The sequence below is a fragment of the Triticum aestivum genome, chromosome 3A (assembly GCF_018294505.1).
Source record: "Triticum aestivum cultivar Chinese Spring chromosome 3A, IWGSC CS RefSeq v2.1, whole genome shotgun sequence".
Classification (NCBI taxonomy): Eukaryota; Viridiplantae; Streptophyta; class Magnoliopsida; order Poales; family Poaceae; genus Triticum; species Triticum aestivum.
Window position 1 is genome coordinate 675,925,179 of NC_057800.1, and position 72,089 is coordinate 675,997,267.

Genomic DNA, 72,089 nt, shown 5'->3' on the forward strand with positions numbered 1-72,089 from the left:
GAGCAATTAGATTTCTTAAATTTTTAAGTTATCTCCCTTGAACGACCGCACTTTGTATGGAAAACCTGTGCGCGGAGGAACCAACTCGTAGCTAGTTGCGCCCTTACTTTGTTTCGAGTCCGCTCAACAACTTAAGTGAGCTGCGACTAGCTGCGACAAGGTTTCTTGTCGGTAGCGGCACCGCCAGCAGGCTGCTGATGTCCCGCACTCAGCGCTCGCGGCTAAGGTGCCTGCACCGGCAAGTTCCGTAAAAGCGTAGGGAAAAAACATACAAAGGGAGGAATCAAGTAAAGGGAATAACATTGCAATCATTACCTAGAATAGAGTTATATTACAAGATAGCTTGTCGCAGCTCTAATAGATTGTTCTCATAACACGACCAACAGCGACAAGAAAAGAAGACACAGGCGGCCTAGTCTACGCGGTCGCCCTCAACCCTCTTGATCCCGCTCACCTTGTCCACAATGGGTGCGACAAGTGTCTTGAGCGCCTCCAGGTCAGCATCTGGCGGCAGGGTCTTGAGGACATTGGTGAGGTTGAGGCCCGGGTTGCGGAAGGCCACCTTCATCAACACTTTTTGAAGAGCTCCCGCGCAGATCTTGCGCGACTCGTCGGCCAACTGCTTTGGGATCTTCTCCCGGAGCCGCTGGAGGGCCGTCACCACGCCTTTGAAGAACAAAGTGAGCTTGGCGCTGGGTTGGAGGTTATCGTCAGAGGCATACCCGAGGTCCTCCACCCCCAGCTGCGCCAGCTCCTTGTCAATGTCTGCGGTAGCACTCACAAGACCCTCCATCCAGTGCTCCACTTGCTCCAGCGTCTTGGTCGAAGTGGCCAGCTTCAACTCAAGATTTGCGTTGGAGTCCTTGGCGGCGCTGAGTTCATTCCCCTTCTCGGCGAGACGAGCCTGCAGCTCTGAGTTGCTCTGAGCGTCCTTCTCCCGCTCAAGCTTGAGCGCGGCAAGCTCTTCACCGCTCGCCTTGAGATCGGCCTCCAGCTGCGCCACCTTCGTCTCCAGCTCCCCTTGGCGGCCTCGGCGGCTGCGGCAGCGTCCTCCGCTTGCTTGAGTGCTCCCCCAAATGTTCGCTCACGCGCGGCAAGCTCCTCCTTGTGGTTGTCGAGGTTGACCTTCCGCTGCGCCAGCTCGCCCTCCTGCGCAAACAGCTTTTCAGCGGCAAGCCGCTGTTGCTCTTCGACTTCAGCCTTCTCGAGGAAGAAGGCCTTCTGCGCTTCGGCAAGCTGCTCCCGCTCCTCTGCCAAGGACCGGAGAGCTTCCTGGTGGAGACCCCGGAGCTCCTCTGCGCGCTTCTTGATGTCCGCTCCCGCCTTCGCGACAAGCGCCTCGCGGGACTCCAGCTTGGCTTGCCGCGCGCGGTAGAGCAACAACAGCTTCCGCAGCAGCCGCTCCTCCTCAGACTCGCCGCTACTGCTGCTTGGCGCGTCAACCAGCGTCAGCCCAGCGGAGGCGAGCACCTCTCCGTCGAAGCTCTCTCCTTCGACCGGCGCCCTCGAGCTTGACGCCCAGGGGAGGTTGATGAAGATGCCATCACCGGCCTTCAAGTAGATGCCTGGCTGGGGCTCTTCGGAGCCTGGCGCTGCGGCAGCGGCGGACGGGTCGGTGGTCGGCGTAGCGCCTGACGCTCCTACGGCCTCAGGGCCGTCAATGCGATCGCCAGACCCCTCGCCAGCTGCTGCGGCGGCAGCCTTGGCGGCCTCGTCGCCGGCTGGATCATTAGCGCCTGATGGCCGGAGAAGTGAGAAAAATCAAGCAAATATCCAAAAAGAAGAAGAACCCAAGGGAAGTTTTGAAGCGAGAGGAGTACCTGTACCGGGTTCTTCAGTCGTAGTCTCCGCTGTCGGAGGGCCGCTGGCGCTGTCCCTTGCCGGAGAACTCCCCCTTGCCGGAGACTTCTCCCTTGCCGGAGAATTCTCCCTTGCCGGAGAACTCTCCCTTGCCGGAGGACTCTCCCTTGGCCTTTCGGGGGCAGTCTCCGGACGCTCCTGGTGAAGCTGCTCTGCTCCTACACAAACCAACAGTCAGATATCAGCAAATACAGAGTATCCATGCGCGCCTCACAGCGGAAAGCAAACCATATACTTACGCTGGGGGCTGCTCTGGAGAAAAGTTGTCGGGTCCGGCAAGGTTGTCTCGGGCGCGCCCCCTGCTGTCGCGGTGGGTTCATCCTCGATGATGATCACCGGGACCTTGGCCCTCTTCGCTGCTCTCTGGGCTAGAGTCCTGAAAAGGAACAAGTTTAGAGTAAAGCAAATGAGACACAAGACAAAATAGCAAGAATTGAAGAACTACAAGTGCAACAAGAGAATCTTACTCTTCTTCTTCTTCCTCGTCGGAGCTGAACGCGGAGAAGTCAAAGTCTGGCCCACGAGGAGGCGGAGGAGTAGTTTCCCTTGGCTGCTTGGTGGGAACAGTGGCGGTGGCCTGAGACGACCCTGCTCTAGTTGCCGCAGCAGCATGAGGTGCTCCCGCAGCAACAGTGCTTGCCGCGGTGGAGCGCGTCACGCGGCGCGGCGATTGTTCGCTCGCCTGCCGCCCCGCTACGTCCCCGGCCTTGCGGAGACGCCTTCTTGGTGGCGATGGAGGCTCTGCTTGCGGCGAGCTGCCTGAAGATGAGGAGGAAGAGGAGTTGATCTCCAACGAGCCGCTCGTATCCTTGGCGGGCTCGCTCGACTCGGCATTATGCCCGTCAAGCTTCTTCTTGCCGGCGAGCTCCTCTCGCTCGGTACGGCTTGCCGCCTCTGCTGCACCTGCCTCCTCCATGGTGAATCCAAATTCGCCCGCGACTGCGGCTGCCGCCGCCTCCTCCAGCCTAGTGGCGATGCGTGTCATCTCCTCATCAGTGGTGTCGCGGGTGAGGCCGTCCTTCTCGTCGGAGCAGATCGGCACTTCCACCAAGTCGTCAAAGAACTGCTGCACAACGTCGTCTGCAGGCTCTTGCCAAGTTGGGACGATTCCATGCAAATCGCACAGCAGCATCATTGCACGGATGCGGTCGAGCGCAGAGTTGTTGCACAGCGGAACAACACCCCCCGGCAACCTGAACACCTCGGGATGTTGGGGGTCGTACTTGAACAGCTCCTGAAGCATCGCATTGAGCTCCAAGACAGTGAAGTTGAAGTTGAGGCCCGGACGTAGCCTCATGATGTCCGCCGCATTCTTGAACTCCCAGGTGGGCCTCCCCCGTTCCTGCAGGGGGGCAATGCGGCGGCGAAGGAAATCTGCGCCAACAGCGCCTACAGTGAGCCCGGCAAGCCTGAGGCGTAGGATCCGGGTGACGGCAATCCTAAGCCTATCATCTTCCGGGGCCACGTCACTCCAATCACTGCCGCGTGCTACTGGGACTTGGCGCCGGGCGGTAAATGGCTGCGGGTTCTCCTCGACAATCCAGCACCAGTCTGCTCTCCACTCCTCCCACTTGCCGCGGAACTCTCCCTCCAGATATGTGTCCTTCTTGCCGGCCCTCAAGATCCAGGCGATTCCGCTGGATAAAGGCTCTCCTCTCTCTACTCGGGGTATAAAGAAGTGGCGGAAAAGGGCTACATTGGGATGGACTCCGACAAAGTTTTCGCAGAGGTGTGCGAAAACTGCCATGGTCAGAACGGCATTGGGGGTGAAGTCAAGGAGGTGGAACCCGTAGGTGTTCATGATATTGCAGAAGAATTCAGAGAAAGGCGGGCAGAGCCCGCAGTAGAAGAACAAGGCGAAGAAAGGATATCCATTTGGAGCCATTTTCCAAGCGGCAGCTGGAAGTACCTTCGTGCGCGGATGCGCTCGCGTCTCCGTCGCCCAGAAGAGGTAGAAATCCTCCCTCAGCTCCTTCGCGCCGAGCTTGGGGGGGAAGATTGCCCGCTCCTTTCGCAGCACCACAAGCCGCTGCGCCTCGGTCGACTTCACAACCTTCCCCTTGTCGGCTCTCGGGGCCATGGCGGAAGTGGTGGAGGAGGTCGACGGCGTTGGTGGTGCTGGTGGCGATGGGGGGCGGGGCGCTGCTCTCTTTCGGCTTTGGGAAGACGGGGGAGCGGCGGAGGCTTTCGAGATTGGAGTAGCAACCGGCGAATGGGCAAACTGCCCCTGTTTCCTCTGCTTATAAAGAGGGAAGGGGCGGACGTTCCGCATTTCCGAATAAAGAAACCACCCATGATCTATCCCACGACGCCGCATTCAACGCGTGCCGTTCGGGGAGGGCGCGGTGGATACAGAGAAAGATACGGTGTAACCTAGGTCGACGTGCCCGTGCCCTGTTTTGGGCCTGGCCCAACAGCGCTTGGCACCGTGTATGGCCCAGGCCCGGGGGCTCCTGTCGGTGTACTAGAGTAGGGGTACCCTAGTATCCCGAACTTGTGCATGGGCAGTCGCAGCATCCCGCGGCAAGGCTTGCCGGGTGACCGCCAAGGTCCTCCGTGGTTCCTTTGGAGCCATTCAAGGACAAAGTATCCAAGCCAAGGAAACAAGACCCCGGCAAGAGGAGCTTGCCGGGAAGGCCAACCAAGGCATCTCAAGGAACTTGCCGCGACGCGCCACGCGCCCCGGCAAGGCCCGGTGAGCGACAAGCTCCCGGACGCGACAAGACAACGACCGCGGCAAGGCGCTTGCCGCGGCAAGCCACCACTCTGTGTCCGCGCTCCAGCACATCCACTAACGTGTCGCCCTGGGACCCTTCCAGGCGTACGTGGCGGGAGGCTGTGCAGCCAGCGGTACGCGGTGGCAAGCGGCGCTGACAAGATTGCCATCGTGGCAAGCGGTGGCGTCCCTGGCAGTCTCTTTTACACTGTTTAGGCGACGCAGACGGGCATTTAATGCCCTTGTCTCCTGCCGTCAGGGTTAGGTACGATACACTGTAGAAGGTAGCTGTACCAACCGCAGCACCTTTCCATTTTTACCCTTCTCTACGTTGCCACCTGTCGGTGACCCCTTGAGCATATAAAAGGAGGCCCATGCGCAACGTAGAGGGGGGTTCGGAAGAAGAAAAAATCTCGCACTCGGTCTCGTTAGCTGCTGGAGTGTACTGTAGTATTCCGCGCTACCGAGCAAGAACTCAATACAAACCACAAAGCAGGAGTAGGGTTTTACGCATCCGTGCGGCCCGAACCTGGGTAAAACCGCTCGTGTGCTTCGCCTCGATCCGCTCTTCGTGCGACCCTCCGCCCCCGCTGAACCGAAAGGGACTCGGTCCGCCGGTCCCATAGGTGCCCGTGGATCAGATCCCCGGCACCTAGCAACCCTGTTGCTCGGTAGTTAATGGACACTAATATCATTCTTAGCGTGTTGGTTATCGAAACACTATTCTAGGATTGATCATTCTACCTTGTCCTTATTTCCGGTGCACTCTTCGATCAATGAGTTAGGATTATTCAATCCCTTGCTTATTTGTCCATATCGTCTTGCTCTGAAAAGCAAGATTGTTCTCGAGCTTAGTAACATATCGGTGGTTCGTGATTTTCCAAATATCTTCTCGGAAGCATTACCAGGTTGTCCCCTGACTGTTATGTTGAGTTCGTGATCAAGTTGGTTTTCCAATAAATCACTCCTTCTCCAAGAATCTGTGTTGGATATCCCTGAGCTAGTTGGTTGAGCTAGACAACAACTTGGAGAGTTGGAAGATAAAAGTTTGTCTGACTTAGTCCATGTTAAGGGATATCTTTTTGTGTGTGTGCGTTGAAGAAAGATAATATCTCCATAGATTGGTCCTCGTGATCAGTTGTTGGATCTATTGCCTTGTCAAAACTTTGACTTGAGTATGGGCTATCGTCAAATCAAGCCAGAACCAATGATGTTCATAATGTTGTCTTACTCGTGGTTGATCCCTTGAGCATACACCATTACATCTTTTGGTCTGACCAATGATATCGCCATGTTCAGATAATGGTGGAAGTCCAGTGATATGGAAATTCTGATGAGTCGCTATTGAGCCCATCAGCAGCATTTTGTCTCCTCCATGATTTGTGTTGAACATCCATCTAGTGTTGGAAACTTGTGTAAGCATTTTCTTCATGCCCCGTTCATGAAGTATATGTTTGGATGAAAGAAGTGACCTCCTTTGATTCACGTGCATTTGATGTAAGCTGCCGCCGTGAATCCGAGAAAGTTTGTTTTGCTTCCTCTGGAACCATCCCAAGTCAGTCATGCATGTGCGAAGTATTCTATGGTCTGATAGACTGATCATCTTCGTTCCATATGTATCCCCTAGCACACCAAGCCACTGATTGATTGGTTCAAGGAAAGGAATTTCCTTCTTAAGAGCATGCCTTATGCAAGGACCTCAATATCCTCGATTATGTTCCCCACCTGAACTCGGTAGTGTTTTATTATAAGACTGCCACGTGGTCACGCTTGTCTAGGAAAGTGTGTTCACAGGTGTGTAGAAAAACCTGCTCATGTTTTGGAGCTTGCTATCGTAGTTCATCTCCCGAGAGTCTCGCAGCGTTATCTCGTCGACTTGTGTTGAAACTCTTCTTTTCAGACATGTGAGTCTGGAGTATCATGTTTCTAACCAGATCTGAATCTCAGGCAGATATGATGGTTGGAACATTCCCGACATTGCATTTTGTTCCCAGCTTGCACTGCCTTCTGTCAATCTCCCATGGACTGCCCTTCTCAGCAATTGTTGTTCAGGATCATCTTCAGAAGTGGTCCTACCATGGGTCCCATCCATTCCAGATGATAAGCAAAAATAATCCATTGTGTTGTCTTCAACAAGGTAGTCCACATCGTCCATTCTAGTCCGAGTATGTCATTCTCTCGAACTCCTTCAAAAGATCGATTGTGATTGCCTTAGACTGGTATAAAGAGTTTCAATGATCTTTGTATCAACAGTAATTCTTTTTTCCACTTAAGGGAATAGCTCTACGAGTCACCTTCCCTAAGATGCCCCATTATAGAATCATGGCAATTCAAATCCTCGCTACGTTGACAACCGTTCACCACCCTCTTAGGTGTGGAATTATTGTCTACCAATTTGAACCCTTGTCATCCGCTTCTTTCCATCACCCCTAATGTGTGTTTTGTCTCTCAGCTCAAGAGATGTTTCTACATCTCATTCCGAGTTGATCCTGAATTGTTCGATCCTCGAGAAGATCGATTCTTCTAGAGTTTTCCTTTTTTTCTCTCTCGTTGCCGTGTTGGTTGAAGTTTCCGAAGCAAGACGTCGGGACAAAGATGGTGACAAATCAACGTTCTTACGAAGTGCAACCTGGATCGTGAAGATTGTGTTAGCTTTGTGTCCCCTCTGTCTTCTTACCTCACGTCTTGAATCTCGGGACGAGATTCTTGTTTAGTAGGGGTGAGTTGTCATAGCCCTAGAATTTGCTTGCCATTAGTTGACTTAAAGCATCCATGCATCATGTTAATTTTTCAATTAAAGTTGAAATGGGGATGAAAAACCCTAGCACCAAAATTAAATCAAATAGGTTCAACTTAAAAACATTTTCAAGAACCCAGAATGCTCTTTAGAAAAGTTCATCATTTTTGAATTGGTCTAGAACCTGTGACAAAAATGGTGCACACCTTTCTAGGTCATTTTTTGGATTTTTGAATTAAATCATAAGTACTTGCATTTGGACATTTAAATCCTATAAATAATTTTAAATGTCCAAATAATCTTGAAAGTATTTTAAGGTTGTTGGAAATAATCCAAACATATGCCACAATCATTTTCAAGACTTTTCAACATGAATTAGTATTTCTACTAATTCAAAACAGAATAAAAGTAATAGAAAAACTGAAACAGAAATGGGAAAGAGAGAGAGAGGAAATACCTGGCGCCTACCTTCAGCCTAGAGGCCCAACACTGTGCAGCCCAGCAGCAGCCCAGCCCACCATAGCCGCCACCGTCTTCAACCTCCTGCCAGTAGGCAGGAGGGCGTGTGCCCAACGCGCGCGCGCACGCGCCGGCCACCTCCTCCCTGCCTGGCTGCTCCCTCGCCGCCCTGGACGCCTCCTGCATCGCCACACAACGCCTCTGGTCTTCTCTCACCCTCCCCGTGCTCCTCCTCCCCTCAGTCTCTCTCCCTTTCGCATGGTCCGAGCACCACCGTCGCCGCCGACAAGCACCACCGCGGCCACCGCCTCCCTCTCGCTTCTCTGACCGGCCCAGATGCTCCGCCTCGACCCCCCTCTTTCTTCCACCACAAGCCACGCCACCGCGGGAGCCCCACATCGCTGATATGAGTCATCTTCCCCGATCACGGCCGTCGGACTCCATCGACGGATTCGTCGCCTTCCGGTCGTCCCCGAGCCAGCTGAGCCTGTCGTCAGCCTCACCGTGAGCTCCGGTCCTTTCCCCCTTAACCACGTCGTCGTTTTTGTCCCGTAGCAACTGCCCCGCGAGTAACCGGAGCTACCGTCCGCCATGGACGTTGAGCCATGCGCTCCCGAGCTTCGCTTTCTCGCCCTAGTGGCACAGACGTGCTCCTGGTGACCCCACGACGCCGTCTATGCCCTTGGTTGAGCTCCCCGTGCTCCGCCACGCCACGCCCGTGCAAACCCGTAGTTGTGCCGTCGCAAAAGCTCGTCGCCGGCGAGATTCCGGCCACCCAGTGACCCCCTGTATGGCCCATTGGATGCGCCCGAGCAAGGGCTTCTCCCCGATGCTTTCTGCACGACAAACTGTGGCCCCTAGCGCTTTCTCGATGCACGTCCGCTGCGGCAAATGGTCGCCGGTGGCTGAACGCTGGCGGGCCGACGTGGCAACGTCGTTAACTGCTAATGACGGGGCTAACTAACCCCCTCTCTCACTGACTACTAGGCCCCACGCCCTTAACTAACACCAGTTTAATTTCTATTTAGTTTTATTTAATCACAGTGGCCCCACGCGTCGGCGTTGACCTCGCTTATGTGGTCATTGACTGGCCCCACCTGTCTGTGACCTAGGCAGCACTTGGTCACTGACCAGTGGACTCGACTGGTTAGGTTTGACCCAGACCAGCCCCTGTTGACCTGCTGACGTCATCATGACCTGATGCTGACGCTGTAATACATTTTCTGGATTTATTAATAATCAGGAAATTCTAGAAAATGTTCAAAACTTCTAAAAATCATAGAAAATAATCTATAACTCAGATTGAAAAGATTTATATATGAAAAATGATCCAAAAAATCCAAAGAATCTGAATCTGGCATTTTCATGCATGTTGGAACAACTTAAAGTTGTTGTTTAGGACAATCCAATTAAATGGCATTTAAGAAATCACATATGGAGTTTGAATTTGAACTTAGGGTTCAAACCAACTCCATTTAAATCGTTGCTAGCTGCATTAGCTCAAATCACAGCATATTGCCATGTCACATTCATGCATCGTATTGTTGCATTGCATTGATTGTGTTTCTTCTCTGTTGCCGGTAATTGTCCCCTCTCAATAGACGTTGCTTTGATGATGTGATCGATGACACCGATGGAGAACCATGCTATCTTCAGAAGTTTCAGGCAAGCAAAAACCCCTTGTTCATTTCGATACAATCCCACTCTCTCGCTCCTGCTCTCTTTTACTGCATTAGGACAACAACGATTCATCTGTTACTTGCTGCGGTAGTTGAACCCCTTATCCTCTGCATGACCTGTCATTGCCACAGTAAATAGATGAAACCCACTAGCATGAGTAGGAGTTGTTTGAGCCCTGATGTGCCTACTCATTCATGCTTGTTTGTCATGCCTGCTATTGCTTAGAGTTGTGTTAGGTCTGATTCATCAGGGATGAATTGGAAAGTTGTGAACATGTCCTACTGTGGGTGAGCTAAGTGTGTGATCACGATTTGGTAAAGGTAGCGGTGAGAGGCCATGTAGGAGTACATGGTGGGTTGTCTCATTGAAACCGTCCTCAGGAACTGAGTTCTGTGTTTGTGATCCATGAACAGCTACTACCACTCATTGGGATCCTTAATTGACCCTCTCGACTTATTAACTGCCCTAGTCCTCTATCTAGGAGTTGCAACTAGTTTCTGGTGTTTATAGGTTATGTGTTGGCGGTCGTGCGTAGCGCTGACCCTAGGGGTGGGCTATGATGCGGTAGATACACCGTGGCACGGTGTACCGGGCGCCTGTTTGGTGTCTCGGGAACCCTGCACACATCGTTTGGGGCTGTGAGCAAAACTCCGGCCAGATCTCCTCGCGGATGGAACCCGAATAGGCGATAAACCTGGACTAGAGACTTGTGTGGTTAGTCAGGTCGTGGCCGACACCCTCGCCAGGCTTTCGCTTGAAGGTTGTAGAGATACATGACGTGTATATGGTGATAAGTGGTGGGAGCGTGTGTGAAGAAGTACACCCCTGCAGGGTTATCATTATCTATTCGAATAGCCGGATTCCTCGGATATGGAAACTTGGACCCCTTGCATAGTTCATAGACAAGTGAAAGTGGATACTCTAAAATGCACAAGATAAGCGTGAGTGCTATGGATGGCATTCTCGTAGGGAGACGGGAGCAGATCCATAGTGGTGTATTGATATGGTGAATATGTGGACTCGTGTGCGCCACCTCAAAGAGTTGCTTGTAGTCGTAGTTCAGGTTAGCCACTGAGTCAAAGCTGGCTTGCTGCAGTTAAACTCCACTACCCCTTTATTGATACCGATGCATATGTAGTTAGTTCTGATGTAAGTCTTGCTGGGTACATTTGTACTCACGTTTGCTTAATTTATGCTTTGTAGAGAGACTTCAGTCTCGCTAGTAGTTCCATGTGGACTTCGACGTTTAGCTTGATACCTCAGCTATGATCTTGTGCCCTCGGCACGATCTAGTAGATAGTCAGACTTCTCAGCCTTTTTCATTTGTAGATGTCTATACCCAGACATGTTAAGCTTCCGCATGTGCCTTGATTTGTATGCTTTGAATGATGGGTCATGAGACCCATGTTTGTAATATCTCGCTCCTCGGAGCCTAATGAATAAATACTTGTGTCGTAGAGTTATGTTGTGATGCCATGTTGTATTTACCCATATCGAGCATATTGTGTGTATGATTGAAATGCTTGGTATGTGTGGGATCCGACAATCTAGTTGTTTATCCTTGGCAGCCTCTCTTATGGGGAAATGTAGTCTAGTGCTTCCATGAGCCATAGTAGTCCGCTAAAGCCCGGTTCACCGGAGTCCTGCTAGCCCAGCACTACTGCTCAGGACACTTGACTGGCTGGCATGTCTTTCACTTCGTTCCTGTGTCTGTCCCTTTGGGGAAATGTCGCGCGGTGACATTCAAAGTCCTGCCTAGCCTGCTATAACCCGGTTTTCCAGAGTCCTGTTAGCCCAGTGCTACAGCCCGGATTCACATGCTGCTGACCGACATGCTCGATGTGATTCATGTATGCCTGTCCCCATAGGTTGGTGCCGCTTTGGGTTCACGACTAGCCATGTTGTCCCGGGTTCTCTGTCATATGGGTGCTAGCGACACTATCATATATGTGAGCCAAAAGGCGCAAACGGTCTCAGGCCATGGTAAGGCGACACCCGTGGGAATACCGTGCGTGAGGCCGCAAAGTGATATGAGGTGTTACCGGCTAGATCGATGTGACTTGGAATCGGGGTGCTGACAGGCACCCACACACACATCCCCCTCTCCATCATATCGGGCATTCTTTATCTCTCACGTGCATGCGCAACGATCGATGTTCCTCTATGTGTGTGTATATATCTAGGTCTTTCATAGTTTTTCCACATAAACCGATCAATCTATATATCTAGTGAGGTCTCGCCCTCTTTCCCACGTCCACATCGATCTATCTATACCTCTCTATATAGGATTACATATATAGCTAATACACCCACATTACTTATATATCCAATGCCCCCCTCTCATCATCCATGCCTTCCGCTTCATCTCTCAGACGCGTGCTCAATGGCGAAGACATGGGGCAGCAAGGGCCCTGCCCCCCTAACATCACTATATATCGAGGCTAATATGAATGTGATCATTAGACAATTGCTGGTAAAAATGGTTTAAGTTGATGAATTGGCCCTCCTCGTAAAGGACTAGCAATGCTTGGGCCCCCTAGCTCATGGGACATTTTTCATGGCTCCACCACTGCGCGCAACAGCGCATTTCTCGCCCCCTCTCTAAATATCGATCTCACAGTTGTGCACTCCTTCATAGTCTCCCTCCACTCATCCCCTCGCACCACCTTCTAGCCCCCCACTGGATTTTGCCACATGTACAATCTAGCAGACTCCATGGTTGAACTTAAGCATAATGCACAAATCTCAAAACAACACTGGTTCTCCTTTGTTCTAGAATCTTCCGTATCATAACTGCCCAAACTTTTTTTCTAGTTGAATTGCCATTATTTGTTTTTACATTATGCTTTACAACGCACAACTCCATGAATCATAAAATAGATTAAGGGCTTGTTTGATTCAAAGGATTCTCAAAGGAATTTTGGAGGATTCTAATCCTTAGGAATTTTTCCTATCTTGGTTGTTTGATTTGTAGGATTGTAAACCATAGGAATTTTTCCATATGATTCATTTGCACTAGATTTCATAGGAAACATCCCATCCACTCAAACCTCTTTGAAAGAATTCTGCGTTTTTTCTATGCACAATCAAACACTCGTACAATCCTGTAGGATTCAAGACAACATTCCACTCTAATACCATGTTCTTCCTATTCTCGTGTTTTGGAAATCCTACGATTCAAAGAGGCCCTAGGTTTTTTATAAAAACTAATTGATTTTGAATGAGATGAACTATAAGAATTAAACGAAGGTCTACATCAGGCATATATGACTTAGAGCTTACATGCTATAGTGTGGTATTTATTCATAATTTGGTTGCAAAATCTGACGCATGCAATGCACATGTACCTTACTAGTACTTCGAGTATGTGCAAAACACAATGGCACGCTACACAGTGTCTCTCTTACAGTTCATGAAGCCACGTGGCAAATGTGGAGGCGTTGTCGCGACATCCTTGTGTGGATTGATCGCAGTGACATGTTGCTGGTTCCAGAAGAATGTACTCATCTTCCCTGAGCCACACTGGCAGGACATGCATGAAGCGAAGATGTGCACGCACGCCACGCACGCACTCATTCCCTCACACGCACACGCGGGTACACGGGCGGACGCAATTTTGTACCAAGATCCACCCCATGTGATAATTTGACGCGTGTAAAGTCCTTCACTTCATTGATGGTCAATTAATACAGCGCATGCAAATTGAGTGGACGTGAGGGCGGAAGAAAGACATTACTACTCCACTGCGCGCATGCGAGTAGTTAAATCATGGGTTGTGTTGGGGATATTACTACTAGAGGTAAACCGGCCTTATGTAGCCGGGTTGACTCTTTGAAGATTAGAAGCCCGTGAAGATGCAAGGATGATGGCGCTTTACAGAAGGCCCAAGGCCCGAAGGTGGGTTACAGCCTATAAATATAAACCGACCTAGTCATGTAACTTGTATTGTAAGATAGGAAGAGTAGAGACCGAACCGGACACGTTTATGATCCGGCTTCGGGACTCTATAGCCCGGCGGGCGTCAACCTATGAATATAAAGGGACGACCCGGCCGCGGTTTAGGGACAGACAACAACTCGAGAGCTAGGCAAAGCGGATTCGCTCCCTGGCCTTCGAAACCCTAGCAATACCAATCACAACTAGACGTAGGCTTTTACCTTCCTCGAAGGGGCCGAACTAGTATAAAACTCCCCGTGTCCCCTTGTCCGGTTTAACCCCTTTAAGCTAACCCGTAGCGATGGCTCCACAACTAAGTCCTTTCACAAGGACATCTGCAGTGACAAACCCACGATAGTTGGCGCCCATCGTGGGGCTATCCCATGATGGTTTTGAGTTCTTGAAGGACAACTTTGATGGACTTAAGGGATACGCTGTGGGCCGGATGACGAAGAGTCGTCACGGCAAGCTCTACATCGACAACGCAGGATGGGGTCCCGAGGCCGATTCAATCGAATACGGGTACCGGGTCCCCTTTGGTGGGATTCATGTCTTCATCGGCAAGATCGGCGAACCGGCCCCTGAGCCGAACATCTGCACCGACATCATCGAAACGACTCGGCGTGCAAGTTCTTCGCTGGTTCAGCCCGAGGCAAGGCATGCTTTCATAGGTGTCATCCATGGATCGAGGTACGAGGACGAGCCGGTGTCCGAGGGAGAGACCATGGTCTGTTCTGATGATGAGTCTTCTGGAGAGACCGAATCACTTTACGAGTTGCAGGACAGCCGGATTAATGGAGGATCCGAGGGCAATAGTATTCCGGATTCCCCTGATCTGCCAAACCGGGCCGCCATCTTCATGGCTGGCACACAATCGGCGCCTCATTCATCTACCGCCGCAGCAATGCTCTCCGGTTCAACAACGGCCACACCAGCAGGGGCAGGAAGCTCAGCGCCGCCTCGAGCCCAAGTCCTGTCTGATTTGTTCGACACATTGGCAATGTTGATGGCTGCAGAGGTGGATGCAGCAGCCAGGGATCAACACAATGCGGAGACTGAATTGGAAGCACAGGCCTACCGGATTAGGCTGGATCAGAATGCTTCAAAGGAAGTCATGAGAAGAAGGTACCGATCGCATCTTCCGTCGGTTTATGAGCCGTAGAATCTCTTCAACACACCAGGAGCAGGATCTGGTAACCAACCCATACTAAACCGGGTGGAGGCACCAGGAACAGGAGCATCGGTTCAACCGCGCACGATGGACCCGCCTCGCCAGAACAACATTGTGTCACTGTATGTACCAACACCTCCTGGGCATTATTCCAACCCGTTGGACAACATTTTGGCCGCCGCTTCACGCCTAGCAGCCCTCCCGACCGACGGCGAGTCACCAGTTGCGGTGGAAGCACGTCGGGCCAGGGATCTCCTTCAAACAGCGCTAAATCAACAGCAGGCGTATTCACACAGTCGTGAGAGGATTCATTCCACTCCCCGTCCAAGCCGAAGCTATAGCAGACACGTGGAGGACGAACCGACTGTGTCTAGTAGTGCACGTCGCCGAAATTCACCACGAGGAAACAACCCGGCAGGGGGAGGCGCTAATGCGCAGGATGTTGTGGACCATGGCCGCGCACGTCGGGAGGCCGAGTTGGCAGCTCGACACAGAGCACAACAACATACTCCGGTTCACCCTACGGCCTTAGTAGAGCTAGGTGTTAGGGGTGCCGTGTCTTACCCCCGCTTTGCATAATGTGAGACTGCCCAAGGATTTCAAGGGACCTCGTAAGGTACCAAATTACACCACCGATTTGCAACCAGAGGCGTGGGTGGAGAGCTATGAGATGGCAATGGAGATGTTATATGTGGATGAAGCAGTGTGTGCTAAATATTTCACCATGATGTTGGAAGGAACAGCTCACACTTGGTTGAAGAGCTTACCAACCAACTCTGTCGGATCATGGGCTGAGTTAAAACACCGGTTTATCCAGAACTTCAAAGATACTTGTAAGCAGCCGATGTCAATCGTGGATCTGGCCGCTTGTGTCCAAGAGGAAGGGGAATCCATGACCCATTGGGTCAAACGGGTCTTAGCGATTTTGCATTCATCAGATCGTATCAATGCAGACACTGCAGTGTTAACATTAGAGGGCAATTACCGTTTCTTACCACTCAAATGGAAGTTGGGAAGACTCAAACGTCACTGCAATGATATGTCAACGCTCATGGCCGCTTTGGTTAAATACGCCGATTCAGATAATACCAGGGACCCGGACTCAGAGGAGGATAAACCGCGGAAAGGTAAGAAGAACAGCAGTGCCAAAGGTCAGTAGCATAATCCGGCAGGCCATGGAAACGGTGGTAAGCGCAAGGCCGACAACAGCTTGGACTTTTTTGCTAACACCAATGCACAGGAGAATGGCCAGTGCCGTAAGGGCAAGCAGCCCCAGAGGGGCGGAGGTTCAGGCCCCAATTTGGAGCGCCTGTTGAATCAGCCCTGTCCAAAGCATGGATCAAAGGAGAAGCCGGCATCACATCTTTGGAAGGACTGTTATATCATGCAGGATTTCAAGAATTCCAATATGTTCCAGTATGATAACGGCCCGCCCGGCGGTTCAGGAGGAGGTTTCCATGGGCCGGGTTACGGAGGTGGCGGTTCCGGTTTAGAATTTCAAGGCAACCAAACCGGACACATCAATAAAGGGCACCAAGGTAACCAGGGAGGTTACAACCATCAGGGGAATCAGCAGCAGTAGCAGTCGGGTTATCAGAGCAATCCCAAGCAGTTAAATAGCGGGCAATATCATGTCTTCACTACTAGTTTGTGTAAGCATGATCAGAAGCTTCACAAAAGGGCAGTAAACTCTGTTGAACCGGCAGTACCTCAGTATTTACGCTATTCTGAGCAACCTATTCTGTGGAGTAGAGAGGATCACCCACCCCGGGTTGATAATCTAGGTCACTTGGCCCTGGTGGTAGCCCCTCAAGTTGGGGGATACAAGTTTACCAAAGTACTCATGGATGGGGGAAGTAGTGTCAACATTTTATATTATGATACATTCCGCCGTATGGGGTTGACAGATAAGAATCTTAAACCGTCGAATATGGTCTTTCATGGTGTGGTGCCTGGTAAGTCTGCATATCCTACTGGCAAGATAGCTTTGGAGGTAGCTTTTGGAGATGACTATGATTCAAGGTCAGAAACATTGCCATTTGAGGTGGTAAAGATCAAAGGTGCATACCATGCCTTGTTTGGGCGGCCGGCCTATGCTAAATTCATGGTGAGGCCGTGTTATGTTTACCTACAGCTTAAAATGCCAGGTCATAAGGGGACTATCACAATACATGGAAGCAGAAAGATTGCTTTGGAGTGTGAGGAAGGTGATGTGGCTTATGCTGAGTCGGTTTGTGCCACGGAGGAGTTGAAATTCTATAAGGAGCAAGTTGATCCGGTAGACATGACCTCTTTGAAAAAGCCGACTACGGAACATGATCCGGCGCTGAAGTTCAAGTCGGCTACAGACACTAAGATGGTTGACTTTGTTCCTGGCGATTCATCCAAATAGTTCAGCATCAGCGCTAACCTGGATCCCAAATAGGAAAGCGCGCTCATCGAGTTCATCCGTGAGAATTGGGACATCTTTGCATGGAAACCTTCTGACATGCCAGGTGTACCGAGGGAACTCGCTGAGCACACACTCAACATTGATCCTAAGTTTAAACCGGTCCGGCAGTTCCTCCGCCGCTTCAATGAAGAGAGACGTAAGGCTATCGGTGAAGAGGTATCCCATCTGTTGGCCGCAGGGTTTATTGTCGAGGTTTTTCATCCATAGTGGTTAGCTAATCCGGTGCTGGTTCTTAAGAAAAATGGCACTTGGCGCATGTGTGTGGGTTACACAGATTTAAACAAGGCTTGCCCTGCAAACCCCTTTGCTCTCCCTCGCATTGATCAGATAATTGATGCTACGACAGGTTGTGACTGTTTGTGTTTTCTGGATGCTTACTCTGGTTATCATCAGATCAAAATGGCGGTTAAGGACCAGGAGAAAACAGATTTCATAACTCCCTTTAGAGCCTTTTGCTATGTCTCCATGCCTTTTGGACTCAAGAGTGCCCAGGCAACTTACCAGCGATGTGTTCAGAATTTCCTTCATTAACAAATTGGACGCAATGTTCATGCATATGTGGATGATATTGTGGTAAAATCCAGAAAGGAGGAGACATTGATAGATGATTTAAGAGAAACCTTTGAGAATCTCCGGATTTACAAGATGATGCTCAATCCGGAGAAGTGTGTCTTTGGTGTCCCGGCAGGCAAGCTCTTAGGTTTTCTGGTGTCAAACAGAGGCATTGAGGCTAATCCGAAAAAATTGCAGCAATTACGTCCTTGGCTAAACCGGCGTGTTTCAATGATGTTCAATGTCTGGCCGGCCGGATTACAGCCTTGAGCTGGTTTATCAGTCGCCTTGGAGAGAAGGCCATCCCCGTATATTAGATGCTCAAGAAAACAGATAACTTTGTCTGGAGTGAGGCAGCTGGTAAAGCATTTGAGGATCTGAAGAGGCAGCTAGCTGAACCGCCCGTGCTCGCTGCACCAATCGATAAGGAGCCGTTATTATTATATGTGGCTGCTAATGCCCGGGCTGTTAGCGTAGCCATTGTAGTAGAGCGCAAGGAGCTTGGCAAGGAATATCCGGTTCAACGGCCGGTTTATTATATCAGCGAGGTGCTCATTGAGTCAAAGCAGAGGTATCCGCATTGGCAAAAGCTGGTGTATGGAGTATTTATGGCAAGCCGGAAGCTTAAACATTATTTTCAGGGCCATCCCATCACAGTGGTCAGCTCAGCTCCTCTGGGCGATATCATTCAAAACAGAGAAGCAACTGGCCGGATTGCCAAGTAGGCTATTGAGCTTGGACCTCATGGGATCAAATATATACCCCGCACAATGATCAAATCCCAGGCACTATGGACTTCATCAATGATTGGACGGAGTTACAGGCACCTGAAGAGAAACCAGATAATACATATTGGACTATTCATTTTGATGGATCCAGACAGTTGGAGGGCTCGGGGCTGGAGTCATACTAACTTCCCCACGAGGTGACAAGTTTTGTTATGTCCTCCGTTTAATGTTCCCTTGTACTAACAATGTAGCTGAATATGAGGCTTTGCTCCACGGTCTTCGGATGGCTAAGGAGATGAATTTGAGTCGGGTTAAGTGCTTCGACGATTCAGATCTAGTGGCTCAGCAGGTGTCTGGCACTTGGGACTCTAAGGACCCACTCATGGCTGCATATCGGCGAGAGGTGGACACAGTGGCTGGTCACTTTAAGGGTTATCAGGTGGACCATATAGACCGGCAGAAGAATGAAGCGGCGGACGCTTTAAGTCGTCTTGGTTCCCAGCGTAAACCGGTCCCGCCCAATGTCTTTCTTGATGTGTTGCATAATCCGTCAGTCAAGGTTCCAACCGAAGAAGATTTGGCTATTCCTAATCCGGAGGCTCAGTTGGTGGCAGCTCTGCATGCCATACCGGATTGGACGATCCCATATCTGGCTTACATGAACCGGGGCGAGTTACTAGACGGTGAAACGTTGGCTCGACAGATAATCCGGCGTTCAAAGTCCATGACCATACTCAATGGGGAGTTACATCGTTACAGTGTTTCAGGAGCAATTTAGCGCTGTGTTTCTCCTCAAGAAGGTTGTGAGATTTTGCGAGAAATCCATGAAGGGGATTGCGGTTACCACGCCGGTTCAAAGTCTTTGGTTGCCAAAGCTTTTCGCCACGGTTTTTACTGGTTGACGGTGCATGCTGATGCGGAGGATTTAGTCAAGAGATGTGATGGATGTCAAAAATTTGCCCGCCGTGCGCACGTTCCGAATCAAGAGTTGCGGATGATTCCAATTACGTGGCCGTTTGCAACTTGGGGGCTTGATATGGTTGGACCCTTCAAGCGCTCTAAGGACAAAAATACCCACCTGTTAGTAGCAGTTGATAAATTCACTAAATGGGTGGAGGCAGAGCCAGTCAGCAAGTGTGATGCAGCCACGGCGGTTCAATTCATCAAGAAGGTGATATTCCGGTTTGGCTTTCCACCCAGCATTATAACAGATAATGGTACTAACTTGTCAAAAGGGGAGATGGAAGAATTTTGTCAACGTGAGCACATCCGGCTCGATCTAGCGTCGGTGGCTCACCCCCAATCTAATGGTCAAGCAGAGAGGGAAAATCAAGAAATTCTACGGGGTATCAAACCCAGGCTTATGGTTCCCTTAAAGCGGACGCCGGGTTGTTGGGTTGAGGAGCTACCTTCTGTGTTATGGAGCATCAACACCACACCCAATAGGTCTACGGGTTACACACCTTTCTTCATTGTCTATGGAGCGGAGGCCGTTCTTCCTAGTGACATCCGTCATGATTCGCCCCGTGTGACAGCTTATGTTGAAGCTGATAATGAGAAGGCACGTCAGGATTCTCTGGACCTGTTGGATGAACAGCATGATCTTGCAGCAGCACGATCGGCGATTTATCAACAAGATCTCCGACATTATCACAGCCGCCGGGTTAAAACCAGAACCTTTCAAGAAGGCGATTTGGTGCTCCGGCTCATCCAGGATCAGACTGATATGCACAAGTTATCCCCACCTTGGGAAGGACCCTTTGTGGTCAGCAAAAATCTGCACAGCGGGTCTTACTACCTCATTGATGTTCGAGAGCATAAAGACTCACATCAATCGGAGGAGGAGACCAAGCGGCCATGGAACATAGCTCTTCTTCGGCCTTACTATACTTGAGCCATAGGCTCTTCCTATGTACATATTTATGATAATGTATATATTATATAATAAACGGAGCCTCCATTAAAGCGGGGTCTCTATTCTTTTTACATCATGTGTGTGCTCACAAGAGTTTCTACTGACAAAGCGGAGTTTTTTGTTAAACCGGTCTCTACAGCCGCACGGATATAAAGAATATCACTAGGGGGCTTGGTCATATCTGAACCATAGGTACACCTCTTGATCGTTTTGAAATGACAAAGGGATATCACTAGGGGGCTTGGTTTTTATCACACCACAGCTACACCTCTTGATAGGCGTTTAGCCAGACAGGAAATTATGTGGGGCCAAAGAGAGTGTTGCACAAAGCACAAACTCAAACATGGGCACCCACGAAGCATAGCTCACAAAGTTACTTGGGGGCTCTTTGTGCAAGAAACAAAGAATTTGAAAGGACCCTCGTAATTGGCTATCAAGCCACAGCTTGGAAGCCTAGTGTATTCACCTAAAAACCCGGGTTAACCTGCCTTCATCAAGTAAGCCACTCCTGTCCAGGTAATCCTGGTATGACCCATCAAACGTTTGACATGTCAATCTTTTATAGACCCTAAACTTGTTAAAGTTAAAACGATGATTGGTTAATTGGAGGCCCATCTTAAAAGGCTTTGTTAAATGGTTTAACTTAGAGGCCTGGCAGCCCATGAAAAACCTCGATTTGGAGCCTGGCAGCTCGTAAAAAGCCTTGCATATTTTCCTGTTTGAGTTTTGTTTGTTGAAATTCATAAGTATTTTTTGATAAACCGGTGTCCTTGACCCGGCTTGCTTCTCAACTACAAGTTGTTGACACATGATCAGTTATAAACCGGTGTTTATTGACCCGGTCTGGTCTGACTAAATCACCAGTGTTATAAAGAAAACCCGGTAGTTATCCCGGTCCAGTTTAATATATAAACCAGCAGTATAGAGATGAGGTTATCAACGCTCCGGATTGGTATTAACACCTTTGCCATATACACCGTTGGTCAACCAATGAGGTATGTTATGTATACTGCTTTTTGTACAAACACTTTGATTATTTCATCTATGTCCTATACACTTCCTGGATATATTGACCAGTCTAGCGGTAAACCGCTAGACACTTTTAAGTTGTTAAACCCAGGAACACAATTCATCATGGGTTATGCATAAATATATCCCAAAGGGTGGCACAAGTTGTCATGAGGCATTACAAAACATGCTCGATGGCATGGCAAATAAAGGATTTTTTTAGCTATCCTATTACAAGAAGCCTTCAAAATGGCTCCAATGGCATATTTGTTTTTCACAAGATCGGCACACGGTGGACAGTAAACCGGCGACCGGTTTAGGATGCTTCGTCTGGATGGTTTGATGGTTGAGGGTCAGTTGGTGTGGGCACTTCTTCATCCCTCCCCAGACGCTGGAAATCAACCGTTGACCAATCGATTCCAGTTAAAGCTTGAAACACTACTTCTTCATGGATAAGATTGGAGGGGTTAATATCAGGAGCATAAGTGTGCTTACGAATCGGAGGCACAAGTTCTTCAACTTCATGGATGTCGGTCGGCTGCCTCTTCCCCTCCGCATTGTAAAACGGTTGAAAATGGGACAAATCTGTATCATCGACCAACTTGCTGGCTGCTGGCCGCATCTATTTGGTCAGCCATCGGAGATCATCATTGTCAAAGTTGGAACCATCTTCTTTAACACCTGGGTATCCTTTGATGATGTCTTTCGCTTCAAGATCTGGAATCCAGGCTTTTGCTCGAATAAGTGCAGTTAAAGCTCCGGCTCAAGCAGCTGCTTTCTTCAACTCGACGATGCAGGCTGGTAACATGGCCAACTTCTCAAGAGTTTATTTAATCAAAGTGGGAGCCGGTTTGTTATAAGCTGCCGTGCAAATAGCCCGCTGAGACCCAGAGTACAGCTATTCAATCAATGTGTATGCCGCTTTGAGTTTCATCCGCATATCTGTGCCAAGATGAGCGATCTGGGTACCTGTCAAAGATTTTATCAACATTTTGGTCAGTTATAAGGTTCATCAACTTATGCAACACACATAAAGCAGGTACTTACCAAAGATAGCAGAGGTCATAGCATTGATTTGGTGTTTCAAACCGGCTAGTTCATCTACTACTGGCTTTAGGGCTGCCCCGGCGTCTACAGCTCTTTTGGTTAAACCGGATTTCTCGGTTTCCCAGTCAGCATGATCTTTGTTGAAAGATTCTTTCAACTTTTCCATCACGGCCAGGGCCTGGGTCAGCTCCTCTTTGGCTTTTTCAGCCTCAGCTTGTTGTGACTTCACATTCTCTTGCAAGTCAGAATTTCGGGCATCTTTGCTTCTCAGTTCAGCTTGCCACGTTGAAGGTATGTTAAATAGACAGCATATATATGTTCTAAGTACAAAGCATATAACAAAGTTATGCACTTCATACTTGGGGGCTAATTCCTATTTGCTCTCAAGTACTACACTTTATACAAGTCTCTAGAACAATGCAAGCATTATCCTTGACACTTGGGGGCTAATGTGCGTCTGTTCTAAAACGGATGTGTGGATTAAAAACTGGATTAACTTGCCAAGTTAAACCGGCCTTTGGGGGCTATGCTGCAGAAATTTATCTAACTATTTCAAGATGAGTCTTATCTATTATTAGAGACCTGCCATTGCAAGGATCAATGATGAGATGCTTAAAGTGTTACAAAGACCCGGTTTATGATTAACAATCATAAAACGGCCCTTGGGGGCTACTTGGGATAGTATTTCAGCTATAAATCAATAAACAAAGGGAGAGGAATTTACCTCATATCGCTCTTTCATCAAGTTCACCAAACCGGCTTCATAATCCCGGTTTGAGTGCAGACGGTTCAAGAAGCCAGAATGGAGCTCATCAGCGTTAAGATGAGCATAGCTTGATAAATCGCTGCTCCATTTACCTTTTTCCCTGGCAGCTTGCTCTTCTTTGGCACTGTGTTGAGCCAAAATGACGGGATGGCCAGGAGAGCTGTGGCCCATTCCAGTAATAATAACGTCATCACCTTGGCCTTCAGGGTTTTTGGTTGATGATATTGGAATTTCAGCATCTTTCACCGGACTAGCCCGGTTTGGTTCTGCCGGTTCAGCATCAGGCGCGGCAGGATTAGCGTCTGCTGGTTCATCAGTATTTTGGCCTTCAAGGGGTGGGTTATCAGAAGCAGCTTCAGGATGAGGGCTTTCCGGTTCACGAGTTTGTTCCGGTTCACCTCTTGGTTCTTCTTCTTCGGCGACCGGATCTTCGAGCGGATTGGTGGTCCGAGCTTTCTTACTGGGTTTGGCTTTGGCCCTGCAAACAGAATAAAAGAGGATTAACATCCTATTCAAAGGATTTATGGCGCATTGAAAGGAAAGGTTTTTACAACTTACCCGACCACAGTTTTCAAAGGGGGGAGTTGAGTTGTTGTCGATTCACCGGATGATGAAGGAGGTGTCACCTGATAATTTGAATCAAACGGATTAAGAGGCTATCTGAAATAACCTGCCTTGGGGTAAGAATGGTCAGAAGTAGGAGAGACCTCAGACCGGCGCTTCCAAACCAGAGTATTAGGTAAACCGGCTGAAGTGACCTATTGGCCACTATGCCGGGTTGTCCGGCGAGCTTCATGCTGCTGAGTCTTCAAAATAAATGTTGGATCCAAGTGAGCAAGAGGATGAGAAAAGCTTACTTTCCGGACTGCTTGGCAAGTTTTTTGTGTTGGCATAGAGTCTGAACCGGAGGAAAGGGTAATTACCTCTACATCATCGGCTTGACTAGCTTCTGCGTCCTCCTGAGGAAGATCATTGTTAATGAGATGCATGAAAAGAGAGCCAAGTGAGTCAAGTTCTACCTCAACTTCTGGATCATTAGTATCATCATCAAGCTCCATATTAATCCGGTCAGCCGTTTTCCGTTTGACGTCCGTTTTACGGCTTTGGTCTTTGGGCGGGATGGCTTGACCGCTTTGTCTCTAGTCGGCTTTGCTGCTTTCTCTATGGTTTTCCGTTTCCAGAAGGGGTCATCTCCCTATATACAAAGAAGAAGGATTACAGGTTGCATAAGGTAAAAATATTAGAGATGAGGGGGGAATATAATGCTTGCAGCAGGTGGTTTGTTTTTCGCATAGAAGGGACTCAGACCGGTTTGACTACAGATCAGTTTCGATTCATTCAGAATCTTCTTTACACCTTCAGTGACTTCTTCCTCAGATAATTGGATGTTGCAATGGCGTTGAGGGTCGTCAACCTCACCGGTATATTCACACATTAAACCGGGACGCCGGCTTAGCGGCAAGATACGCCAGGATATCCAACAGCGCACAAAGTCCACGCCCGTTAAACCGTTCGCCATAAAGGCCCGGAGTTTGGCGAGTTGAGGAGCGTATTTTTCCCTTTCTAAAGAGCTCAGGCGTTGTGGCATTGGGTGGGTGTTGGATAGTCTGTGATCACGAAAGCCGGGGAGGGGATTTTCATCTTCAGGTGAAGTGTCTCTGCAATAAAACCAAGTTTGGTTCCATTCCTTTGGGTGGCTATGATGTTTGGCATGAGGAAATTCAACTTATTTCCACTTTTTAATCGAGACACCACCAAGTTCTATGTTCGGTCCATTTACAAACTCTGTGCGCCGGTTTAAGTGGAAGAAATCCCGGAACAGTTTTGCAGTTGGTTCTTCTTGTAAATATACTTCACAGAAGACCTGGAAGTTGCATAAATTGGAGACCGAGTTGGGACCAATATCTTGCGGATGAAGTTGGAAGCTGGCAAGCACATCTTGGTAAAACTTTGACCCTGGTGGTTTGAAGCCACGGCCTATGTGATCAACAAAGACCACCACCTCGCCCTGCCTTGGGGTCGGAGGATTTTCTGTTCCGGGAACTCGCCATTTGATTTCAGTTTTCTTAGGTAGGGAGCCAATGCTGACCATCTCATTCAACTGAGTCTCAGTAACCCGGGAACGAGCCCAGTTGCAGGCAGTGAATTGTTTGGCCATTGCGAAACAAACAAGCTGAAAATGAAAGGCCGGTTTATAAATCACGCATGATTATATGCATGATACAATGGAGTAAGAGACATACTGATAGAGGACATGGCATAAACCGGAGATCAATGCAATAATGCATAAAAGTTAATACCACGACAGGGGTACTCAGACACTGTTAAACCGGAATATAATTACAGAGACAAAAGGCTCTTCCGATTTATCAGAGGGCTAATGGTACAGATTGATTATGCAAAGTTAAACCGCCTATAATGGCGTGAGGAGAAACAGATTTCACAGAGATGTATAAAACTTTCGGATGTAAGGTAAGATAGAAAAGCAAAATATTTCGACCTAAAATGGGTAAGACCCGAAACAGTTTATGAAGGATTGCAGCATTTTTTGTATAAGGATTTGTGAGGGTAACAGAAGATTCATCACGGCAAGAGATATGATAAGTATGAAGCATTCATCTACGGGCCAAAGGAAGAACATCGCTATAAGCTCTGACGAACCTCAAGAACAACGAGGAAACCCTAATGGATCTAGGAAAGAAGGGGGAAAGGACTTACTGCAACCACGAAAGCAGCGGAAAGGGTGCTATGGAACTCTGGTGCAAACAGGTTGATGCAGCGGCCGACGACGAAGCAGAGGCGAGGTTCGAAGATTACGGCGACGCTCGAGTGCGGGGTCGTCGAGAGGAAGAATAAGAGATGAATGGGTAGCAGAAAGAAAATAAAGGGGTCCTCTGCCCCTATTTATAAGGCGAAGCGGTAAAATGGCAAGTGCGGGAATCGAGGAGCCCAAAAAATGGATAAGTTAATAAAGGTGTTGCCTCGGTGACTGAATACACATTAAATGAAGGTAATCTCTGACATCAACGGATGGATGACGTCAGGGCTGTTTATCATAATTTGGAAGTATGACGTCATGGCGGTTTACAAGATCAAGGTGAACATATAAGAGAAGATTTTTTTCTAAGTGTAGAATATTGACATGAACAAGTTCAAACCAATCTGGGGCCTAATGTTGGGGATATTACTACTGGAGGTAAACCGGCCTTATGCCGGGTTGACTCTTTGAAGATTAGAAGCCCGTGAAGATGCAAGGATGATGGCGCTTTACGGAAGGCCCAAGGCCCGAAGGCGGGTTACAGCCTGTAAATTTAAACCGACCTAGTCATGTAACTTGTATTGTAAGATAGGAAGAGTAGAGACCGAACCGGACATGTTTATGATCCAGCTTCGGGACTCTATAGCCCAGCGGGCGTCAACCTATGAATATAAAGGGACGACCCGACCCAGCCGCGGCATGCCCGATCAGCTCAATAAGCACCTCAATAAGCAGAAGGAGTTCATCCACGTCTTGGTGGAGCTACTGAAGGAGAGCCTCGACGACATGCCCGCTGAACTCAATAAGCAGGGGGAGTTGACTGCCGGCTTGGTGATGCTGCTGAAGAAGAGCATTGCCTTGGAGAAGAAGGTGACCGGCGAAATCCTGCAACTTCAGGAGGACAAGGCAAAGCTCTGCCATGAGCTCGACCTGCTGAAGGAGAACGCCGGCTGGAAGAAGCTTCATGAGAGTAGTAGTTCCTCGATGAAGATGTTGCAGGCCCTCGTCATGGAACAGAAGGAGGAGTTGGCGAAGCTCCGCATCAAGCACCCGGCTGTTGTCAAGGTACGTAATGCGGCCGTGGAACAGATGATGAAGGCTCACGTCGAGAAATCCTGCGTCATGGATAGAATGAAGAAGATGGCAGAAGAGGCGCGCAAGGAGATGGAGGTCGTGGAGGAGACGAAGAAGCAGTTACGACTCCGCGGCGAATTAGATCATTTGGGGTGATAATCTTCCTTCTTATTTTGCTCTTGTGTTTCTTCTTTTGCTTCGGGTGTTTCGCCGCACGTGTCATGTTCTCTATGAGGCATGAATAGAACAATGCTAACAATGAGATGACTAGCAAATTAGATCATTTTTTATTGCCATATGGCACTAGGTTGCTGTCTTTTGTGCTCCTCCGTCGTAGTACTACTCCAGTGGAAAACTTCAGTATACCGCACGGTTCTTTGCTCCTCCTCAGGGCGTCAACACATTTATATGAGCAGTCAAATCACAAGGCCCCACCTTCCAGCAGTAATGAGCCGTCAAATAACAAAGGCTCTCGCCGCTCGTGAAAAGGACCAATCTAGACTGCCCCACTGTCGGTGTCAAAACCGGCGGATCTCGGGTAGGCGGTCCCGAACTGTGCGTCTAAGGTCGATGGTAACATGAGACAAGGGACACGATGTTTACCCAGGTTCGGGCCCTCTCTATGGAGGTAATACCCTACGTCATGCTTGATTGATATTGATGAATATGAGTATTACAAGAGTTGATCTACCTCGAGATCGTAATGGCTAAACCCTAGAGGTCTAGCTTATATGGCTATGATAATGAATCTCCCCTATCTGAACTAAGTCCTCCGGTTTATGTAGACACCGGAAGGATCTAGGGTTACACAAGGTCGGTTACAAAGAAGGGAATCTACATATCCGGTCGCCAAGCTTGCCTTCCACGCCAAGGAGAGTCCCATCCGGACACGGGTACAGTCTTCGGTCTTCGCATCTTCACAACCCATCAGTCCAGCCCATGGCTAGCAGGTCGGATGCCCAAGGACCCCTTAGTCCAGGACTCCCTCACCCTCCCTCTAGCCTTTTAAAAAAAGTATACATTTGTACAATAGTAGTATCGATGGATTGCGCCATGCAGCAAAACTAACAAGATGAAATTAAAGAAAAAGGGTGGTACATATAGAGAGCGCTCGTCGCCCAATTATGCATATACTATATGACACTACCCACTATGAAGGTACTAGTAACATAGACTAGTAACTAGTCTATGTTACTCTCCACTATGACCAGCCAAAGTCGAGGCGCGGATACCAACGACGGTCTAGTTGTGTCTATACTTGAACAACTCACCCGACTGCATGTGCACCAGGCAGACGAAGCTCGTGTCGTGTTGGTGTCGTGTGCGGCCTGCACATTAACCAAAACCTCGTGCCTCCATCTTAGCCTCCGCGTTTTAAACTTCTCAATCTCAAGGCCAAGGAGCAACGTGAAACCTATGATAGAGCCAATCGGATGGTTGAGAACACTACAATTTGTAGCTACAGATGCGTGTGTGAGAGAGGACGAGTGCGTGCATGCACCTCTTCTCAGAGTACAAGTGTATGTGGGTGGCATCGACGTAGGGGGCAGTGATGGTGCGTGCGAGAAGTCCCGAGAGATAGGTGTAATGCGTCTGAAAAAAAGACTAGTCTATAGCTCGCCACGAGGCTATTCCTGTCGAACGCCAAGCGTAAGATATGTATCCGACGGTGCCAGTTTTTGCACGTACACAGCAGTAGAAAAAGAACTATTACCGTGGCATATGCTACACCACGACCGAGAAAACGTGTCGATGTTACGCCATCCGGGAATAGTGCCGCACTTCGAAACTAGAACCGTCAATAAATTTTGAGCGCGTCTCGTCACATTCGAAATTACTACTACTACCATGCTATTTTTAATTGCAAACGTGTTCACACCGATCAAAACCTAAATGGTTTCTCACTTAGGAGCATATTAGTAGTACTTGGTTATAAATACTACTATGCTAAGATGACTGCACATTCCTCCTCAACTTCTCATCCACAAAAAACGATCAAGTCAATCAAGCCATGGACAGCATGAGTTCTGGGTCGAGAGATTTCCACCAGGGAGAGGTGAGCATGGAAGAAGAAGCACAAGACATGTCCTGCCTCGCCATGAAAGCAGCCGACATGTCCAGCCGCGCAGCAGTAGCAGCACGGAGGTCCCGCCACACCGTCAATGTAGCAGACTGGTCCGGCCATGCCGTGGAAGCAGCAGAGATGTCCCACCGCGCCGCCGAAGCAGCACGGAGGTCCCGCCGCGCCGCGGCGGCCTGGGAAAAATTCTCGCAGGCAGGCGAGGACTCTTACATGCACATGCATGCGATGGTCCATAGCCAAATGGACCAGATCTCTAGCTGGGCGAGGTTGCAGGAAGAGGATACCGGCACCATCCGGCAACTAGGGGAGGGTAATGCGAAGCTCCAGGGCGAGCGCGACCTGCTAAGGGCGAAGATCGCCGGAAGGGCGAAGCAGGAGGAGGAGACCGCTGCCTTGTTGCAGAGGACGGCCGTCATCATCAAGAAACTTATGGACGAGAACGCCATGCTCCGCATCGAGCGCAACAGGCTGGTGGAGGAATCCATGGATGCTGCGAAGCAGCCTATTAAGGACATGAAACTGATGAAAGAGATCATCGCCCGCCGCGAGAACTAGTCTCTACGACCTGCAGCGCATAAAGAAAGTAGAGATCAGCGAGCCAGATTGTTGTATGCGTCTTCCTTCTTATTTTGCCCTTGTGTATTTCGGGTGTAGCCACATGTGGCTTTTTTAATTATCTTCCTAATTATGTAAGACAATTATTATCCACTCTCATCGTCCTTATATATATTCATCAGTCTTGCTATAAGTCGCAGTAGATGCTATATAGGTCCGTCGGATCTTACATCAAGATCCGTGCAAAATTTTCTTTTTAGATTTTCTTTTTTCTCTCTTAAATCTTAGTCGAGTGACACATTGCCACGCCATTAAACAGAGGATCTGGCGCCATTAATGAAGACCTTGGGAGAGAGGTGGACGGCAGATGGAGGTCAAAGGGCTCTCCTCCCGATAAGCACGCGCAGGGGTCTGATCGCACGCCTCCCGTACTCAAATAGCTACCCTGCACGGCGCCTCCTAGCTAATAAAAAAGGGGATGCGTGGCGGCACGTAAATGGTAAATAGAACACCCACGGTTTCAATAATACTTGTGTTTTCGATTGTAACCTGACAGCACTTGTTCCAAAAATGACTTTGTTGATTGTTAATGTGTGCGCCTTCGCAAATCGGACAGCAAAATTACCACAGCATGTCGGTACCATGTCATGACACCAAGCCAAGTTTCATGATTTTCATGCGTGTTTCGGATTTACAGGAATTAAAAAACCAAGTTTCTCAATGTTTCCAGCCGAGCCATGACGCTCAGATATTTGAATTTCATTCCCATTTCTGGCATAGGACCTAGAAATTTACCCGAGGACATACATGTGATTTTTCAACCAGCTTTGGTGCACTGGAGCATGTGCATGTATTTAAATTTTGAATTATGCACACAAAGGTGACACGTTCCCTCTTAGAACCACGAGCCTTCTTGGGAGAAGCTCCGGTTTGCAAGAAACTTTTACCAAAACTTGTTCCTATTATGCAAATTTGTTTACCACAGCATGGTAGTACCATGACATGACACCATGCCACGTTTCATGATTTTCAGGCGTGTTTTGGATTTACAAGAATTTTAAAACCAAGCTTCTCAATGTTCTCGGCCGAACCACGATGTCCAGATGTTTGAATTTCATTCCCATTTCTTGCATGGGACCTAGAAATTCACCCGAGGACACACATGTGATTTTTCAATCAACTTTGGTGCACGGGAGCATATGCTTGTAGTTCAAATTTGAATTATGCACATTAAATGACCAGAAACTCAATTAATGTATAAAAGAGGCCAAACGAACCCGGAATAATTCCAAAATTTAACAGGGCACTCATATAGTTCTATGTCGCCTCTGTAAAGAAAATCTAGGTGGAGGCAGCGTATATTGTTTCGCACACAAAGCTATAAAGAAATAAAGAAATTAGCACACCTATTTAATTCTTGGGTTCTTATTATTTATGCCACTAGTTGTGTATCACTACTTAGTTTTGCCATTAGAATTTACAACTACTCAAAAAATGCCATCGATCCGTGAGATGCCTGCTCAAAAATGCAATTAGATATCTAAAAAATGCCATCATTAAGTTAGATGTTTGCTCAGAAATGCCATTAGACATTGTTATTTTCACGTCAAACCCGTTGACCATGTTACATGACAAAAATAAGCCGATTCTCACAATGATAAGTTAATGGTGTCCGGCACAACACACCCCTCAAATAAAACTAAGCACCCTGGAATTCTTTGACAAAACTAAGCACCCTAGAATTCTTTGACAACTAAACTGTTGGCTATATGATGGTGGCCATATATATTGTGCATATATAATGTGAAGAAACAAGTGGTAGTACTATACCAACTAAAAGATGAAATGTATGAAATATAACGAGAAGAAACATAACATGGTTCTGCTGGGGGCTCAGCACAACACACCCCTCAAATAAAACTAAGCACACCAGAAATTAAACTAAGCAACTAAACCGGTAGACACTGCATTAGAACCGCCATGAGCAACGACACTGCCACCTTACTCGAAGTCCTCGTCCATGTCCTCGAGTTCGTCCTTGTCCCTCTTCCTCTTGGGCGATACTTCTTTGCTTGAACCGCAAACTTGGCTCTTGCTCTTCATCCAACCCGTGTAGATATTGAAACAAAGGTAGCCATCCATTGCAGTGTAGTGGATGTGGTCTATATCTAGTACAGTCCACTGCCATGCATGATGAAACATGTGAGTAGGTTTCTTCAGTTCACCGTACGAAGGATGAACCATGGCTCCTGCCAGGGTCAGCATTGAAGGCTGATCACGGGAGGGCACCAGCCCTTCCTTCTGGAGGTCGAAGGGGTCGCCTACAATGAGGCCTATCCGACCCAGGATTTCCTTGTCGTTTCTAAAGTCTATAGTAACGAATTTGACTCGGCCGCTCTTGAGGAACTTCTTAAATTCCTCGCACTCAACGTCGGCATGGCATATGTGGTAGACCAAGCATAAGTCATGCACGCAAACCTGGATCATGGCGGGCTTCTTCTTCTCTGCCTCCTTTAGATTCTTCTCGCTTCCCAGACCTGTGGTGTACTCAACATCTAGCCCAGCGACCCACTCATCGTTTGAGTTTTTGAACATGCGTTCGAAGCGAGCAAGGCATTCTTTCACCATTATGGAAGAATGGGTGTAGATGATGTCGAACTCATCGCCGGAGATTTGGGACGCCATGGATTTGGGAGGAGGGTTAGGATTAGTGGAACTACCGTAATGTGAAAGGACGGGACGACTAGGAGTGGTTTATCAATTGTAAAAATGTCGAGTGGGGGCGCGTGTGAATGGTAGGGTAGTGGCTTCCTGGTGGATAAATGGATTCATGCACAGTACTATGGGGGGCCAATTAGATGTCATGTCTACTCGACGCCCAATTAAATGGCCTTCGATGTCATGTCAAGGGTCGGGAAAATTACAGGTGATACGAAGCTTTCCATTCTCCCATGATACGGGCTTCCAAGAGCCATTGGATCTGAGATCGAACGGTTGCATGGCGTGATTCTAGACCTATGGGTGAATATCCTATCTTGGAGGGTTACTTTGCAAATTTTCAGCAACTTAGCATGCGACCGTTCGATCTCAGATCCAAGGGCTGCCAGCAGCCCGTATCATGGTCGCGCCTACCACGACCGTCGCCTCGCTCGTGTAGTCGCGCCCTTGGAGATTTAACATGGTGCGTTAGGCTATCTAATGTTGGCATGTCATACATAGTCATCACTTAGTCACTCATACAACAAGGTTAGCTATAAGGTTGGCTATAAGAGTATTTTTGTTTACTTCTCTCTATCTCTTTCTTCGTAGTATTTATTGCATTTGCCAAGGAGTGACCTCTTCCAATGAAATGGTGCTTAGATGAGGTGCTATGGGCATTAAATGGCTTAGCAACTCAAGTCCACAATGCATAGGTGCTTATTTTTTTGTTGCTAAGTTTGCTTCATCTAGGTACACGCGCTTATCACTGTTTCTTCCCGGGGTCACCAAACTAGTCTCTCTCTTCTTAATTAACTTGCCACATCAGATTTTATGCCTATGTGGCAGGGTTAGCACCTATAGGATCAAGTACAATAGTGGGCTATAAGCCCGCTTTACATGGCATTTTTGCATATGTGGGGGAAAGAGGCAAGGAAAAAGTGGAGGAGTGGGCTCTCAAGAAAGAGCCAGCATCTACATGGTGGAGCATCGGGAGAGGCACCTGTATGGAGGTGGTCAAGAATCGGGAGACTCGCGCCGGTCGTAGTGCCGCAGTTAAAATGATAATGGCAAGTCAAATCACCGGGCCCCACCTGTCCAGCAGTAACTCACAGTCAAATCACACAGCCCTATGTTTGTAGCAGCCTACTCCCTCATCTTCTCGCGTCTCTGTCGAACCAACTAGGCGGAACTGTCCCGCCTACCACGCGGGAAAAGCCCTGCCCTCGACTATTAAATAGTACATTATACTAATTTTGTATCCATGGATTGCGCCATGGAGCAAAGCCTCAAGAAAATGGCGGTACACATGTATGGAGTATACAGCACGCCCGTCGCATTCGCGTCGCACCCCAGATGGTCGGTCGGTCTGGCACGCCGCTTTCCGAATGGAACGTGTGTCATATTGCGTTCGCACACACATGTGGGACCGCAATTGAGAACCGACCATAGGTACACTCCCCGGCCCCACAAGTTGGGTGAGTTAATAGAAGAGAGAGAGACGAGCGATAGTACTACTAGAGAAGTGTTGTAGGAGTACATACGTTGGTACCTGGACGATCCCTGCAAGACACGGAAGATCAGTTCATCCATGCATGTGACCAGACTCCAGCAGACATGCCGGGATTGGCTATCGTCCACATACCGTGGAGGTTGTGTTGTACAGGGCTGTAGTTCTGGTGAGAAATCTAAAAAAAAGGTTTCTTGTCATCTCGCAAAGGTGTCATGTGCTTTGGATCACTGCGAGGGTTAAATAGCGACAACTGAGTTGGGCTAGTCATTGGGGGCACATGCACGAAGACTACTCGACTACCATCTAGGTCAAGCCGGCTATGTTAATTAGGACATCTATCGACGGACCCCTTTTCTACGAGTTTATCTTTAATTTGAGCTTTGATCCTCGTCTAGTTTGTCCGTCAGGATTCATCTTGTCTCCTTTGGGCAGTGAGGTTATGATTTCTTGTCATGTGGCATTTTTCGTGTTATATGTTATAATCTGGTGCTTCAGATCAAAATGACGACAACTGCGCCTCCAAGGCACGTGCATGAAGACTTCTCGACAGTCATTGCCGAGGTCAAGCCGGCTCCAGCCGGTAGACAAAAGAAAACCAATACTCCACTATATAGGAAGGAGCCTCCGCGCTTGCTTGCTGGTGTTGCTCTCTTCACACTGTCTCGTCCTCTCTAGATCTAAACACGACAGTGATGGCCACACTCTCTCTCTCTCTGCTCACCGCTGGTCACAGATCTAGCCGGATCCTCTCCACCGGGGAAGGTGAGAAGGTGCAACGTTCATGCGGTCATCCTCGGCGATGGCTCTTACCCACTGCCGGCACGTCCCGATCAGCCTGCCTTGTCATTCTCTCCCAAGCATCACTGGCGGGGGAGGGCCTCCCACCCCTTCTTCCTCGTTGCCGTACTGTGGGCAGATCCGGCCTCCCGCCGCCCACCTAGCGACATCCCGGTGACCCTCAGGTATAACTTCCTTCAAAACCGGCCTTGCTCTACTTCCCGAGCTCCTGACGTCACTGTATTTGTATCTTTTACTATTTCGCAGGCCCCCTCGTAGATAGGATCGGATCGGTTGTTCGAAAACCACCTAATTTTTTACTGTTAAGAGGTAAAACTAGTTCATGTACTCGAATCTAGTACTACTTGGTTCAAACAAGGAAGAGACGGGGTGGGGTGGGGGAGATTTGTTACCTGAATCTAGGACTTGGTAGAAAGAGGAAATAATGGGGGCGAAAAGTAGCAAAGACTGGCTATCCAACTGGTCTCTAGGTCTAATAGGGAAATAAAGGGAACACAATACAAACTCAATATAAACCCGATGTATTGGTTGAAAAAGGAAAGAAAGTGGGGACTGGGGGACAAGTCAATAGAGTAAGTCCAGCACTAGATTTGCTAGTGAGGGAGTCCTGGATTAGGGGGTGTTCGGGTAGCCGGACTATACCTTCAGCCGGACTCCTGGACTATGAAGATACAAGATTGAAGACTTCGTCCCGTGTCCGGATGGGACTTTCCTTGGCGTGGAAGGCAAGCTTGGCGATGCGGATATTCAAGATCTCCTACCATTATAACCGACTCTATGTAACCCTAACCCTATCCGGTGTCTATATAAACCGGAGGGTTGTAGTTCGTAGGCAATCAACTCCATATACAACAATCATACCATAGGCTAGCTTCTAGGGTTTAGCCTCCTTGATCTCATGGTAGATCTACTCTTGTAGTACCCATATCATCAATATTAATCAAGCAGGACGTAGGGTTTCACCTCCATCAAGAGGGCCCGAACCTGGGTAAAACATCGTGTTCCCTACCTCCTGTTACCATCCCGCCTAGATGCACAGTTCGGGACCCACTACCTGAGATCCGCCAGTTTTGACACCGACATTGGTGCTTTCATTGAGAGTTCCTCTGTGTCGTCGCATTTAGGCCCGATGGCTCCTTTGATCATCAACAACGATGCGGTCTAGGGTGAGACTTTTCTCCCCGAACAGATCTTCGTCTTCGGTGGCTTCGCTCTGCAGGCCAATTCGCTCGGCCACCTGGAGCAGATCGAAAGCTACGCCCCTGGCCATCAAGTCAGGTTTGGAAGCTTAAACTACACGGCTGACATCCGCGGAGACTTGATCTTTGACGGGTTCGAGCCACGGCCAAGCGCGCCACACTATCTCGAGGGGCATGATCTAGCTCTGCCCCCGTACAGTGTCCTGGAGGCCGCACACGCATCGGTTCCGACCCCTAACTCGGAGCCTATTGCGCTAATCGAGGATGAGCGGTTGGACGTCACCTTGGGGGTTGCGATCCCGAAAGCGATTGAGCCGAACGCTAGCCCCGCACTCTGCACAACCCGTGACTCCGAGGTTCCGGACTCCTCCCCGGACTCCGAACCCCTTGTGCCCCTGCCAATCGAATCCGATTGGGCGCCGATAATGGAGTTCACCGCCGCAGACATCTTTCAGCATTCGCCTTTTGGCGACATCCTGAATTCCCTTAAGTCTCTCTCTTTATCAGGAGAGCCCTGGCCGGACTACGGTCAGCGAGGGTGGGATATGGACGATGGGGAAATTCAAAGCCCACCCACCACCCACCTTGTAGCCACTGTCGACGATCTAACCGACATGCTTGACTTCAGCTCCGAAGACATCGACGGCATGGACGACGATGTAGGAGATGAACAGGAACCAGCACCTGTAGGGTGCTGGAAGGCCACCTCGTCATATGACATATATATGGTGGATACTCCAAAAGACGGAGATGGCGATGGAACAGTGGGGGATGACGCCCCCAAGAAACAGCCAAAGCGCCGGCGTCAGCGGCGCCGCTCTAAATCCCGCCAAAGCAAAAACGGTGATTCCGGCACGGGAGATAATACTACCCCGGATAGCGCCAAAGAACACCCACCTCAGCAAGATTCGGCACAGGAAGATGGAGAAGCCGGCCCTCATGAGAGAGCGGCAGACCGAGAGGTCGAGGATGATAACTATACACCTCCCTCCGAAGACGAGGCAAGCCTCGATGACGACGAATTCGTCATACCATCAGACCCCACCGAACAAGAGCATTTTAAACACAGGCTTTTAGCCACGGCAAGCAGCCTCAAGAAAAAGCAGCCCAAGATTTGCTAGCTGACAGATGGACTGAAGTCCTTGCGGCCGAAGAGTATGAACTCGAACGCCCCTCCAAGAGTTACCCGAAGCACAGGCCGCTACCCCGATCAGAGGAGGAAGCACCTACATCACTAGCGCATGACATGGCAGACCGGCCATCTCGCGGCCGCGACAGAGAGGCCTCTCGGCCCTCCACCCAAGCCATGCCCCGACGCCGCTCAACTAAGGCACGGGAAAATGTGCCCGACCTGCGAGACATACTGGAGGATAAGGCAAGACAAACAAGATCGACCTACGGATCGCGCAGGTGCCCTACGGCATGTGACAATGATCTTCACTCCGGATACAACAAATCCGGCCGGGCCGAACACAACAGACATAGCTCTTCTGAGCTGCGTCGTGATATAGCCCAGTACAGAGGCGCCGCACACCCGCTATGCTTCACGAATGAAGTAATGGATCATAAAATCCCAGAGGGTTTCAAACCCGTAAACATCGAATCATACGATGGCACAACAGATCCGGCGGTATGGATCGAGGATTATCTCCTTCACATCCACATGGCACGCGGCGATGATCTACATGCCATCAAATACCTCCTGCTCAAACTTAAAGGACCGGCCCGGCATTGGCTTACCAGCTTGCCAGCAGACTCAATTGGTTCTTGGGAGGACCTGGAAGCCGCATTCCTCGACAACTTCCAGGGCACTTACATGCGACCACCGGATGCCAACGACTTAAGCCACATAATTCAGCAGCCAGAGGAATCGGCTAGACAATTCTGGACACGGTTCCTAACAAAGAAAAACCAGATAGTCGACTGTCCGAACGTGGAGGCCCTAGCAGCCTTCAAGCATAACATCCGCGATGAGTGGCTTGCTCGGCACCTGGGACAGGAAAAGCCGAAATCCATGGCAGCCCTCACGACACTCATGACCCGCTTTTACGTGGGAGAAGACAGCTGGCTAGCTCGCAGTAACAACTTATCAAAGAACCCTGGTAATTCAGATACCAAGGACAAAAGTGGCAGGACACGTCGGAATAAGCAAAAATGCCGCGTTAGCAGCGACAGCAATGAAGACACGGCAGTCAATGCCGGATTCAAAGGCTATAAATCCGGTCAGCGGAAAAAGCCATTCAAAAAGAATACTCAAGGCCCGTCCAGTTTGGACCGAATACTCGATCGCTTGTGCTAGATACATGGCACCCCCGAAAGGCCAGCCAATCACACTAACAAGGATTGTTGGGTGTTCAAGCAGGCAGGCAAGTTAAGGGCCGAAAACAGAGACAAGGGGCTGCACAGCGACGACGAGGAGCCCAAGCCGCCGAACAACAATGGACAAAAGGGCTTTCCCCCACAAGTGCAGAAGGTGAACATGATATACGCAACCCACATTCCCAAGCGGGAGCGGAAGCGTGCGCTACGGGATGTATACGCGATGGAGCCAGTCGCCCCAAAGTTCAACCCATGGTCCTCCTGCCCGATCACCTTTGATCGAAGGGACCATCCCACTAGCATCCGTCATGGCGGCTTCGCCGCATTGGTTCTCGACCCAATCATCGACGGATTTCATCTCACAAGAGTCCTCATGGACGGCGGCAGTAGCCTGAACTTGCTTTATCAGGATATAGTGCGGAAAATGGGCATAGATCCATCAAGGATTAAGCCCACAAGAACGACCTTTAAAGGCGTTATACTAGGTGTAGAAGCCAACTGTACAGGCTTAGTAACACTTGACGTGGTCTTCGGATCCCCGGACAATTTCCGAAGCGAAGAGTTAATCTTCGATATAGTCCCGTTTCGCAGTGGCTATCAGCCCTGCTCGGACGAACCGCATTCGCAAAGTTCAATGCGGTGCCGCACTACGCATATCTCAAGCTCAAGATGCCAGGCCCTCGAGGAGTAATTATGGTCAACGGAAACACCGAACGCTCCCTCTGTACGGAGGAGCATACGGCAGCTCTCGCAGTGGAGGTACAAAGTAGCCTTCTCAGGCAATTCTCTAGTCCGGCCATTAAAAAGCCAGACACTGCCAAGCGCTCCCGGAGTAACCCACAGCAGGACCGCCTGGCACACTCTGAGCAAGCGTAGCAATGTGGCCCCAACCCCAGCTTTCGCGACATAGCGAAACTAGTACCTCGCGTACATAACTACGCCCTTGAAATACCATGGGCACAGGAGAAGGGGCACAATAACGGCACGCCCAAAATACGGCTTAAAACGTACTAGGGGCTGCCGGATTCTTTTTTTAATTTTTTCTTACTTTCAGGACTCCATACTTCGGACGACCTGTTTGGCAATTCGACTGCCGCACAAACGATGCAAGATCCAGGGAGGCAGACAAGCCATGCCGCATTATGGAACTCCCAGGTGGTCTCTGTTACGAGCGGTATACCTGTTTTAAATACAATTCCGCGGCCTGCCCCTGGTCAGGACATACTGAATAGTCCAATATCTTTTGCTTACCGCACTATTTATATCATTCGGCTTTGATAAATAGCCTCTTTATAAACAATGCTTAGCTTCTTGTCTATTTTTTGCATTATCTTCTTTTCACATTTATGTTTATTAAATGACATGATTGCACCCGTACACCATGGTACGGCAAACACGCCAGGGGCTTCAGTACCCCTCATAATGGTGTGAGAAGTCCGTACACTTTCACAAGTGCGGCACCCCGAACTTATAGCACTATATGCATCGGCTCCGAATCATGATGTGGGTCAATAGTTGGGTTTGCCCGGCTCCTATGTTTTGGTGCCTTACGTTCCGCTCTATCGGCTAAGGTAGCACTAGGAGAACCACTGCGATTGTGCCCCGGTTCAGCTGGGTTAAGCACCTCAGTGGGGAAAGCTAAAACTGACTGTCATGATGTGGCGAGAGACCAGTCGCTGTTCGAGAGGTTTTTCGAGTCCCTAAAGGCTTATGCCACTTCGAGCGAGGAGCTGGCTTTGTCCGGCCAAGGCGTGGATAGCGCCCCGAACTCGGTCTTCCGAACTAGGGGCTTCGCCGAAATTTAAAATTATAGAGTTCTATGGCTAAGTGAGAGTGTTCAAGCATTATAGTCCGATTGCCTGGTTCGTTGTGCTGAGCGCCTCCCTCGAAGGACCCAACTATGGGAAAAAGAGCTCTCAGGTTTATCCCGAACACCCCAGCACTAGTGGCACGGGGGCAGAAGCCGACGACTGGCCATCTCTCAATTTTTGATAAACGGCCGCACAGAAAGTAATATTTTAAATTCAATAAGCATTGCTTAGCACATATGAACAAGTTTTCAGCGCACAGGATAAACACGGGCGAGTTCATTCAAATATCACATCCTTGGTACATTCATCCGCCACAAGGCGGGCACCTGCAAGAACATCCTTGTAGTAGTTCTCGGGCTTGTGATGCTCCTTCCCCGGCGGCGGCCTGTCCTTCACAAGCTTCTCACCGTCCAGCTTACCCCAGTGCACCTTTGCACGGGCAAGGGCCCGACGGGCACCTTCGATGCAGACGGAGCACTTGATGACCTCAACCCTCGGACAGGCCTCCACCAGCCGCCGCACCAGCCTGAAATAGCTCCCAGGCAGGGCCTCTCCGGGCCATAGCCGAACTATGAAGCCCTTCATGGCCTGCTCGGCCGCCTTGTGGAGCTCGACCAGCTGTTTCAGCTGGTCGCTCAAGGGCACAAGGTGTCCGGCCTCAGAATACTGAGACCAGAACACCTTCTCCATCGAGCTACCCTCTTCAGCTCGGTAGAATGCGGCAGCGTCGAATATGCTGCGGGGAAGATCTGCGAATGCCCCTGGAGAGCTCCGGATTCGGGTAAGTAATAGGTAGTTCACTTTTATATTTCTGCTTTGCATAAAGAATGCCTTACCCGCTGCTATCTTCCGCATCTCCTCCAACTCTTGGAGGGCCTTTTGGGCTTCGGCCTTGGCAGACTTGGCAGCCTCTAGGGCCGTTGCAAGCTCGGATGCTTGCGCCTTTGACTCCAGCTCCAAACTCTCATGTTTTTTCATGAGAGCCTGAAGCTCTTGCTGCACCTCGCCGACCTGAGCCCCAAGTCTGTCTCGCTCGGTGCGCTCCACGGGCGTTTTCTTTTCGGCCGCAGACAGCGCCTGCTTAAGGGTCGCCACCTCAGTCGTGGCCCCTACAATAAGCAGTACAATCCTGTTACTCTTTTTGCAATCAAGCCTTTTTATAGGCACTTTTTCTGTAAGGTATTTCTTACCTTCTTCCTCCTCGAGCCGCCACTTGGCAAGGCCGAGCTCTTGCTCGGTCCGCTCGAGGTCCTGCTTTAGGACACCCACCTCCGCAGTCAATGTGGCGGTGGATAGCAGCGAAGCCTGCATACACATATTGACTCTTTTTTGTTAGACTCCTGCAATATTTAATAGATCCTCTATTCGGCTTTTCTTTCCGAACGCCAAACAGAGCATCAGGGGCTACTGTCTATGCGGTAATATTTTTACATATGTTTACTTACCTCGAAGCCTGTTAGAAGGCTAGCGCAAGCTTCAGTCAGTCCGCTCTTGGTGGACTGAACCTTCTGGATCACCGTACTCATAATAGTACGGTGCCCCTCGTCGATGGAGGCATCGTCAAGCACCTCCAGCAGATTGTCCAGCACCTCCGGTTGGACGGAGGCCGCCGGCTCAGAAGGCTTGCTCCTCTTGGAAGGAGTTTGCCAACCGCGGTCCGGAACTGTGGAAGATTCCGGCGCGGTGTCCGGCACAAAGCCGGACTGAGAGCCCTGGGGAGCCTTATCCCCTTTACTCCTGGAGTCCGGGAAGTTGCCTTGCGGCTCCTCCGGGACCACCTCCTCCTGCCCCGGAGCTTGTCGCAACGCCACTTCGGCGTCGTCTGCAGTGCGGGGGGAGACAGCGGGCGGAACTGAGTTCACGTCCGATGAGTCCAGGGAGCCGCCCGACGAATTCGGCCCGGGGCGAACTGCATAATTACATTCGACATTAGGGAAAGTTGTGCAACAAAGGAACATCATGAGTTACTCTGATATCCAAACTTACGATTTCGCCGGACGCTTGGCCCTGTTTGGCCACTCCTCTTTGCCCTCTTCAGCGTTGGGGGCGTAGTCCGACGAAGGGGTCTTCCTTTTCCTAGACCCCTCGGCCTCCCCCGTTGGGGCGGCCTTTCTCTTCTCTCCTCCCTCTGCTGGGGGGGGAGAGTTTTCTTCTTCCTCCTCCTCGTTTTCGCGGGAGGAGGGCGTCTCGGACTCATCAGATGACGAGTCCGACACCACCATGTTGCGGGCACTCTTTCGAGTCCCCGTGGTCTTCTTCTTCTTGGCCTTCTTCTCCGGCACAACATAAGGCGCCGGAACCAGCAGCTTCGCTAGTAGAGCTAGGGTTGGGTCTTCGGGCAGCGGAGTTGGACAGTTAATCGGTCCGGATATCGCCTGCCAAGCCTGTCAAAGGTAAGGGAGTTTAGATACCGCATAGAGTCAAACTATGAAAAAAGCTTAACATCCTGTAAAAGGTGTAGATGGCATACCTCGCTAGCATGACGCTGCGAGCTGTATCCGCGATCCTCGGAAGCGGATGCGGGAGCCTCGGCACCCTTGAATAGCATCTTCCAGGCATCTTCGTACGTCGTGTCGAAGAGCCTGCTGAGGGTTTGATGCTACGCCGGGTCGAACTCCCACAGATTAAAATCCCGTTGTTGGCACGGGAGGATCCGGCGAACGAGCATAACCTGGATTACATTAACAAGCCGGACTGGCTTGTTCACCAGGGACTGGATGCATGTTTGCAATTCGGTCACCTCTTTTTCGTCACCCCACGACAGGCCCATCTCTTTCCAGGACATAAGCCGCGTGGGGGGTCCGGATCGGAACTTGGGGGCTGTGGTCCATTTCGGATCGCGCGGCTCGGTGATATAAAACCACCCAGATTGCCATCCCTTTAGGGTCTCCACGAAAGAGCCCTCGAACCATAGGACGTTGGCCATCTTGCCCGCCATGGCGCCTCCGCACTCCGCCTGGCTGCCGCGCACCACCTTGGGCTTGACGTTGAAGGTCTTGAGCCAGAGGCCGAAATGGGGGCGGACGCGGAGAAAAGCCTCGCACACGATGATAAACGCCGAGATGTTGAGGATGAAGTTCGGGGCCAGATCGTGGAAATCCAGGCCGTAGTAGAACATGAGCCCCGGACAAATGGGTGGACTGGAAAACCCAGTCCGCGGAGGAAGTGGGGGAGAAATACTACCCTCTCATGGGGCCTTGGGGTGGGGAGAAGCTGCCTCTCTTCGGGAAGCCGGTGCGCGATGTCCTTGGACAGCTATCCGGCCTTCCTTAGCTTCTTGACTTTGCCCTCCATGACGGAGGAGACCATCCACTTGCCTCCCGCTCCGGACATTGCTGGAGAAGGTTGAGGTGGGAAGTGCGGGCTTGGGCGCTGGAGCTCGGGTGCGCAGGAGATGGGTAGGCAAGGGAGGAAGAAGGCGTAGGTAAAAAGGTGGATCCTTGTCCCTTATATGGGCGGATGCGGTTGTGTGTCCCCACCTGCCTAGTAAAACTCGCTTGCCTCCCAAGCGCCGTGATAAGTGGCGCGGTTGGGTTACCCACGCCCGTATTGATGAGAATCCCGTAAAAGGGGGGTACACGATCTCTGCTTTGACAAGACGTGCCAAGGAAACCGCCTCGCAAAACATGCTGATGTGGAAAAGTGAAAACGATTCGAGTGAAGGACTTGGTTGTAGTGTGATGACGCACTGCGGAATACGTCAACAGATTTGATTTGTGTTAATATTATTCTCTCTATGGCAATATGTGGAAGCTTATTTTGCAGAGCCGGACACTACTCTTGGTGTTTACAATCTTCTATGAAGGACTTGGAGGAGGAACCCGCCTTGCAATGCCGAAGACAATTTGCGCGCCGGACTCGTTGTCATTGAAGCCTAGTTCAGGGGCTACTGAGGGAGTCCTGGATTAGGGGGTGTTCGGGTAGCCGGACTATACCTTCAGCCGAACTCCTGGACTATGAAGATACAAGATTGAAGACTTCGTCCCATGTCCGGATGGGACTTTCCTTGGCGTGGAAGGCAAGCTTGGCGATGCGGATATTCAAGATCTCCTACCATTGTAACCGACTCTATGTAACCCTAACCCTATCCGGTGTCTATATAAACCGGAGGGTTGTAGTCCGTAGGCAATCAACTCCATATACAACAATCATACCATAGGCTAGCTTCTAGGGTTTAGCCTCCTTGATCTCGTGGTAGATCTACTCTTGTACTACCCATATCATCAATATTAATCAAGCAGGACGTAGGGTTTTACCTCCATCAAGAGGGCCCGAACATGGGTAAAACATCATGTTCCCTGCCTCCTGTTACCATCCGTCCTAGACGCGCAGTTCGGGACCCACTACCCGAGATCCGCCGGTTTTGACACCGACAGCTAGCCTCACACAGTATAAGGTGGCTATATACCGAACAAAAATGGGACCAACCCAGATATCCTCTTCTGATGTTTGTTGCCTCGAGCCGCTCTTATGTAATGCCACTGGTAAAATGTAGCAGTCGCACTATTAAAAGTAAGGACACGTTAAACCAATGTTGTTTTCAATGTAATGCCTCCAGTAATGTGCATCAATGGCACTTTTTTCATGTCCTGCTAAATTTCCCATTAAGATAAGTTGCTTCTTTTCATTAGAGATGCAATTGTCCTGGTCCGCCTACTCTCCCGTGCCCAAATACCGACTCTGTAGCAGTTGTTAATGTAATGTTGCTGGTAAAATGAAGCAATGGCACCATTAAAGTAATGTCGTATTTAACGGTTGTCATAGTTAATCCTAATGCCCACACTAATACCTAGCAATGCTGCTAGAAATTGCTACTGTCCTTGTATGATTGTCATTCAGATAAGGAACATGCTTTTTTCATTTGATGCATGTTTCATCACTTGTTAGTCACCCTCCTTTCCACCTTTTTTGTGCAAACAGAGATACACATTTCACGCTTGATCTTAGTTGAACTGCACAAATGATATCCAAATTATAGTTGAACATTCTAGGAGCTTCACGACCAACCTTGATGTTGCTCAATTTTATTGCAACTAATGAAGAAGAAGCTCTGTGGGTTTCATTTTCTGATGGAAATGGAACCGGGGCTGGAGCCCTTTTCTTAAAAAAAAAAAAGCTGCTAGCTCATGGGACATTGCTTCATTTTAGGTGAACTACACCAAAAGGTCCCATGAATTGAGTCATCCATGTTGGTGACTGGTGTCATCCCTTCTACGATGGCGTTGACTGTAGATATGGTTCCCATCACGAGGTATGTTCCTTTTTGGTTTGGCCATTTGCCAAAGATCCTACATGTTGATCCTGCTCTTGTGCTACTGTTTTGGCACTGCCATGATAAAGCAGTAATGTTATTATTTTGCACCTTAATCTAGTGGCACTATTAATTTGAGGCAATGTTTTGGCACCGCTAGTTCCACTGTTTTTTTATATATCGAAAGAGGGGGTTCCCTCCGATTTCATTAAAGAAACCCAACCATAGAGAACCATTATCCGGCAACATCTCAGTGTAAACGGGCAGTTATGCAACTACTACTAGAACGAACTGAGTACTAGCAGGAGACAAGTTCGCCACGTAAGCTAGGCTGGTACAGGGACGCAGCACCATCTCGACCAAGTTTGGATTACAACCCAAAAGCTACCACAGAAACATCAGGGGGAAGATAGGGACTGAAAGAGCCAGCTTCAGCATCCCAGTCTAAGCACCCCCGGCCTTCATCCTTGTGACACACGGTACACCTCGTTTGCCACCTGCTCGACCCTAGTGTTACTGATAAAATGAAGTAATAATACAGTTACAATAGAGCGAGTGTCCTCTCTATCATTTCATTTCCAATGTAGATAAAGAAAGTGCTTCTCTTTGTTAATGTATGTTTCATCAACTAGTCACATTGTTAATGTTTAAGCATTTCTGCAAACTGAGGTGCTTAATTTTAGTTGATCTGCACAAAAATAGAGATTTGAATGTCTCAAGGCCCCTCCTTGTACTACCGCTGTACACTGATGTTCATCACTGGCAGAAGGTGTATCGGGGAGACTTGGGACGATTTCCAGTATGAGGCGTGGCGTGCCGTATGAGGCATCGCAGGGCCCATCTCGCCCTCGCACCATGGCATACTATGATACTGTCGCAATATTTTCTTCTATTTATTTTGCGTGTTTCATCAACTAGTGCCACTATAATGTAATCACGCTTTTTCATTACCTATGCAAACAGGGCTATTAGCTGCATTTTGGTGGAACTGCACAAATGTACGGATGGAACCGGCATATATGCAGAGTGCGAGGTGTGCCAAGTAAAAAATACCGACACCAACCATGCTCCATGCACGCATTGGCATCCACCACCACCAGTGGGATGTGTGGCGCTCTCTGTGGACGGATCTTTCTCGGCGGTTTTCTAGGGAGTACTCTTTTCTGAAAGAAGCACCAATCTATTTTTCTTTATTTGTATACAGTGTCACAACTTTGACCCAAAGGTCCAGAGCTATTTAAGGGTGACTGGTGTAGTACTCGGAGACTGATTGTAAGCATGATTTTCATTAGCTGTCACACTGATTGTAAGCATGAGCAGGTGGAAGATTAGGTTAGTGCGAAGCTTACCTTAAACCCTACCGCCGCCGTTGAAACGAGGCGAGCGTCAAGGGAACCGTGGAGAATGGTGGGGAAGCGACGTCGCACCATCCGGCCTCCTCTTGCGGTGGGAGAACGAATACTCCTGTGGCTCTGGCTGGCTCTGCACCGTCACGAACGGCACACCGTACTCGATCGATTCGTTATCCTCTGGGTGCTCGACCTTCAACATGTACGTCCACCACCTCCGCCTGACTTTCGCCTCGGGCGAATCTGTCTGCTCCATCGCCCAGAGGAGATACTCAACGAACTCGAAGGACTGCGGTGTGACTGCCGCCGAGGAGTACATGTACATCTCCGCCCTCATCGCCGTCGTCTCGCTCTTTCGCATACATTGCCACATGGCCCTCACCGTCCTCGAAATCTCCCACTCATTGTCAAACCAAGTAAGGATCTCCATCAACCTGGCTAACTTTGCCTGGTCGCCGCTGATACGTCCATTTTGCATCATGCTTTTATATCGATATTTATTGCATTATGGGTTGTTATTACACATTATGTCGCAATACTTATGCCCATTCTCTCTTATTTTACAAGGTTTACATGAAGAGGAAGAATGCCGGCAGCTGGGATTCTGGGCTGGAAAAGGAGCAAATATTAGAGAACTATTCTGCACAGCTCCAAAAGCCCTGAAACTTCACAGAAGCTATTTCCAGAATATATAAAAAATACTGAGCGCAAGAAGTTCTAAAGGGGGACCACACCTTGGCCACGAGGGTGGGGGCGCGCCCTACCCCCCTGGGCGCGCCCCCCTGCCTCGTGGGCCCCCTGGTGGCCCTCCGATGCCCATCTTCTGCTATATGGAGTCTTTCGTTGAGGAAAAAATCATAAGCAAGCTTTTGGGATGAGACTCCGCTGCCACAAGGAGGAACCGTGGCGGACCCAATCTAGGGCTCTGGCGGAGCTGTTCTATCGGGGAAACTTCCCTCCGGGAGGGGGAAATCATCACCATCATCAACACCAACGATCCTCTTATCGGGAGGGGGTCAATCTCCATCAACATCTTCACCAGCACCATCTCATCTCAAACCCTAGTTCATCTCTTGTATCCAATCTTTGTATCCAAACCTCATATTGGTACCTGTGGGTTGCTAGTAGTGTTGATTACTCCTTGTAGTTGATGCTAGTTGGTTTACTTGGTGGAAGATCATATGTTCAGATCCATTATGCATATTAATACCCCTCTAATTATGAACATGAACATGCTTTGTGAGTAGTTACATTTGTTCCTGAGGACATGGGAGAAGTCTTGCTATTAGTAGTCATGTGAATTTGGTATTCGTTCGATATTTTGATGAGATGTATGTTGTCATCCCTCTAGTAGTGTCATGTGAACGTCGACTACATGACACTTCACCATTGTTTGGGCCTAGAGGGAGGCATTGGGAAGTAATAAGTAGATGATGGGTTGCTAGAGTGACAGACGCTTAAACCCTAGTTTATGCGTTGCTTTGTAAGGGGCTGGTTTGGATCCATATGTTTCATGCTATGGTTAGGTTTACCTTAATACTTTTGTTGTAGTTGTGGATGCTTCCAATAGGAGTTAATCATAAGTGGGATGCTTGTCCAAGTAAGGACAGTACCCAAGCATCGGTCCACCCACATATCAAATTATCAAAGTACCGAACGTGAATCATATGAACGTGATGAAAACTAGCTTGACGATAATTCCCATGTGTCCTCGGGAGCGCTTTCCTTCATATAAGAGTTTGTCCAGGCTTGTCCTTTGCTACTAAAGGATTGGGCCATCTTGCTTCACCTTATTTACTTTTATTACTTGCTACTCATTACAAATTACCTTATCACAAAACTATCTGTTACCGATAATTTCAGTGCTTGCAGAGAATACCTTGCTGAAAACCGCTTATCATTTCCTTCTGCTCCTCGTTGGGTTCGACACTCTTACTTATCGAAAGGACTATGATAGATCCCCTATACTTGTGGGTCATCTAGACTCTTTTCTAGCGCCGTTGCCGGGGAGTGAAGCACCTTTGGTAGGTGGAATTTGGTAAGGAAATATTTATATAGTGTGCTGAAATTTACTGTCACTTGTTACTATGGAAAGTAATCCTTTGAGGGGTTTGTTCGGGGTATCTTCACCTCGTCCGGAACCACAATTAGTTACCCCTCAACCTACTGAACCTACTGAAAATGTTTACTTTGAAATTACTTTGGGTGTGATAGAGAAACTACTAGCTAATCCTTTTGCAGGAGATGGAACATTGCATCCCGATTTGCACATAATCTATGTGGATGAAGTTTGTGGATTATTTAAGCTTGCAGGCATGCCCGATGATGTTATCAAGAAGAAGGTCTTGCCATTATCTTTGAAGGGAGATGCATTGACATGGTATAGGCTATGTGATGATATGGGATCATGGGACTACAAACAGTTGAAATTGGAATTCCATCAGAGGTTTTATCCTATGCATCTTGTTCATCATGATCGTAATTATATATATAATTTTTGGCCTCGCGAAGGAGAGAGCATTGCTCAAGCTTGGGGGAGGCTTAAGTCAATTTTATATTCATGCCCCAATCATGAGCTCTCAAGAGAAATGATTATTCAAAAAATTTATGCTCGGCTTTCTGACAACAATCGTTCCATGCTCGATACTTCTTGTACTGGTTCCATTATGATGAAGACTATTGAATTCAAATGGAATTTATTGGAGATAATTAAACGCAACTCTGAAGATTGGGATCTCGATGAAGGTAACGATTCAGGTATAACACCTAAGTTTGATTGTGTTAAATCTTTTATGGATACTGATGTTTTCCGTAAATTTAGCACTAAATATGGACTTGACTCTGAGATAGTAGCTTCTTTCTGTGAATCTTTTGCTACTCATGTTGATCTCCCCAAGGAGAAGTGGTTTAAATATAATCCTCCCATTGAAACAAAAGTAGTTGCACCTATTAAAATTGAAGAAAATACTATCACTTATAATGATCCTGTTGTACCTATTGCTTATGTTGAGAAACCACCTTTCCCTGTTAGAATAAAGGATCATGCTAAAGCTTCAACTGTAGTCAACAAGAGTAATATTAAGACACATAAACCCCCTGAGCAAATTAAAGTTGAACCTAATATTGCTATGTTTAAAGATCTCTTGGCCGATAATATTGATGGGCAGGTTATTTATTTCTGTGAAGAAACTGCTAGAATTAAAAAGCCTGGTGCTAAGGATAAACATAGACCTGTTATAGGCATGCCTGTTATTTCTGTTAAAATAGGAGATCATTGTTATCATGGCTTATGTGATATGGGTGCTAGTGCTAGTGCAATACCTATTTCCTTATACAAAGAAATTATGCATGATATTGCACCAGCTGAGATAGAAGGTATTGATGTTACTATTAAGCTTGCCAATAGAGATACTATTTCACCAGTTGGGACTGTTAGAGATCTTGAAGTCTTGTGTGGGAAGGCTAAATATCCTGCTGATTTTCTTGTTCTTGGTTCCCCACAAGATAGCGTTTGTCCCATTATATTCGGTAGACCCTTCTTGAATATTGTCAATGCTAAGATAGACTGCAATAAGGATATTGTTTCTGTTAGTTTAGGGGATATGTCTAATGAGTTTAATTTTGCTAAATTTCTTAGACAACCCCATGATAAAGAATTTCCTAGTAAAGATGAAAATATTGGTCTTGCTTCTATTGTCGTGCCTCCTACTGATCCCTTAGAACAATATTTGTTAGACCATGAAAATGATATGTTTATGAATGATAGAAGGGAAATAGATGAAGTATTCTTTAAACAGGGACCTATTTTGAAACACAACTTGCCTGTTGAAATCCTAGGGGATCCTCCTCCACCCAAGGGTGATCCCGTGTTTGAGCTTAAACCATTACCTGATACTGTTAAATATGCTTATCTTGATGAAAAGAAAATATATCCTGTTATTATTAGTGCTAACCTTTCTAAGAAGGAGGAAGAGAAATTAATGAAAACTCTGAAGAAGCACCGTGCTGCTATTGGATATACTCTTGATGATCTTAAGGGCATTAGTCCCACTCTATGTCAACACAAAATAAATTTGGAGGATGACGTCAAACCAGTTATTGATCACCAACGACGGCTGAATCCTAAGATGAAAGAAGTGGTAATAAAGGAAATATTAAAGCTCCTTGAGGCAGGTATAATTTATCCCGTTGCTAATAGTCAGTGGGTAAGTCCTGTCCATTGTGTCCCTAAGAAGGGAGGTATTACTGTTGTTCATAATGATAAAGATGAATTGATTTCGTAAAGAATTATTATAGGTTATAGGATGGTAATTGATTTCCGCAAATGAAATAAGGCCACTAAAAAGATCATTACCCTTTGCCTTTTATTGATCAAATGCTAGAAAGATTATCCAAACATACACATTTTTGCTTTCTAGATGGTTACTCAGGCTTCTCTCAAATACCTGTGTCAGCTGATGATCAATCAAAGACCCCTTTTACTTGCCCTTTCGGTACTTTTGCTTATAGATGTATGCCTTTTGGTTTATGTAATGCACATGCTACCTTTCAAAAATGCATGATGGCTATATTCTCTGACTTTTGTGAAAAGATATGTGAGGTATTCATGGATGATTTCTCCATTTATGGATCCTCTTTTGATGATTGCTTGAGCAACCTTGATCGAGTTTTGCAGAGATGTGAAGAAACTAGTCTTGTCTTGAACTGGGAGAAGTGCCACTTTATGGTTAATGAAGGTATTGTCTTGGGGCATAAAATTCATGAAACACGTATTGAAGTTGATAAAGCTAAAGTTGATGCTATTGAAAAGATGCCATGTCCCAAGGACATTAAAGGTATAAGAAGCTTCCTCGGTCATGCCGGTTTTTATAGGAGGTTCATTAAGGACTTTTGAAAATTTCTTGGCCTTTGACTAATCTATTACAAAAAGATATTCCTTTTGTCTTTGATGATGATTGTGTAGAAGCATTTGAAATACTTAAGAAGGCATTGATTTCTTCACCTATTGTTCAGCCACCTGATTGGAATTTACCCTTTGAAATTATGTGTGATGCTAGTGATTATGCTGTAGGTGCTGTTCTAGGGCAAAGAGTTGATAAGAAATTAAATGTTATTCAATATGCTAGTAAAACTCTAGACAATGCCCAGAGAAATTATGCTACTACTGAAAAAGAATTTTTAGGAGTTGTTTTTTCCTGTGATAAGTTCAGACCTTATATTGTTGATTCTAAAGTAACTATTCACACTAATCATGTTGCTATTAAATATCTTATGGAAAAGAAAGATGATATTAGATGGGTTCTCTTGCTACAAGAATTTGATTTGCATATTATTGATAGAAAGGGAGCTGAGAACCCCGTTGCAGACAACTTGTCTAGGTTAGAAAATGTTCTTGATGACCCACTACCTATTGATGATAGCTTTCCTGGCGAACAATTAAATGTCATAAATGCATCTCGTATTGCTCCATGGTATGTTGATTATGCTAATTATATTGTTGCTAAATTTATACCACGTAGTTCCACATACCAGCAAAAGAAAAGGTTCTTCTATGATTTGAGACATTACTTTTGGGATGACCCACATCTTTATAAAGAAGGAGTAGATGGTATTATTAGATGTTGTGTACCTGAGCATGAAAGGAACAGATCCTACGCAAGTGTCACTCCGAAGCCTATGGAAGACACCATGCTGGAGATAGAACTACACACAAGGTATTGCAATCCGGTTTTTATTGGCCTATGATACGTCTCCAACGTATCTATAATTTTTGATTGTTCCATGCTATATTATCTACTATTTTGGACATTATTGGGCTTTATTATCCACTTTTATATTATTTTTGGGACTAACCTATTAACCGGAGGCCTAGCCCAGAATTGATGTTTTTTTGCCTATTTTAGGGTTTCGAAGAAAAGGAATATCAAACGGAGTCCAAACGGAATGAAACCTTCGGGAACGTGGTTTTTGGAATGAACAAGACCCAGGAGACTTGGACCCTACGTCAAGAAACAAAGGAGGAAACCACGAGGTAGGGGGCGCGCCTACCCCCCCCCCCCTAGGCGCGCCCTCCACCCTCATGGGCCCCCTGTTGCTCCACCGACGTACTACTTCCTCCTATATATACCTACGTACCCCCAAACGATCAGATACGGAGCCAAAACCCTAATTCCACCGCCGCAACCTTCTGTATCCATGAGATCCCATCTTGGGGCCTGTTCCGGAGCTCTGCCGGAGGGGGCATCCATCACGGAGGGCTTCTACATCAACACCATAGCCTCTCCGATGAAGTGTGAGTAGTTTACCTCAGACCTTCGGGTCCATAGTTATTAGCTAGATGGATTCTTCTCTCTTTTTGGATCTCAATACAATGTTCTCCCCCTCTCTTGTGGAGATCTATTCGATGTAATCTTCTTTTTGCGGTGTGTTTGTTGAGACCGATGAATTGTGGGTTTATGATCAAGATTATCTATGAAGAATATTTGAATCTTCTCTGAATTCTTTTATGTATGATTGGTTATCTTTGCAAGTCTCTTCCAATTATTAGTTTGGTTTGGCCTACTAGATTGATCTTCCTTGCAATGGGAGAAGTTCTTAGCTTTGGGTTCAATCTTGCGGTGTCCTTTCCCAGTGACAGTAGGGGCAGCAAGGCACGTATTGTATTGTTGCCATCGAGGATAACAAGATGGGGTTTTATCATATTGCATGAATTTATCCCTCTACATCATGTCATCTTGCTTAAAGCATTACTCAGTTTTCATGAACTTAATACTCTAGATGCATGCTGGATAGCGGTCCATGAGTGGAGTAATAGTAGTAGATGCAGGCAGGAGTCGGTCTACTTGTCTCGGACATGATGCTTATATACATGATCTTACCTAGATATTCTCATAACTATGCTCAATTATGTCAATTGCTCAACAGTAATTCGTTCACCCACCGTAAAATACTTATGCTCTTGAGAGAAGCCACTAGTGAAACCTATGGCCCCCAGGTCTATCTTCATCATATTAATCTTCCAATACTTAGTTATTTACTTTTCTTTTATTTTACTTTGCATCTTTATCATAAAAATACCAAAAATATTATCTTATCATATCTATCAGATCTCACTCTCGTAAGTGAACGTGAAGGGATTGACAACCCCTTATCGCGTTGGTTGTGAGGAGTTATTTGTTTTGTGCAGGTACGAGGGACTCGCGCGTAGCCTCCTACTGGATTGATACCTTGATTCTCAAAAACTGAGGGAAATACTTACGCTACTTTGCTGTATCATCATTTCCTCTTCAAGGAAATCCAACGTAATGCTCAAGAGGTAGCAAGAAGAATTTCTGGCGCCATTGTCGGGGAGTCTATGCAGAAGTCAACATACCAAGTACCCATCACAACCGTTCTCTCCCGCATTACATTATTTGCCATTTGCCTCTCGTTTTCCTCTCCCCCACTTCACCCTTGCCGTTTTATTCGCCCTCTCTCTCTCTCTATCCTCCCTCTCTTTCTCTATTTGCCTCTTTTTGCCTGTTGCTTGTTTGCTTGTGTTACCATGTGCCTTCCATTTGCTTGCATCTTTGCTTGCTAATAATCTATTGATATGGATCCACTTAAAGTGTTCTACTTGGATCATCTTTGATCCTTATGCGCTCGTGCTGAAACCCCAACTAGCCTAGTTGATGGGAAATCTTTAGATGAGCATGCTCATTTTGTGCGTCATCATTTGTTTGAAAAAGGGAAGCTCTTATGGTATCATATAAATAGTTTGATGTGCTATGCTTGGAATCTTTGTGAAATTTGTGATTTTACTTATTGCTCTAAGAACCCTAAAAACACCTTCCCTACCTATGTGAGTTCAATGATAATGAAATCTTATCTTCTTATGCAAAGGGTGTTTATAGTTATTATGATATCGAACAAATTGAAGAATTTGTCGTTTTCAAGGGTGCTCATGAAGTTGCTTCTTTGATTGAAAAGTATGATTTTACTCTCAATAAATCTGAAAATTTTGTCATACTTAAATATTGCAATGAAAACTTTGCTCATAATGTCTATGTCCAAGAATTTATTGAAAGAATGACCGTTGCTTCGGAAGAAACTAATGATATGCATGAATCTATAGATAATTATGATTCCGATGATTTGATTGAAATATCCCTTGATGAACATGATGCTTGATATTCTTGTGGCCATGATGCCAATATTTATGAAGATGAATTTGCTATAGCTCCTTATGTTAAACATGAGATCGTTGCTATTGCACCCATACTTAATAGTTCCTTCGATGAAAAGCATGATTGCAATAATGTTATTATAAATTCTCTTAATGTCAATTGTGTTAACAATATGCAAAACCCTAAGCTTGGGGATGCTAGTTTCGCTATGAATACTATTTGTTGCAATGATCATGATTGGGGTGATTCTTCTTTTGATGTTGAAAATTTATTTAAGCCCCATGATGAATATGAGATTGATAATAGTGTTTGCAATATTATTGAAAGTGGGTTTGGAAGAGTGTCAACTTTAGATCCCACATATTTGGAGAATGTTCAATCTTATGAAGTTTTTGATAAAAGTGGGTTTGGAGAGGTCATGACTTTAGTTAATGTTAATCCCACTATTTTGGAAGAGTTTCAAGTTTGCATACATGTGGATCTTGTTAAGAATATGTTTTGTGATAGCTATATTGTTGAATTTGCTTATGATCCTACATGTAATTATTATGAGAGAGGAAAATATGGTTGTAGAAATTTTCATGTTACTAGATTACCTCTCATTATGTTGAGATTGCTATTATTTCTTTCCGCTTTCTTGCATATGCTAGTTTTTGCTTTCCTTGATAATTTGTTTGCCTATAAGATGCCTATGCATAGGAAGTATGTTAGAATTATATGTGTTTGTCACGTGTTCTATGATGCTCTCTTTGTGCTTCAATTATTGTCTTTCATGTGAGCATCATTGAAATATTATGCCTAGCTAGGGGCGTTAAACGATAGCGCTTGTTGGGGGGCAACCCAATTTTATTTTTATTCCTTGCTTTTTGCTCCTGTTTAGTAATAAATAATTTATCTACCCTCTGTTTTGGTTGTGTTTTTTTTTAATTAGTGTTTGTGCCAAGTAGAACCGTTGGGAAGACTTGGGGAAAGTCTTGTTAATCTTGCTGTAAAAAACAGAAACTTTAGCGCTCACGAGAACTGCTGCCATTTTTATTTGGAAAGTGCTATTTAGTTAATTCGTTTTGAAGATGATTAGTAGATAAATTACTCACGTCCAGAAATTTATTTTAGAATTTTTGGGGTTCCAGATCTTGCGCTAGCTACAGATTACTACAGACTGTTCTGTTTTTGACAGATTCTGTTTTTCGTGTGTTGTTTACTTATTTTGATGAATCTATGGCTAGTAAAATAGTTTGTAAACCATAGAGAAGTTGGAATACAGTAGGCTTAATACCAATATAAATAAAAAATGAGTTCATTACAGTACCTTGAAGTGGTCTTTTGTTTTCTTTCACTAACGGAGCTCACGAGATTTTCTACTTTAAGTTTTGTGTTGTGAAGTTTTCAAGTTTTGGGTAAAGATTTGATGGATTATGGAACAAGGATTGGCAAGAGCCAGAGCTTGGGGATGCCCATGGCACCCCCAAGATAATATAAGGACACCTAAAAGCCAAAGCTTGGGGATGCCCCGGAAGGCACCCCCTCTTTCGTCTACTTCTATCGGTAACTTTACTTGGAGCTATATTTTTATTCACCACATGATATGTGTTTTGCTTGGAGCGTCTTGTATGATTTGAGTCTTTGCTTTTTAGTTTACCACAATCATCCTTGCTGTACACACCTTTTGAGAGAGTCATACATGATTTGGAATTTGTTAGAATACTCTATGTGCTTCGCTTATATCATTTGAGTTATATAGTTTTGCTCTAGTACTTCACTTATATTTTTTCAGAGCACGGTGGTGGAATTGTTTTATAGTAACTATTGATCTCTCATGCTTCACTTAGATTATCTTGAGAGTCTTAAATAGCATGGTAATTTTCTTAAATAATCCTAATATGCTTGGTATTCAAGAATAGTAAACACTTTCTTATGAGTGTGTTGAATGCTATGAGAAGTTTGATGCTTGATAATTGTTTTGAGATATGAAGATGGTGATATTAAAGTTGTGCTAGCTGAGTAGTTGTGAATTTGAGAAATACTTGTGTTAAAGTTTGTGATTCCCGTAGCATGCATGTATGGTGAACCGTTATGTGATGAAGTCAGAGCATGATTTATTTATTGATTGTCTTCCTTATGAGTGGCGGTCGGGGACGAGCGATGGTATTTTCTTACCAATCTATCCCCCTAGGAGCATGCGCGTAATACTTTGCTTTGATAACTTGTAGATTTTTGCAATAAGTATATGAGTTCTTTATGACTAATGTTGAGTCCATGGATTATACACACTTTTCTTCCTTCTACCATTGTTAGCCTCTCTAATACCGCGCACCTTTCGCCGGTATCATACACCCACCATATACCTTCCTCAAAACAGCCACCATACCTACCTATTATGGCATTTCCATAGCCATTCCGAGATATATTGCCAAGCAACTTTCCACCGTTCCGTTTATTATGACACACTCCATCATTGTCATATTGCTTAGCATGATCATGTAGTTGACATCGTATTTGTGGCAAAGCCACCATTCATAATTCTTTCATACATGTCACTCTTAATTCATTGCATATCCCGGTACACCGCCAGAGGCATTCATATAGAGTCATATTTTGTTCTAAGTATCGAGTTGTAAGAAAATAAAAGTGTGACGATCATCATTATTAGAGCATTGTCCCAGTGAGGAAAGGAAGATGGAGACTATGATTCCCCCACAAGTCGGGATGAGACTCCGGACGAAAAATAAAAAAAGGGGAAAGAAAAGAGGCCATAAAAAAGAGAAAAGGCCCAAATAAAAAAATTAGAGAAAAAGAGAGAAGGGACAATGTTACTATCCTTTACCACACTTGTGCTTCAAAGTAGCACCATGATATTCATGATAGAGAGTCTCTCATTTCGTCACTTTCATATACTAGTGGGAATTTTCCATTATAGAACTTGGCTTGTATATTCCAATGATGGGCTTCCTCAAAATGCCCTAGGTCTTCATGAGCAAGCAAGTTGGATGCACACCCACTTAGTTTCTTTTGTTGAGCTTTCATATACTTATAGCTCTAGTGCATCCGTTGCATGGAAATCCCTACTCACTCACATTGATATCTATTGATGGGCATCTCCATAGCCCGTTGATACGCCTAGTTGATGTGAGACTATCTTCTCCCTTTTTGTCTTCTCCACAACCACCATTCTATTCCACATATAGTGCTATATCCATGGCTCACGCTCATGTATTGCGTGAAGATTGAAAAAGTTTGAGAATGTCAAAAGTATGAAACAATTGCTTGGCTTGTCATCGGGGTTGTGCATGATCTAAATACTTTGTGTGGTGAAGATAGAGCATAGCCAGACTATATGATTTTGTAAGGATAACTTTCTTTGGCCATGTTATTTTGAGAAGACATGATTGCTTTGTTAGTATGCTTGAAGTATTATTATTTTTATGTCAATATTAAACTTTTATCTTGAATCTTTTGGGTCCGAATATTCATACCACAATTAAGAAGAATTACATTAAAATTATGCCAAGTAGCACTTCACATCAAAAATATCTTTTTTATCATTTACCTACTCGAGGACGAGCAGGAATTAAGCTTGGGGATGCTTGATACGTCTCCAACATATCTATAATTTTTTACTGTTCCATGCTATATTATCTATTGTTTTGGACATTATTGGGCTTTATTATCCACTTTTATATTATTTTTGGGACTAACCTATTAACCGGAGGCCCAGCCCAGAATTGCTGTTTTTTTTGCCTATTTTAGGGTTTCGAAGAAAAGGAATATCAAACGGAGTCCAAACGGAATGAAACCTTCGGGAACGTGATTTTGGGAACGAACAAGACCCAGGAGACTTGGACCCTATGTCAAGAGACAAAGGAGGAAGCCAGAGGTAGGGGGCGCGCCTACCCCCCCCCAGGCGCGCCCTCCACCCTCGTGGGCCCCCTATTGCTCCACCGACGTACTCCTTCCTCCTATATATACCTGCGTACCCCCAAACGATCAGATATGGAGCCAAAACCCTAATTCCACCGCCGCAGCCTTCTGTATCCACGAGATCCCATCTTGGGGCCTGTTCCAGAGCTCCGCCGGAGGGGGCATCTATCACGGAGGGCTTCTACATCAACACCATAGCCTCTCCGATGAAGTGTGAGTAGTTTACCTCAGACCTTCGGCTCCATAGTTATTAGCTAGATGGATTCTTCTCTCTTTTTGGATCTCAATACAATGTTCTCCCCCTCTCTTGTGGAGATCTATTCGATGTAATCTTCTTTTTGCGGTGTGTTTGTTGAGACCGATGAATTGTGGGTTTATGATCAAGATTATCTATGAACAATATTTGAATCTTCTCTAAATTCTTTTATGTATGATTGGTTATCTTTGCAAGTCTCTTCCAATTATTAGTTTGGTTTGGCCTACTAGATTGATCTTTCTTGCAATGGGAGAAGTGTTTAGCTTTGGGTTCAATCTTGCGGTGTCCTTTCCCAATGACAGTAGGGGCAGCAAGGCACGTATTGTATTGTTGCCATCGAGGATAACAAGATGGTTTTTTTATCATATTGCATGAATTTATCCCTCTACATCATGTCATCTTGCTTAAAGCGTTACTCTGTTTTCATGAACTTAATACTCTAGATGCATGCTGGATAGCGGTCCATGAGTGGAGTAATAGTAGTAGATGCAGGCAGGAGTCGGTCTAGTTTTCTCGGACGTGATGCCTATATACATGATCATACCTAGATATTCTCATAACTATGCTCAATTCTGTCAATTGCTCAACAGTAATTCGTTCACCCACAATAAAATACTTATGCTCTTGCGAGAAGCCACTAGTGAAACCTATGGCCCCCGGTCTATCTTCATCACATTAATCTTCCAATACTTAGTTATTTACTTTGCTTTTATTTTACTTTGCATATTTATCATAAAAATGCTAAAAAAATTATCTTATCATATCTATCAGATCTCACTCTCGTAAGTGAACGTGAAGGGATTGACAACCCCTTATCGCGTTGGTTGCGAGGAGTTATTTGTTTTGTGCAGGTACGAGGGACTCGCGCGTAGCCTCCTACTGGATTGATACCTTGGTTCTCAAAAACTGAGGGAAATACTTACGCTACTTTGCTGCATCATCCTTTCCTCTTCAAGGAAATCCAACACAGTGCTCAAGAGGTAGCAGCCTACTCTCTTCAAGGATGCCCGTAAGTTTGTCTTGTCTTGTGATGAATGTCAAAGAATTGGTAATATTAGTAGACGTCAAGAAATGCCTATGAATTATTCACTTGTTATTGAACCATTTCATGTTTGGGGCTTTGATTATATGGGAACATTTCCTTCCTCTAATGGGTATACACATATTTTAGTTGCTGTTGATTACGTTGCTAAGTGGGTAGAAGCTATTACAACTAGTAGTGCTGATCATAACACCTCTATTAAGATGCTTAAAGAAGTTATTTTTCCGAGGTTTTGAGTCCCTAGATATTTAATGATTGATGGTGGTTCACACTTTATTCATGGTGCCTTTCGTAAAATGCTTGCTAAGTATGATGTTAATCATAGAATTGCATCTCCTTATCACCCACAATCTAGTGGTCAAGTAGAATTGAGTAACAAAGAGCTCAAATTAATCTTGCGAAAGATTGTTAATAGATCTAGAAAGAATTGGTCCAAGAAACTTGATGATGCATTATGGTCCTATAGAACTACATATAAAACTCCTATGGGTATGTCTCCGTATAAAATGGTTTATGGTAAAGCATGTCACTTACCTCTTAAATTAGAACATAAGGCATATTAGGCTATTAAAGAGCTCAACTATGACTTCAAACTTGCTGGTGAGAATAGGCTTTTTGACATTAGCTCACTTGATGAATGGAGAACCCAGGCCTATGAGAATGCCAAATTGTTTAAAGAAAAAGTTAAAAGATGGCATGATAAAAGTATACAAAAGCGTGAGTTTAACGTAGGTGATTATGTATTGCTATACAACTCTCGTTTAAGATTTTTGCAGGCAAACTTCTCTCTAAATGGGAAGGTCCTTACGTTATCGAGGAGGTCTATCGTTCCGGTGCCATAAAAATCAACAACTTCGAATGCACAAATCAGAGGGTGGTGAACGGTCAAAGAATCAAACATTATATCTCAGGTAATTCCATAAATGTTGAAACTAATATTATCGAAACCATAACCCCGGAGGAATACATAAGGGACACTTTTCGAAACATTTCAGACTCCGAAAAGGAATAGGTACGTGGTACAGTAAGTAAACTGACTCCAAAATAGTTCTAATGGCAATATTTCTCCGTTTTGGAATATTTAGAAAAAATAGGAAAATAAGAAGCAAACTGGAAAGGACACGAGGCTTCTACGAGGGTGGGAGGCGCGCCCCTGCCTCGTGAGCACCTCGTGCGCTCTTCGGACTCTATTTTCTTGCACGATACTTCTTTCGGTCGGTAAAAATTCATTATATAATCTCCCGAAGGTTTTGACCATCGTATCACGCAAATATCTCATGTTCTTGTTTCGAGTTGTTTCTGTCAGGGTTGTCAAGGCCAGGCATCATGTCGTCCCCTGATACGTCTCCAACGTATCTACAATTTTTGATTGCTCCATGCTATATTATCTTCTGTTTTGGACATTATTGGGCTTTATTAAACACTTTATGTTACTTTTGGGACTAACCTATTGACCCAGAGCCCAGTGCCAGTTCCTATTTTTTTCCCTTGTTTCAGTGTTTCGGAGAAAAGGAATATCAAACGGAGTCGAAATGGAATGAAACCTTCTGGAGAAGTTATTTTTGGAAGGAAAGCAACCCAGGAGACTTGGAGTCCACGTCAAGGAAGCTTCGAGGAAGCTACGAGGTAGGGGGCGCGCCCACCCACCCTGGGCGCGCACTCCACCCTCATGGGCCCCTTGTGGCTCCCCTGACGTACTTCTTCCTCCTATATATCTCCATATACCCTAAAACGATCAGGGAACACAATAGATCAGGAGTTCCGCCGCCAGAAGCCTCCGTAGCCACCGAAAGCCAATCTAGACCCGTTCTGGCACGCTGCCGGAGGGGGAATCCCTCTCCGGCGGCCATCTTCATCATCTCGGTGCTCTCCATGATGAGGAGGGAGTAGTTCTCCCTCGGGGCTGAGGGTATGTACCAGTAGCTATGTGTTTGATCTCTCTCTCGTGTTCTTGAGGTGGTACGATCTTGATGTATCGCGAGCTTTGCTATTATAGTTGGATCTTATGATGTTTTGTTCCCCCCTCTACTCTCTTGTAATGGATTGAGTCTCCCCTTTGAAGTTATCTTATTGTATTGAGTCTTTAAAGATTTGAGAACACTTGATGTATGTCTTGCCGTGCGTATCTGTGGTGACAGTGGGATACCACGTGATTCACTTGATGTATGTTTTGGTGATCAACTTGCGGGTTCCGCCCATGAACCTATGCATAGGGGTTGGCACACGTTTTCGTCGTGATTCTCCGGTAGAAACTTTGGGGCACTCTTTGAGGTTCTATGTGTTGGTTGAATAGATGAATCTGAGATTGTGTGATGCATATCGTATAATCATACCCACGGATACTTGAGGTGACATTGGAGTATCTATGTGACATTAGGGTTTTGGTTGATTTGTGTCTTAAGGTGTTATTCTAGTACGAACTCTAAGGCTTTTTGTGACACTTATAGGAATAGCCCAACGGATTGATTGGAAAGAATAACTTTGAGGTGGTTTCGTACCCTACCATAAGCTCTTCGGTACCGTGCATTGCCCTTTCTCACATTGAGAGTCGGTGCAAACTTCGTCGGTGCATCCAAACCCCGTGATATGATATGCTCTTTCACACATAAACCTCCTTATATCTTCCTCAAACAGCCACCATACCTACCTATTATGGCATTTCCATAGCCATTCCGAGTATTGCCATGCAACTTTCCACCGTTCCGTTCATCATGACACACATCATTATTTTCATATTGCCTTGCACGATCATGTAGTTGACATCGTATTTGTGGCAAGTCCACCATGCATAATTTATCATACATGTCACTCTTGATTCATTGTAATCCCGGTATACCGCCGGAGGCATTCATATAGAGTCATACTTTGTTCTAGTATCGAGTTGTAATCATTGAGTTGTAAATAAATAGAAGTGTGATGATCATAATTTTCTAGAGAATTGTCCCAAGTGAGGAATAAAAAAAGGAGAAAGGCCATAAAAAGAGAAGGCCCAAAAAACAAAGAGAAAGGCCATAAAAAAGGGAAGGCCCAAAAAATGAGAGAAAAAGAGAGAAGGGACAATGTTACTATCCTTTGCCACACTTGTGCTTCAAAGTAGAACCATGATCTTCATGATAGAGAGTCTCTTGTTTTGTCACTTTCATACACTAGTAGGAAATTTTCATTATAGAACTTGGCTTGTATATTCCAACAATGGGCCTCCTCAAGTGCCCTAGGTCTTCATGAGCAAGCAAGTTGGATGCACACCCACTTAGTTTCTTTTGTTGAGCTTTTATACATTTGTAGCTCTAGTGCATCTGTTGCATGGCAATCCCCAGTCCTTGCATTAACATCAATTGATGGGCATCTCCATAGCCCGTTGATTAGCTTCGTTGATGGGAGACTATCTCCTTTTTTGCCTTCTCCACATAACCCCCATCATCATATTCTATTCCATCGATAGTACTATGTCCATGGCTCGCGTTCATATATTGTGTGAAAGTTTATAGGTTTGAGATTGCTAAGGTATGAAACAATTGCTTGGCTTGTCATCGGGGTTGTGCATAATGAGAGCATTCTTGTGTGACGAAAATGGAGCATGACTAAACTATAAGATTTTGTAGGGATGAACTTTCTTTGGCCATGTTATTTTGAGAAGACATAATTGCTTAGTTAGTATGCTCAAAGTATTATTATTTTTATGTCAATATGAACTTTTGTCTTGAATCTTTCGGATCTGAATATTCATACCACCATTAAGAAGAATTACATTGAAATTATGCCAAGTAGCATTCCACATCAAAAATTCTGTTTTTATCATTTACCTACTCGAGGACGAGCAGGAATTAAGCTTGGGGATGCTGATACGTCTCCAACGTATCTATAATTTTTATTGCTCCATGCTATATTATCTTCTGTTTTGGACATTATTGGGCTTTATTATACACTTTATGTTACTTTTGGGACTAACCTATTGACCCAGAGCCCAGTGCCAGTTCCTATTTTTTCCCTTGTTTCAGTGTTTCGAAGAAAAGGAATATCAAACGGAGTCGAAACAGAATGAAACCTTCTGGAGAAGTTATTTTTGGAAGGAAAGCAACCCGGGAGACTTGGAGTCCACGTCAAGGAAGCTTCGAGGAAGCCACGAGGTAGGGGGCGCGCCCACCCCCCATGGGCGCGCCCTCCACCCTCGTGGTCCCCTCGTGGCTCCCCTGACATACTTCTTCCTCCTATATATCTCCATATACCCTAAAATGATCAAGGAACACAATAGATCGGGAGTTCCGCTGCCAGAAGCCTCCGTAGCCACCGAAAGCCAATCTAGACCCATTCTGGCACCCTGCCGGAGGGGAAATCCCTCTCCGGTGGCCATCTTCATCATCCCGGTGCTCTCCGTGACGAGGAGGGAGTAGTTCTCCCTCGAGGCTGAGGGTATGTACCAGTAGCTATGTGTTTGATCTCTCTCTCTCGTGTTCTTGAGGTGGTACGATCTTGATGTATCGTGAGCTTTGCTATTATAGTTGGATCTCATGATGTTTTGTTCCCCCCTCTACTCTCTTGTAATGGATTGAGTTTCCCCTTTGAAGTTATCTTATCGTATTGAGTCTTTAAAGGTTTGAGAACACTTGATGTATGTCTTGCCGTGCGTATCTGTGGTGACAATGGGATACCACGTGATTCACTTGATGTATGTTTTGGTGATCAACTTGCGGGTTCCGCCCATGAACCTATGCATAGGGGTTGGCACACGTTTTCGTCGTGATTCTCCGGTAGAAACTTTGGGGCACTCTTTGAGGTTCTATGTGTTGGTTGAATAGATGAATCTGAGATTGTGTGATGCATATCGTATAATCATACCCACGGATACTTGAGGTGACATTGGAGTATCTAGGTGACATTAGGGTTTTGGTTGATTTGTGTCTTAAGGTGTTATTCTAGTACGAACTCTAGGGCTTTTTGTGACACTTATAGGAATAGCCCAACGGATTGATTGGAAAGAATAACTTTGAGGTGGTTTCATACCCTACCATAATCTCTTTGTTTGTTCTCCGCTATTAGTGACTTTGGAGTGACTCTTTGTTGCATGTTGAGGGATAGTTATGTGATCCAATTATGTTATTATTGTTGAGAGAACTTGCACTAGTGAAAGTATGAACCCTAGGCCTTGTTTCCTAGCATTGCAATACCGTTTACGCTCACTTTTATCATTAGTTACCTTGCTGTTTCTATATTTTCAGATTACAAAAACTATTATCTACTATCCATATACCACTTGTATCACCATCTCTTCGCCGAACTAGTGCACCTATACAATTTACCATTGTATTGGGTGTGTTGGGGACACAAGAGACTCTTTGTTATTTGCTTGCAGGGTTGCTTGAGAGAGACCATCTTCATCCTACGCCTCCTACAGATTGATAAACCTTAGGTCATCCACTTGAGGGAAATTTTCTACTGTCCTACAAACCTCTACACTTGGAGGCCCAACAACGTCTACAAGAAGAAGGTTGTGTAGTAGACATCAAGCTCTTTTCTGGCGCCGTTGCCGGGGAGGTGAGTGCTTGAAGGTATATCTTTAGATCTTGCAATCGAGTCTTTTAGTTTCTTGTTTTATCGCTAGTTTAGTTTATAAAAGAAAATTAAAAAAATGGAATTAAGTTTGCCTCATACGCTTCATCTTTTTAATATCTTTCGTGAGTATGATGGGAAGGAAAATTGTGCCAAAGTGTTAGAAGAAGAATGCATTAAAATGTTTGGCACTAAATCTTTGAATGATGAGCATGATTGCAATGTTGTTAGTATGAACTCCTTGAATATCCATGGTACTAATGATGATTGCACTAGTTATGATGAAAATGTCTCCTATAAACATGTCAATTTTTGTGGAGTACATTGGGTTTGTAAGTACACACCAAATTGGGAAGATAGATATTGCATGAGGCATAAGTACTTACAAACTAAATTGTTGCAAGAAAGGCTAGATGATTGGGCTAAAATTTTAAATTTTCTTGGCCGTACTTGTGGACTTTGCAATGAAAGTAGTCATTTAGCTATCCGATGCAAATTGTTTCATGATCTAATCGTGTCCAAAAATTGTGATGACTTGATTTCCCTTGCACATTATAATGAACTTAGTTTGCTTATGGGCTACAAAGAAATGAAACATATAACTAACTATCTTCCAGAATTTGCCCGTTATAAACTTCTTGGTTTTGATCTAGAGGAAATTTATATGTAGCGGTGAATTGCATTGAAAATCCTTATATTGCCAATTACATAAAGAAAAGAAAACAAATAGAAGATGAAGAGAATACTAATGAAAGGGAAGAGAATTCCCAATACCCTCCTATTATTTCTTATGATGAATCAGGTAACGAGGAGGAGCCTCCTATTCAACCAATCTCATTAATAAGGAGCTCCAAAAAGAGGATTGAACCCACACATGATGTGGTGAAGAAGAAGAAAAGAAAAAGGAAGAGAGGTAAAAAGATAACTCTCCCAAATAATGCTGCTCCTATTACTATTGTGCCTCATGAAAATATAATTGTGGAAGATAATGATACTTCTTATGATCTTGAAAATCTTTTTGGCACTTGCTTGGAAGAATATGATAATTGCTATACTATTGGTGCTATCCATACTATTAATGATGAGAGTGATTATGCTTATGATATGAAAAGGCCCAAGCTTGGGGATGCTATGTTTGATGAAGATGATGTTTTTGAGAATATATTTGCTGCAATTAATGTTTGTCCCAAGCTTGGGGATGCTACGTTTAATGAAGATGATATTTTTAGTCTCCCAAGTTTTGATAGGCAAATTTATAATGATGATAGCATGCCTCCTACTTATGATGATTATTGTGATGATACTTATGCTATAAAAAGTAGTGATTATACTTATAAAACTTGTCATGATTATGGTTACCCCTTTTCTGAACATTACTCTTTTAATGTGGAAACAATTTATAGTATTCGAGTTTCTTATGATACTCCCATTATTCCGAATGAGAAGAATCTTGCTTATGTGGAGAGTAGTAAATTTTCTATGCTTGTAGATCATGAAAAGAATGCTTTAGGTGCTGGTTATATTGTTGAGTTCATTCATGATGCTACTGAAAATTATTATGAGGGAGGAGTATATGCTTGTAGGAATTGCAATAATATCAAGTTTCCTCTCTATGTGCTTAAAGTTTTGAAGTTATGCTTGTTTTACCTTCCTATGCAAGTTGATTCTTGTTCCCACAAGTTGTTTGCTCACAAAATCCCTATGCATAGGAAGTGGGTTAGACTTAAATTTTCTAGTCATATTCTTCATAATGCTCTCTTTATGTTACAATTCTTATCTTTTATGTGAGCATCATTGAAATCATCATGCCTAGCTAGGGGCGTTAAACGATAGCGCTTGTTGGGAGGCAACCCAATTTTATTTTTGTTCCTTGCTTTTTGTTCCTGTTTAGTAATAAATAATTCATCTAGCTTATGTTTATATGTGGTTTTATGCTTTTAATTAGTGTTTGTGCCAAGTAGAACCGTTGGGAAGACTTGGGGAAAGTCTTGTTGATCTTTCTGTAAAAAACAGAAACTTTAGCGCTCACGAGAATTGCTGCCATTTTTTATTGGAGAGTGATATTTAGTTAATTATTTTTGCAGATGATTAATATACAAATTAATCAGGTCCACCAATTTATTTGAGAATTTTATGAGTTCCGGAAGTATACGTTTGATCCAGATTACTACAGACTGTTCTGTTTTTGACAGATTCTGTTTTCGATGTGTTGTTTGCTTATTTTGATGAATCTATGAGTTGTATCGGAGGGTATGAACCATAAATAAGTTGGAATACAGTAGATATTACACCAATATGAATTTATAATGAGTTCACAACAGTACCTAAGTGGTGATTTATTTTCTTATACTAACGGAGCTTACGAGTTTTCTGTTAAGTTTTGTGTTGTGAAGTTTTCAAGTTTTGGGTAAGGATTCGATGGACTATGGAATAAGGAGTGGCAAGAGCCTAAGATTGGGGATGCGCAAGGCACCCCAAGGTAATATTCAAGGATAACCAAGAGACTAATCTTGGGGATGCCCCGGATGGCATCCCCTCTTTCGTCTTCGTTCATCGGTAAATTTACTTGGAGCTATATTTTTATTCGCCACGTGATATGTGTTTTGCTTGGAGTGTCATTTTATTTCATTTTGTTTTGCTTGCTGTTTGAACAAAATACCAAGATCTGAAATTCTTAAATGTTAGAGAGTCTTCACATAGTTGCATAATTATTCGACTACTCATTGTGCTTCACTTATATCTTTCGGAGTAGTTTGTTGTTGCTCTAGTGCTTCACTTATATCTTTTTAGAGCATGGCGGTGGATTTATTTTATAGAAATAGATGAACTCTCATGCTTCACTTATATTATTTTGAGAGTCTTTAGAATAGCATGGTAGTTTTCTTTGGTTATGAAACTAGTCCTAATATGATGGGCATCCAAGAGGGATATAATAAAAACTTTCATATAAGTGCATTGAATACTAAGAGAAGTTTGATGCTTGATGATTGTTTTGAGATATGGAGGTAATAATATCAAGGTCGTGCTAGTTGGGTAGTTGTGAATTTGAGGAATACTTGTGTTGAAGTTTGCAAGTCCCGTAGCATGCACGTATGGTAAACGTTGTGTAACAAATTTGAAACATGAGGTGTTATTTGATTGTCTTCCTTATGAGTGGCGGTCGGGGACGAGCGATGGTATTTTCCTACCAATCTATCCCCCTAGGAGCATGCGCGTAGTGCCAAGGTTTTTGATGACTTGTAGATTTTTGCAATAAGTATGTGAGTTCTTTATGACTAATGTTGAGTCCATGGATTATACGCACTCTCACCCTTCCATCATTGCTAGCCTCTTCGGTACCGTGCATTGCCCTTTCTCACATTAAGAGTTGGTGCAAACTTCGTCGGTGCATCCAAACCCCGTGATATGATATGCTCTTTCACACATAAACCTCCTTATATCTTCCTCAAAACAGCCACCATACCTACCTATTATGGCATTTCCATAGTCATTCCGAGATATATTGCCATGCAACTTTCCACCGTTCCGTTCATCATGACACACATCATTATTTTCATATTGCCTTGCATGATCATCTAGTTGACGTCGTATTTGTGGCAAGTCCACCATGCATAATTTATCATACATGTCACTCTTGATTCATTGCAATCCTGGTACACCGCCGGAGGCATTCATATAGAGTCATACTTTGTTCTAGTATCGAGTTGTAATCCTTGAGTTGTAAATAAATAGAAGTGTGATGATCATCATTTTCTAGAGAATTGTCCCAAGTGAGGAATAAAAAAAGGAGAAAGGCCATAAAAAAGAGAAGGCCCAAAAAAAGAAAGAGAAAGGCCATAAAAAAGGGAAGGCCCAAAAAATGAGAGAAAAAGAGAGAAGGGACAATGTTACTATCCTTTGCCACACTTGTGCTTCAAAGTAGCACCATGATCTTCATGATAGAGAGTCTCTTGTTTTGTCACTTTCATACACTAGTGGGAAATTTTCATTATAGAACTTGGCTTGTATATTCCAACAATGGGCCTCCTCAAGTGCCCTAGGTCTTCATGAGCAAGCAAGTTGGATGCACACCCACTTAGTTTCTTTTGTTGAGCTTTTATACATTTGTAGCTCTAGTGCATCTGTTGCATGGCAATCCCCACTCCTTGCATTAACATCAATCGATGGGCATCTCCATAGCCCGTTGATTAGCTTCGTTGATGTGAGACTATCTCCTTTTTTGTCTTCTCCACATAACCCCCATCATCATATTCTATTCCACCCATAGTACTATGTCCATGGCTCGCATTCATATATTGTGTGAAAGTTCATAGGTTTGAGATTGCTAAGGTATGAAACAATTGCTTGGCTTGTCATCGGGGTGGTGCATGATGAGAGCATTCTTGTGTGATGAAAATGGAGCATGACTAAACTATATGATTTTGTAGGGATGAACTTTCTTTGGCCATGTTATTTTGAGAAGACATAATTGCTTAGTTAGTATGCTCGAAGTATTATTATTTTTATGTCAATATGAACTTTTGTCTTGAATCTTTCGGATCTGAATATTCATACCACAATTAAGAAGAATTACATTGAAATTATGCCAAGTAGCATTCCACATCAAAAATTCTGTTTTTATCATTTACCTACTCGAGGACGAGCAGGAATTAAGCTTGGGATGCTGATACGTCTCCAACGTATCTATAATTTTTCATTGCTCCATGCTATATTATCTTCTGTTTTGGACATTATTGGGCTTTATTATACACTTTATGTTACTTTTGGGACTAACCTATTGACCCAGAGCCCAGTGCCAGTTCCTGTTTTTTCCCTTGTTTCAGTGTTTCGAAGAAAAGGAATATCAAATGGAGTCGAAACAGAATGAAACCTTCTGGAGAAGTTATTTTTGGAAGGAAAGCAACCCGGGAGACTTGGAGTCCATGTCAAGGAAGCTTCGAGGAAGCCACGAGGTAGGGGGCGCGGCCACCCCCCTGGGCGCGCCCTCCACCCTCGTGGTCCCCTCGTGGCTCCCCTGACATACTTCTTCCTCCTATATATCTCCATATACCCTAAAACGATTAGGGAACACAATAGATCGGGAGTTCCACTGCCAGAAGCCTCCGTAGCCACCGAAAGCCAATCTAGACCCATTCTGGCACCCTGCCGGAGGGGGAATCCCTCTCCGGTGGCCATCTTCATCATCCCGGTGCTCTCCATGATGAGGAGGGAGTAGTTCTCCCTCGGGGCTGAGGGTATGTACCAGTAGCTATGTGTTTGATCTCTCTCTCTCTCGTGTTCTTGAGGTGGTACGATCTTGATGTATCGCGAGCTTTGCTATTATAGTTGGATCTTATGATGTTTTGTTCCCCCCTCTACTCTCTTGTAATGGATTGAGTTTCCCCTTTGAAGTTATCTTATCGTATTGAGTCTTTAAAGATTTGAGAACACTTGATGTATGTCTTGCCGTTCGTATCTGTGGTGACAATGGGATACCACGTGATTCACTTGATGTATGTTTTGGTGATCAACTTGCGGGTTCCGCCCATGAACCTATGCATAGGGGTTGGCACACGTTTTCGTCGTGATTCTCTGGTAGAAACTTTGGGGCACTCTTTGAGGTTCTATGTGTTGGTTGAATAGATGAATCTGAGATTGTGTGATGCATATCGTATAATCATACCCACGGATACTTGAGGTGACATTGGAGTATCTAGGTGACATTAGGGTTTTGGTTGATTTGTGTCTTAAGGTGTTATTCTAGTATGAACTCTAGGGCTTTTTTGACACTTATAGGAATAGCCCAACGGATTGATTGGAAAGAATAACTTTGAGGTGGCTTCGTACCCTACCATAATCTCTTCGTTTGTTCTCCGCTATTAGTGACTTTGGAGTGACTCTTTGTTGCATGTTGAGGGATAGTTATGTGATCCAATTATGTTATTATTGTTGAGAGAACTTGCACTAGTGAAAGTATGAACCCTATGCCTTGTTACTAGCATTGCAATACAGTTTACGCTCACTTTTATCATTAGTTACCTTGCTGTTTTTATATTTTCAGATTACAAAAAACTATTATCTACTATCCATATACCACTTGTATCACCATCTCTTCGCCGAACTAGTGCACCTATACAGTTTACCATTGTATTGGGTGTGTTGGGGACACAAGAGACTCTTTGTTATTTGGTTGCAGGGTTGCTTGAGAGAGACCATCTTCATCCTACGCCTCCTACGGATTGATAAACCTTAGGTCATCCACTTGAGGGAAATTTGCTACTGTCCTACAAACCTCTGCACTTGGAGGCCCAACAACATCTACAAGAAGAAGGTTGTGTAGTAGACATCATCCCCCTCCTCCAACAATAGTGACAACGATGCTTGGCTAATGAAGATAGAATTGAAGAGGGAAGAACCTATGGAGATCAACAAGGATGAAGGGATCAAGAAGGCCACGGAGGACCAAGTTCCGGCAGTAGAAGACATCCTTCAACTTGATCACAATCTTCTTACCCCAACTAAGATCGAAGCTTTCAAGATGATTGAGTTAGCTCGTATACAAAACAAGTATCTCACATGTGAAAATATTTTGTTGAAGGAGCATATCATCGCACTCAAGGGCATTATCCGCAAGTTGGAGGACCTCCTACGCTCGATGTGCGACTATCCATCATCAACAACTCCACCTTCTTCACCAACAAAGAAGAACTGAGTATCTGGTATGGGCACTCCCCTTGGCAACTACCAA